The sequence below is a fragment of the Trachurus japonicus genome, chromosome 10 (assembly GCF_045865225.1).
Source record: "Trachurus japonicus isolate A0001 chromosome 10, Traja_1.0".
In the NCBI taxonomy this organism is placed as follows: domain Eukaryota; kingdom Metazoa; phylum Chordata; class Actinopteri; order Carangiformes; family Carangidae; genus Trachurus; species Trachurus japonicus.
Genome location: NC_140916.1, coordinates 24549149 through 24621237, shown reverse-complemented (window position 1 = coordinate 24621237; position 72089 = coordinate 24549149). Strand labels below are relative to the sequence as shown.

General features: G+C 43.0%; 2 protein-coding genes across 5 annotated transcripts in view; both read right to left on the bottom strand.

The window, feature by feature from the left end:
• The window catches only part of afap1l1a (actin filament associated protein 1-like 1a), a 14297-nt gene extending 2361 nt beyond the window's left edge, over window positions 1–11936 (bottom strand). Inside the window, exons 1-16 of the mRNA XM_085788342.1 lie at window positions 11737–11936; window positions 8110–8235; window positions 7787–7870; window positions 7618–7694; window positions 7026–7161; window positions 6762–6857; window positions 6447–6661; window positions 6170–6349; window positions 5933–6016; window positions 5250–5325; window positions 4446–4559; window positions 4153–4364; window positions 3536–3681; window positions 3329–3401; window positions 2648–2762; window positions 780–947 (exon numbers count right to left, since the gene is read on the bottom strand). Of these exons, the coding sequence (XP_085644468.1) occupies window positions 780–947; window positions 2648–2762; window positions 3329–3401; window positions 3536–3681; window positions 4153–4364; window positions 4446–4559; window positions 5250–5325; window positions 5933–6016; window positions 6170–6349; window positions 6447–6661; window positions 6762–6857; window positions 7026–7161; window positions 7618–7694; window positions 7787–7870; window positions 8110–8235; window positions 11737–11767 (1933 nt within the window). The 5' untranslated portion in view covers window positions 11768–11936. The remainder of the gene's footprint in view (window positions 1–779; window positions 948–2647; window positions 2763–3328; window positions 3402–3535; window positions 3682–4152; window positions 4365–4445; window positions 4560–5249; window positions 5326–5932; window positions 6017–6169; window positions 6350–6446; window positions 6662–6761; window positions 6858–7025; window positions 7162–7617; window positions 7695–7786; window positions 7871–8109; window positions 8236–11736) is intronic.
• A 14246-nt stretch (window positions 11937–26182) lies between these two features.
• On the bottom strand, window positions 26183–71103 carry ablim3 (actin binding LIM protein family, member 3). 4 transcript variants are annotated; one of them, XM_085788337.1, is made up of 23 exons: window positions 70648–71103; window positions 61139–61261; window positions 48882–49065; window positions 45122–45237; window positions 42433–42559; window positions 42118–42211; window positions 38705–38792; window positions 38504–38562; window positions 38324–38395; window positions 36538–36699; window positions 35835–35864; window positions 35595–35721; window positions 34538–34633; window positions 34071–34121; window positions 30820–30936; window positions 30553–30623; window positions 30112–30280; window positions 28795–28824; window positions 28439–28494; window positions 28234–28300; window positions 28127–28137; window positions 27946–28026; window positions 26183–27504 (listed from the first exon to the last, which is right to left on the bottom strand). In XM_085788337.1, exons 1-23 carry the CDS (start codon window positions 70658–70660, stop codon window positions 27391–27393), a joined length of 2058 nt encoding a protein of 685 aa, XP_085644463.1. In that variant the 5' UTR covers window positions 70661–71103; the 3' UTR covers window positions 26183–27390. The 4 variants fall into 4 exon arrangements, 3 of the variants coding, with proteins under 3 accessions (XP_085644463.1, XP_085644464.1, XP_085644465.1); XM_085788338.1 differs by lacking the exon at window positions 36538–36699; XR_015036775.1 differs by lacking the exons at window positions 28127–28137; window positions 34071–34121; window positions 36538–36699 and having other exon boundaries at window positions 30820–30954.
• Between the last annotated feature and the right edge of the window lie 986 nt (window positions 71104–72089).

The window sequence follows — 72089 nt, the reverse complement described above, 5'->3', positions numbered from 1 at the left end:
CATATTTAAATGGTGAGTCTCAAAATACAGGAGGCTTTCAAAATAAAGTACATTTCACCCTCATACAGCTACAGTTACTTTTCATAGTGACGCTCTATTTTACATCAATGATGCAATGGAATAATGAAATACATTTTACATGATGATACAACAGTCGCAGGAGCTTCTCTGTTGTTATTAATACTTTATTCTGTATACCTGACTTATTTGAAAATGGAATATAGGTTTACAATCTCTTCACTGAAAATGATGCTGCTGGCAATACGCTGTTTAAAACTAGAGGGAATTAATTAGATATAGAAGGAATTTCACAGTCATTTAGTTTCAATAAGTAACTATTAAATGTTTTATTTAGCCCTGTAGGGAAACTCTCCTCTCACACGACCCCCTAATGATGGAGGTCAGGGTCACATCCAGAACAGGGATGTGTGCACTTGATATGCAAGCCTTCTGGGTAATGTCTGTCTGTCTGTCTTAAATGCTAGATAATCCAGCTGTTAAAATATAATTTCCTAACTAATATAAAGAAAACAACAGCCAAGACATACAGTACACTGCTTCTTCTTCCAGCTGCTCCTAATGAAAATCTGGTGCCACAACCTGTCTCTTCTTTCCAAAGACATGAAGGTACACGATGGGTCTAGCTATACTCCTTATTTTGAGACTCTAATCACCAGCTTCATTTTGATAACTCTGGAAAGCTTGCACGGAGCCCAGGAATGACCGTGAACAATTTTATGTAGCATCTGCTCTGTGTTGTAAGCTTCATATCTCCTCACCAGTGGCCGTCTTCAGCTCTTCCTTAAGCTCTTTCTTCTCCTGTCGAAGGGTCACCAGTGCATTTCGTATCCCATCCCTTTCCCTCTCCAGCTCCTCTTTTTCTTTCAGATAACGCTTGGCATCCTCCTCAGCTCGCGTTTTCCCATACCTTCCATACTGGTTGGCATCTGGGTGGGAGCAAAGGTGAAAAGGTTAGACATGCAGGGGTTGTGGGAAGAAGACAACATGTCACGGCGATCTGTCTGCCTGTCCTTTATAATGTCACGCTCTGCAAGAACGGAGGACGATACCACCTCTCCAAGTTATACAAAACTGGAGCACAATAATTTGACCTATTTCATAATTCAAACAGAATTGTCTGGGAGAAAAAACAATATGATGCATGAATAAAAGACAAACACACACACACCCCTGCAGAATAAGGAAGCCAGACAGCGGATCTAATGCGAGTGTCCAATAAATCTCAGGTTACGTCCTGAATCTCTCAGCCCTGGAGAGCGCCGGCTCTTTCATGTGTCAGCTCATCACAGTGAATGCCTGTGAAACAGCACTGAGCTGTCCGACCACACCAATATCACTTTCTTCTACCCTGGACGCTCATCTCCATTATTTGTATATCATAGGCCAACTGAAATAATGGGGCAAATGGGAGAAGTGAGAGGAGAGCGTAACGATTATGGATGTAAATTGAGAAGATGATACGAGATGAGAGCAGTAAAAAGGGAATATTGAGCCAGATGAAAGATTTTATGACCTCATCGAGAGTATAAGACACGACAGAACCAGAGCTTTGGAATCTGTACCTGATGCATGGCACACAATCATAATTAGATGGGCCATCTGTGGATTAATAGTTTCCCTCGGTGGGAAAAGCTTGTGATTACTCCTTTATTCATTTTTGAAAGTGAAACGTCTCCTTGGGTACATCAGCTGTCTGTCGCTGTGAATGGTAATTGCAGCTCTGTTTATTGATCTGCTTTATGTCACTGAAGGGCCTTAAAGATATTGGCTTGTTCAGAAATGACTTACATAACTAATGTGCTTTGGGCGATGGTGTTCAACCTAAGCCTGTCAACAATAACAAAGGGGTTCCACCGGGATCAATTTTAGGTTTTCTTCTCTTCACAGCCTTAATGATGTATCATATAGAGACACACAATAGACACAATCAAGCTTGCATGTCCCTCAGCAGCTTATAATGAGCTACTGTAGAAGATAATCATCACAGGTTTCCTCTAAATCTGACAGTGAAAAGATCAGCAGATAAATTCTTCACCCAGATAACAATGTGAGGTTCTCAGGGCCACAGAAGAGACAAATATTTACTGTTTGTGGAACACCTCAGCTTTGCTTTGTTTTTTTTTCTTAGCACCATCTTTGTTTGCTACCCTCTGTTCCCATGACCTGATAACAGGCAGACCAAACAAACCAAGGGATGCACCACAGGAAGAGTCAAGTGGTAACATTATACTTTTCCATACAAGTGAATACAGTGTAAAGCAAATATACATTCAAGTGAACATAAATAGCATATGCATATGTGACAATGTATAAAATTTCCTTTACATGCCCATTACTCTCTGCTTTAGGAACCATAGCATTAAGACTACCCTTGGTACATCAGCTTTTATTTTCTCTGCACCTTATGTAGAATAACTTTCCCTGGCCCGGTAATAGGTTTCTCACAATTCATCTCTAACACAGGGCTGTCCTAGAAAAAAGAAGAAGAGTGTTTTCTTTCAGCGAGTTTCCACTGTGTAAATCAAGATCTCAATCAATCTATCAGTGTAATTCATGAGGTCTTTCTACGGCCAGACCTCTGGAGGTACAATAATGTTACTTTGGAAAACTAACCAAACACACTTACTTGAGCCTGTTCGCTTGAGGGAAACTAATGGTTTGGTTCTGTCAGAGTCGCTGCTTGAGAAACTTGAGCGCCGCTTTCCTTGATTCCCAGACTGCTGCCTGCGGTTCTCCCCTGACTGGGTGGAGTACACAGAGGGAGGGTGAGTGAAGGTGGGGGTGGAGGGGTGAGTGGGTGACAGATGTGTGGGAGGATGCAAAAAAAAGGGGATGAAGACGTAGAGGGGAAGAAAAAAAAAGTCAAAGCAATAAACAAATCTTCAGATTTATTGGTGTGAGGCCGCTGAGGTGTGTATGTTTGTGGGTGTGGGTGGTGAGAGGTGTGTGTTTGAGTGTGTGTCAGCGGGGGGGGTAAGGAAGAGGTTTACAGGCTGTTAAACCGCCACGAACTCTCACTCCCCTGTCATCAGTTTGATCACTTTTTTTTCCCTCTCTCCCGTGCCCGCACAGCACTATTTCTCTGGCATACAAAGAGCCGTCATTGATAGGCATCTAACAGAGCGCTATCTGTCTGTTTGGGTGACTGATATGGGGTGTCATATTCAGACAGTGACTGTTTCCAACAGCTGCACACACACAGACACACAGACTCCAATCTTGTCATATCAAAGTAAAGCATCACACATCAGGTTTAACTGAAATTTGGGAGCGTGTGTGTGTGTGTGTCTGAGCACAGGGGTCCCACCTGCATGTCCTCGTTTGGGACCTCATCGTATGTTCTGGAGTCTGTGGAGTTACTGCTGGAGGAGGTGGCCCACCTAGGATCAGACAGGAAGAGGAGAAGCAATGTCTTCATGAGGTCAAAACATCACAGCTCTGGCCCGTGGCCTGAAACTGACCTCGTCTAAATATCCCAACTCCCCCCTTTTTTGCCCCTCGACGTCTCACTCACAGGAAGGAATGCCGCGCAGCGTCGCAGATATTAGCGAGGGTTTCCACATCAACGTAGTCGTAATGTAGTGACTCTGGGCCTGTCGCAGAACCGGTTTCTGCCAAGAGGACGCCAAGCCACCTTCCAAGCTCCTCAGAGCTGCTAGCCTAAAAGGAGACGCAGGAAATCAGCTCAGAAATGTGTGGACCAATCTGTATGCAAATTATTAGCAAAGAGTTATCTATTAACAACAAGTGATAGAAATAATAGAATTAATTTAAGGTTATGTTTCAGGTAAAGTAATACATTTAGTAATACATTTAGTCCTTTTTCCCTCTGTGTTTGGTTTCCACCACTTCCTTATTATTAAATTATCTAGGCCCATAGCTGCTAAATGCTCCAGTGTCTTCACTATCTCACTTCCTGATGCTTGATGAGAGCTTTGAGAGTGAGTCCATTTACAAATGAAAGCTGCGAGATAAAAAATATAGAGTTGTTTGATAATCGTCACCGATGCGTCATCTTGAGTTGCCCATATCACAGAGTCCTTTGATCCTATCTTAATCTAAATCTGTTGACATGTGCAGATTTTAAGTAAGAAAAACAAAACAAAACAAAAAACAAGCAACATTTCCTACCTCCAGAGCAGCCACCTCTGTGCTGTTGCGGAGGATTCGGAATGCAAATGGGTGTTTGGGTCCAAGCCCCGGCATCACCTCACAGCTGTGGAGAGGAAGCGAAGGCAGGGAGGTCCGAGGGTCTCCTTTGTCCTGGTAGAAGTGCAGGGAGCCTCTGCACACACAACACCACTGTTCCCGCCACACCTGGTTCACCAGCACCGACAGGTAGCCTGTGACGTGAGGGAGGAACGCAAAATGATGCATCTACAAGTTTGGAGAACATAAAGAGTGACAGCGAAGCAGGGTCTGACCTTGACGAGGGTCATTGATCCGGGGATCACCTGGCCGAGGGGACTTCTTCTTGGAGAAGCTGATGATTCGTGTGATTTTGCGGCCTGCAGCTAAGGCTCCTCGTTTCACCTTGCCTACATTGAAAATGATAGGGTTCCACAATTTTTGTCTGAGTTTATCATTGCCATGTGTATACTTTAATTTACTTAAGGATCTGGAGAAAAAAGATCATGAGAGTTATAACCCTAAATAGAATATCTCAACTCAAGATACACAAACTAGCTTTTCCCCAAAAGCCATCTACTGCATTTTGTGGTCTCTATCAGCAGATGTTTTCATGGAGATAACTCATCTAACTTTGCTGTGACCTAATCCTGCATTTATGTTTCAGCAAACAGCCCTCACGTCAACATACAAGCTGTAATTACGCCTGAGAGAGTCTCATACGTCCCACTTGGCGCTTAATAATAGGGAAGTGCTTGAAAACCAAATAAATATGGATGCCTTATGTTCGCCAGAGTTTTTCATTCGAGGTAATTAAACCCAGATTGTTATATATTATCAAGTCTTTTCAACACTCTGCAGCCCAACTCTGCAGTCACACAATTTTGTGTGCAAGTTGTAAACATAAAACAAACTCTCTCATCTCAACATGAATGCAGCAGTGTGGAAATAAAGTCATGTAAAGGCAGCAGAGCGAACGCCATCTGTTTATGAAGCCGTGAGAAAGATGCAGTTGGGGGGAAATAAAATTTGTCAGTGGACCTTGAGTTCAGCTTTGTTTTTGTCACATAGCCGGCATGCTGAGTGTGTTTCTGTCTCACCGTTCTCTCTGCAGTTATCTCCAGTTGACACACCCACACTGTCTGAATCTGATGTGTTCCTCTCTGCAGATAACCTCTGAGGAAGAGGCAAACAAACACAGGTTTAGACTGACAGTCCTCATCCCACACAGCATCTGTCTGTCTGCCAGGATCAAATGTCTTTTCTTGAGATAATCCTTTAACAAGCTGACATAATGTATCCATCACTGGTTTATTTCATTTTTTCACAGCTTCTTCTTCTTCTTCATCATCTTTTAACCATAAACACATGATATGAACAGACTGACAAACGTATCATCTGTCTTTTCTCCTACCAATTTACTGTTGGCTTGTCTCTCTCCAGTCTGTGTTTTTCTGTCGGGGCTTTTTTTGCAGTTTATGTTCTGACAGGTAGGTAACTTTAAAAGTAGACGTGCCTGTTCCAGTTCTGACTCATCCACACCCCTGTCTTTTCTGTCTCAACACCTAATTTCACTACAGATGTCCTCTTTGTTCTGCGAGCCAAATACAGGTATTGCTGTTCCCTGCGTCAATCCAAACAATTGTTTAAGAGAATTGATGATGACAACACAATTGCTGCCTGCTACTCGCGACTTCCTCGCCTCAGCTGCGAGGATGAATTATTGTCTTGAGGATAAAAACGACAGGAAGTTGCTCACAAACACCCTCTCCTCTACGCTTACTTTGTCAAGTTCGGTTTTCCTTGGAATGACTGGAGATGCAGATTCCTCGGGCCCTGTGCTCTGACCGCTCACCTCTCTAACAACCTGTGGGGACAGATTTACATGTGTATTGACAGTACATTCAACTGAGGTTTGTCAGAGTCACTCCCAGTGATTGTCAGCATGACTGCCGACTGTGTTAGTGTGTGTGTGTGTGTGTGTGTGTGTGTGTGTGTGTGTGTGCACAGTGCATCTTACCCTCAACCACATGTGGGCCTGTTCCTTGCTTTGCACTGCCAGCACCAGTGCATCTCCATTGGGTAAAGTGAACCGGAGCTCATGGTGCTTCCTCTTGCTGTCTTTGGGTGCATAGACCACAGTGCACTGGGGCAACAGCAGGTCAACATAGGGGCATGTATCCTTTGAACTCTTATAGCACTGTGGAAAGGAGGACACACAAGATGCTGTATGTTGAAAGAGAAAGACATACACAAGCGCATCCTTCACTGAATAATGTGAGTGTGCACCATCTCACCTGCAGCCTGTTCTCCCGTATGACGGTGAGCTGTTTGGCCCACTGGCCAAAGCGTTTCTTGCGCAGCAGGAAGGCACAGATGCGACAGTCTCTGGCGGGAGGCATGGAGCTCTCATCCGAGGGCCACTGATGAGTGAGTTGGACGCCGGGGCTCCTCTCCTCCTCATCCTCCTCATAGGACTCGTAGGAACTGCTCAAAGCGTCGGAATCATTGTCTGGCAGAGCAGAGACAGACACGATAAAGTGTGGTATGTTCATAAAAAAGACTTACTCTTTAATCTGGTTTATTTGGTGACATCTTTGTTCTTTACTCACAGGAATTTTTACGGTGTGAATTTATGCAGGTTGTGGGATAGTTGTTTTCAGCATCTTCATATCCGTCCTCTATGGAGTTGGGTGGACTGGGCCTGACTGGATATGGAAGAAAACAATCCCTAATTAGTCCCTGTGCTTGATCATGCACTTTAAAGTAACATACATATGAGTACTATGTGATTATGTGTAATTTAAGTGCTGAGAACTGAGTTCTAGGTTTTTTACAGCCAAGTGACACTAAGGGCACTGAGTTCAGATGCTGACCTCGTGTGATGATGTACTCGGGCATCTTGCCAGGACTGAGGGGTACTGCCTCCTCATAATACTCTTCAGGGGGAGGCGTAGTGGGCAGAGGGGGAGGAGAGTCAGCTGAGTGCGTCGCCCGGGATTCTGCACAGCTCTGCCAAAGGATCCACACAAACACACACACAAAACTGAACTAAAATTTTCCTCCATAGCCATGAACGATTCACACCAAGAGAACTACACCATCAAAGAGATACAGAGGATAAACCTCAGAGCGATATCTACAAATTAGACATATGGGCTCTGGGCGGATCCCTGCATTTTAACTCTTCTAACAGATCGTAGGGTTGTGAGTGTGTCTACGTGGGAAAACCCCACAACAAGGAATGCAATCTCTGTTTTTCTTTGCTTTTTCTCCACAAGTCATTTAGAGGTACAATAGTTCCTTGCAAAGATGGATTTGGACGTTATTGCTGCAAAGATGGACGTACAACAACATATCCCATTCATGCAGTGTCATCCTATCTACAGGTTTAAAGCCAATATTTCACATGTAACTGATATTTATAGAAGAGAGTACGTTAGGAAGGAGTGTGTGTTGGCAACTTGCCTGTTTTTTTAATGTGTCGGTTTGGGTGTTCTCTTTCATATCGTCCGTAACATCCTTTAGGTCTCCAAGCTCACAGTCTGTAATGACAACAACATGCAATCGCACTCACACTTTTTGCTGTAAAGACGGCTTATGTGTTAACACTTATGTGTGTTATGTTCAAACTCACCAAACTTCTCAAAGAGGGACTCGACAAAGCTGGTGCCATTTCTGTAAACTGCTGAGTTCATGTAGATGTAATCTGTTCCTGACACTGGAGGGGAAGGAGAGAAAACCATAAAAGCTCCCTGCATGGTGCAGAAAGTGCAGAAGGTTTAACAGATTCCTAATACTCAAATCTTCTATAATGAAATGTGGATGTGATTTAATCTGATAAATGCAATTGAAATAGTTAAGACCAGTAAATATGTGTCTATTTAATATCTATTCAATAATGTTGTTCACTGCTTCTACATTTAAATGCACAAGTCATTTCGTCCGTCTGTCTCTGACCTGATGGCTGTATCTGCTGCAGGAGGTTAAACACTGACGTCTTCTTCTCCTGGGTGGAGGAGCTGAGGTTCTCCTGGTCCAGCATCTTCAGCAGTACTCCCAGCTCACTCACCAGCACCTCCATGGCTGCACAGGGAGAGGGTAAAGGTCAGGGGGGGTTACGGGGTCAGTATACCAGCAGGGAGGGCAAAGGTCAGGCTGACAAGTCTAAACAAACCCCAGGAGGATGTCAGAGAGGCTCTGTCTGCTTTGCTTTACCCGTGTCCTTCTTTCATTTTCTGTCACTTTGCCTCACAGTTTGTCAATATCAATCTGCCACCTTATCACAGAGTCTGTCTCCTCTAATCTTCTGTCTGTTACTAACCAGCCTAAACAACAACAGAGGAGTGGAGTGACAGGAAACATGTTTGCTAATTGCTGATTAACCCAGAGGGAAGGCGAAAGCTGAAACTCTCCAAACACAGGAACTCTTAGAAAGCATGTGAACACAACTTGTGCATAAGACGTTCTGCAGGACTTGAGATGTTGCTGGCTCAGAGACAGGTGGGCGCGAACCCAAATTTCAATCAACTGTCAGAGTCAATGCTGAGAGGGTAAATTAAAAGCCCTGTGAAGACTGTAAAAACGTTGGCAGAAACATGAGATTCTGACAAGAATAACTGAAAGGCCACTTTACAGATCCCAGAGCAGGCCAGCAAGCAGAGTTTCATTCACAGGGACCCGATCTTTATCGGACAGTTGGACATTTTAAGTCATGGACTCACGCAGCAACAGCAACAGCTGGCTCTGACCTCCAGCTCCAAGTGCTCTTTTTCCAGGTTCTGTAACACTTTGAGGACTCAGCTTATAGGAATATATGATTCACATCATGTGTTGATCTGAGAGGTGGGACTGGCCCACTCCCTGTTTTCAGAACAGAACTTGAATAAACCATCTCCCCCTCTCCAACAGCTGCCAAACACCCTGAGAAGAGAACAGATCCCCAACCTGCTGCTGCCGCCGGTGTGTTTGAGCTCCTCCTTTATCATATTTCATGCCAGACACAAGCAAAGTGCCACCAGTCAGTCCCCACGTCTTTCTTTATTATTTTCATCACATCTTTTACTTTTCTCCATCTGCTGCATCTTAATTCACATTTTTTTCTGTCTCTATAATCCTGACACCCCACCCTCCAGTTTTCACAGTTGAGCCACATTAGACCCGCTGAACCGTGCATGTTGCTGGAGTCAACCATGGGACAGCCACTGAGCCAGAAAACTCTTTGTGTGGTGGGCGGTCATATGGCAACAAGTTGGGTTACACTAACCAAACACAAGTATGTAGACACACACATGCACAGACGCCCAAAACATACAAGGAGACTTATATACATTGTGTATTTAGTGAGGTAGGTCAAAGTGTACCTGTCTAGAAAAGACCTTACAGCCACCCTGGTGCATGTGTGTGTGTGTGTGTGTGTGTGTGTTCAGGTTCATGGAGGATTATTATTAATGAGTTTAGTCAGAAAGTTGGACTGTTTGTTGAATTGCTCCGATGCAGTGATCTTGTATGTAAGCGCTGCTGACAGGTCGTGCTGGAAGATGTATCTGGTGTTTGTCAGTGTGTGCTCCACATTTCAGACTGCTCCCACTCCTTGAAGACAGACATACTTTCCTGAGGTGGGTCTTCCTATGGGTTTAACAATGCCCTGCTAAGGCAACAAGGGCCTGTGCCTGTTTAATCACTTTGTCTTCTTTACCAGTGCAGTTTCCGTCTATTGTAATAAAAGATGTGCTCACATTCCGAGAAATGGGCATGAGGAGTTAATTCACGCGCGGACCTGGAAAGTTTCCTCATTAACAACTGATTCACCCAGCGGAAATCAGGAAGTGGAGTTTGGGGAAGGAGAGGAAACTCATGAGAGTGGGATGTCTTGGCCTGGTGGATGCTGCTGTCTCTCTGCCAGCAATTTCAGCTGTTTAGATTCTGGCTCTGGCGCACCACTGGGTTTCCCCTAACCTAGTGGAAGACAGAACCTTATCCACAGCATGAGTCATTCACTGCAGAGAAAATTCGAAATTTACACCACTCAGCACTAAATCAAATGTAACACAGAGACTGAGGCGGTTCTTTCAAGGAGCTGGCGAAAAGTAGGACACTGCACTCATCAAACCACTTTACTTGGACTGCAGCTCCAAAATGATGATGGTCTAATTTGACAGATACAGTGTTATAATACATGTGCCAGAATGAGCAAAGAGGAATTATTTTGTAGTATTTGGCATGTAAGGCACATAAGACCACCCTTAAGTCAATAACTAGGCCTTTATAATCAACTCTACACTACTCACATGGCTGCTCACATCGAAAACTGCACATTATCCCTTAAATCCCTGCAACTGTTCAGGGGAACTTTGAGCTGTGTGTGTGTGTGTGTGTGTGTGTGTGTGTGTGTGTGTGTGTGTGTGTGTGTGTGTGTGTGATGTCTTTAAAGCCAGATAAAACAGAATCTGTGCCCAGCACCTGAGGGAAACTACACACAGGCTCACTCACATGTGATGTTAATGCTACATAAAACAGGTTGGATAAGGTTTAATCAAAGTCATACTAAGGTGAAATTGGATGGTTGCAGCTACAAACCAAGACTTTAATCTCTGGCTTTATTATCTAAGGTTCTTTCAAGCCTTAACAAAAACATTACAGGGGGATACTCAACTCAGAAAAAAATAAAAAGAAAGAAAGACACCACAAAGGTTGAGTAGGGGAATGTGTAAAGCTATTCAGAGCTTTGGACACACTCAAACATTTACCTCCTCACACTTGCCCGACAATAGCCGTTTAACACTCGACACATTCCTCACCTTGTTAATAGTGCAAGCCTCTGTAAAGTGCATCTGTGTGTGTGTGTGTGTACATTTCATGTGAAGCAGGGTGAGTAGTTTGTTTAACAGTGCAGCCTCAGAGCTTTAAAAAGAGGCTTACATTAGCAGACTTTCTGAGGCAGTGAAAGAGAAGGGGTGAGGGAGTGGGGGTGAGTAATGTCAGCGAGTTGAGCACCTGTGCTAACATGTCCAACAAACCCTGATATGAAGAATAATGTGGCCTCAATTGGGTACACAGATATTCTTTTTTTCTTTTCTTTTTTAAACTCCTTTCCATGCTAAAGACTTTTTCATGCTCAGCTTAGTTATCTTGCAACACACACACAGACACACACATACACTCACACACTCAGCCTCCCAGTATGTCGTAAGTGACAAAATCTCGTCATTCTGCAGAAACTCAGTTTCACAATATTGTTGCAGGCAGACGTTCCAGCTAACCACACAGGAATTTGCAACCCAAGAAGAGTCTTATGAGGCTTAAAAAAATTACAATGCTGCACTATAGAGTCTGGGTGGCAAACAGTTGCTTTCTCAACAATTCTGGATAGCTGCAATTGTTGGTATTTCATCAAGCTGGCATGATGCTTCAGGCATCAAGTAAACATCACCTGATGCCTTGGTCTCATGTTTTCGACACCTTTACAATTCGCCAGCTTGTGTGTCTTTACGTTGTTCAATATTTTTGCACATCCTAGCAGATTCCTTAACTTATGCACCTACTGCTTTAATACAAACACAACATATAAAAACACAGAACACTTACCCTCAACAGCAGTGGATGAGAGTCCCACCATTTTCCAAGGTTAGAGAGAAGAACCACTTCATTCACACATCAGAAGAGATACTGTAGGAGATATTCCAGAGTCAAAGCCTCCCTGTGTGTGTCCTCTAAAGTCTTTGTATTGAAGGTGAGCTATAGTCTGCCTGCTGCAGCACACACCTCTCCCTTCTTCCCTCTGATCTGTTATCTCCCTCCACCCACCTCCCTCCCTCTGTCTCCCCTCCTCTCTTTTCTTTTGGGGGGTAGGGTGACGGTGGTGCTCTGTGTGTGTCTATGTGTGTAGTATCCCCCTCCGCTGTAATCCTAGGGATCGTATAGCACCTGGGAAAGGCTTGCTGTGTAAACACACACATGTCGACTAATAGCTAACTCACATTCTTTATTCTTTTAGTCTTCCCCTCAGTGTACGTTATTAACGTTTAACTAGCTGAACACCAAGTCTCCACAAGATGCCAGTGAACCCACTGACATACCAGATACAGTAAGGCATTGTTACAGCATCTTTGCTGCTGTAATTTACTGATAATTGTACCAACAAAAGGGTTCAAGGGGTAATTTATAAATATTTTAGTGTACTGAAAATGCCAAGTGAAGGCAATAGGAGAGAGTGAGTGAAGGCTGTGGAGTGGAGGTAGAGACAAGTTGGGGCCTTTCAGAGTTACACGTGGATGAGTTGTTGCCTTGAGGCAGACTCATGTGCCCTGACACGCTGCCATCAGTCACAGTAACATCGCAAAAACAAATCCTGGAGCTCACACAGACAGTTCACAACCCTGCGCACAGCAACAGACAAAACACACAGATTCTCCTAAGTGTAGGCTTTTACGATGTGTCAGTTGTAGGAGGAAAACTGTGTCAGCTGACTGTAAGGTTGACAATCACTGTGGAGTAACTTGATATGAACATGTAAAATACTGATTTCAATCATGTTATGGCCCTTTTGACCCCCCTTTTAAACCCTTTTTAAACATTTTGAATACTCATTAGTTAAAACGTATTTTCCAGGAATAATGATTGACAGCATCCTTGTGGCTATACAGTAAATAGGGGATCAGTGTTTCCCCATTACATTCAGCAGTGATGCACTGCTACTTTCTACACTGCACTTTAAGTATTTGCTGGGTTGAGTGGGACACATATCTTCATCTTAAGTGGCCAACAAGAAAGGTGATATTACAGAATAGTATTCACGTTTTATCTAATCTAATCATCTCCATCTTTGTTGTAGGGACATAATTTCTCTTTCCCTACATCACAGATAGCTATGATGGAACATTGATTCAATTTGTACCTGGGCCACGCTGATTTAGGATAGTATATTTATGTGCTCTGATGCACTAAAAATTAATGCACATTTATCTCCAGTTACCTTTAGCCACACTGGCAGTGTGACCAATGCTCTTATGATTGCATTGGCACACAGTAAAAAATCTCCATTCCAGCTGGACACATTGTAGCTAATCAAATGAAAAACTGCAAAGTTGTCTCTTTTCTCCATCCACTGTTTTGTGACATGTTTTTATCATACCTCACTCAATACCTCACAAAAGTGTTTTTCTACTTAACAACTAATGCCAAAGTTGAAATAAAGGAGATATTTGTCAAGAACAAACAACAGACAGTGAATGACAGTCAGTGAATGAGTTGTACAGAGGATTTAAAACTATAAAGTCCCAGGGATGTCCGTGAAGATGGAAAATGAATGGGGTAATAACGTAGACAGGAAGTCCTCCTACTGTCTGTTTTCATGTGCAGGACCTTCCCTGAGGCATACATGGTGCTTCCTAACTTTTCCGAAATCCTCTCGGATGGTGACGCCACAGCCACACCTGCTAGTTCTGGTTACAGCCCAACAAACCTTTCCTGACTGTGACTAAACGTGATCTCTGACCATCCTTGTAAAGCTGTGAACTTACACAGGACTGTAAATGCCAAAGAAGAGACGGGAACGCACACTGCAGTTGTGAAATACACATCACTTTACCGGCATTACAGCTGGCTTTAAAGCAGTCATGTTTGAGTAACACTGGTATTAATGACGGGTGATTTCTAAAACGGCGTTTATTCTAGAAAATAGACCCAACCATCCAGCTCATAATAAAAGACCATAGGTACAGGCAAAGTGAGGTAAATCTTGTTAGATGTTTAAGCTGAAGTTGCTGTGGGAACCTCAAAGGACTGTACCATCTGTGACTCCACAAGAGATCAGTATCTAATGAAAACTGCTGCGTTTTTCTTGGAAGTCTCCCCTTCCTTATTGTCTTTGGACATGTTGGTTATTCAGCCATTTCCCAACCTGATCTGACATGAAAGAGCACTGCAGGTTGAAGACTTTGAGGTGTCCAGAAACTCAGCGTGGAAGACTTTCTTTGTCTCATCACAGAGGCCAGCTGAACAACGTGATCCAGTAACGTTCTCATCATGTTAAGTGACTCACGAGAGGTTTGGATGTTATCTTTCGTACCGTGTGAGGGTTATCTAAATACCACCATCCGACTCATCAAAGCTGGGGCATGTGTGTTTAAAGAAAATAGCTGAATCATAGCTTTAAGAGACACAGATATGTCATATCTTCTGTTCAAAGACTGCAGGCTTAGATCACACCCTGTGGGGTGTGTGTAGCTTGCATGCTAACAAAAGTGAGGTAAACCAGATGGCCAGTGGTTTTTAATTACATTAAGAGCTGTGCCAACTCTCACCGGCCTCTCTGCCCTATCATGATGAAATCCCCTCCCACTTTATTCCTCAGATTCCAGGCATTTCCCAAGTGTGACGGCTCTCCTCTCCTTAGCACAAAACATGTCTGGGCATTCACAAACTGATAACTATGAGCACCACGACAGGTAAACAGAGACTGTTCTGGTTCATAGGGAAGTCGATGAAAAGCAGCATTATGACTGCATCTGTGACGCTACTTTTTAGTCTGTCAAGGGTAGCCGTCATTTTAAGGTGGATTTGATTCAGACGATAGGAGTCAAATACGCAATTCTAAGTCACCTTCATGAATGCCTCAAATTTCTTAAAGTTATTATAGTCAATATCTTATTTTAGAAATTGATGAAATTACAACGCACATGTGAAAAGGATAGCTTTCAGTAATGGACAGAAATAATATCTATGCTATACAGGCATTTTAGAGTCTTTCAGCTCACAGGTCTGATTTTTGGGTCCTTTTTCATGTATAATCACTGCTTGTATCTTCAGCATTTTGTGGCTCAAGAGCAAAATATTTTCCTAAAATGCAGGCTGTCATCAAATCAGAGCTTAAAATGAGCTAAAATAATAATCCCATCCCTTCGAAAGACATATATATCACTAAAAGTGAATATTAATGTTGCTCCATCTCTGCTAACTGAGCAAACTGGGTTAGCTAAAAGCATTTGCTACATCAGCTTAAAAGTTAATAGTGTCCCAGGACTGTGTTCATTGCTTGTCCCCATTGACCTCAGGCAATCACTTAATAATGGTTTTAACTACTACCTATTATTTCTTATTGTTATGGGCACTTTGCCTATCTATTTAATTCTCTTTATACATCTGAGAGTCCAGGAAATTACAGTAGATTCCCAGAGATGAAAATGGAGACATATTGGGAAATGGCCAACAATGTAGTAGAGACCCAGATGGCAGCTATATTACAGTAGTATAACGCCTCATCAATCTATGTTAAACATACAGAGATAAGGCTAAAAAACCATCAAAGTGGACATTTAAAGGTCATGCTAGCTATGATAGGCTAAGGACTGAAGACCCTTAGAGACCAATTTTGATCTCATTCTGCTTGCTGCCAACAAAACATTTTTCCTGTCCTACATAAGTTAATGGGCTGACCAAGTGTATTGCGATGCCCCATATGCCCCCTATAGAGATGGCTTCCTCCCTCTGCTGATGACATCACCTATCACCTCCGGCCTTCTGTTTCCTCTTCCTGTCAGCTGACGCACTGCCGATTTTACAGTACTGTCTCTGGTGACCCCGCTTTTAACACGCTGTCAAGATCCTACACTAGATAGAATTGATTTTCAAAGGTATGACAGTATAATGGTGCTTGAAATAAACTACTATTACAAACCTTTATTTAGCTGCTGCAGGTACCCCCCCTGTGAGAGTGGTAATTCGTTTCTCATAGCTTTGACATGGAAATATATCATAAGGGTGGACATTTCAGACAAATAATCAAAACACATGCATACCACAGGATATGCTGGAGTTGAGCAGCAGGTGAGGGGCACATATGGAAAAACTTATTTGGTTTGGAGAAGTCGTAAAGGTACACAAGTTAAGGAGAGAGGGGGAAAAAACATGTTCTGCCCACTGTTTTTATTGTACGTGCTTAGATGCTTGAGGTTATCATAAAACACAACGCAGATCCCACACTCCATGATACTCAGCGTGTATGTGCACCAGTATAGTAACACACTGGAGATCACAACTGTCTGGGGACATGGATGCTTTGTTTTGTGGATACATTGGATTGTATTCTGCCATAGTTTTTTTTGTCCAAATAATTGTTTTGTAAACACACATGCATAGTGCCACTGGCTCATTGTTGACTTGAAAACATCCATTTCATGATATTAAATCAGGCAAAACCTTAATTATTCGGGATATGCATTTGACAGCATATTACTTTCAGTTGTAGCTTAGTTTAAAAACTACCATAACAAGTTCAGTTTACTAATACATTATCCAAATGGGGTGTGTATATTTCCTGGAGTCAAAGTCTTTAATGATTTTCTGTCTTGAAGGTGCATCCTCACTCCTTCTAATTAGGCCACTCTAACGAGCCCATCACAGAGGAAAATAAATCTACTCAAAGTCATTTGGCCTCTTGAGCAGCTAGAATGTTTCCATGGTGACAGAGAGGGAGAATTATGGGTCTGTGCACACCAGCTTTTGATGTTCAGACACACAAGTACCTACACACAAACACACACACACCCACCCACCCACACACACACACACACAGTCAGACACGCACCCACCCACACACACACACAGTTAAGCCAACCTGGAAGTCATGGTGATAGCTGAAAGCTGCTATCTCAGCAGTGAGGGGGAGCAGAGAGTCAATGGCCCCAGTTACAGGTCAGCAAAGTGTTGCGGCTCATTTTCTTGCTGAGCGCTATCACATTTCTTCATTGTGCTTTTTGCACTCTCTATCCTGGGATGAGTTTACATGTTATCAGCTGAATCAGCACCAAAAACAAAGACAAGTGTCATGGTATTAATTTACTATGTATAATGAGATATGGTTAAAAAAAAAAAAAACATTTATGAAACTGTGATACCCCCTAATGTCTTCAAACAAAGACTGTATCATATTGAGTTTTCCATTGTAGTGACAGTGCTCCCTGTCCCTCCCAAATATTGTTAATGCCCCCACATCCATCCTTCCTGTAATCTTTAACTTCCTGACTGTTGCGTCATTAGCTGATCATTAAGTGTGGTAATTTAGTGCTGCGATTGGCTCAGAAGCTCCTCAGGGAACTTCTTTGTCTATCCTCAATACATGATGGAATATGTTGATTTTCAGACCAGCCCTAAAAAACACTGAAAAAAAAAATGGACAGCTTGTTAGAAGCTATCTGATAATGGAGTAATTGCCCCCGCCAGGTGGCATGAGCTACGTCTGGGTATTTCTCAGCATGGCCTGGGGTCAAAGGTTATAGGTCAGACTGATCATGATGTAAGCAATGTCTGTCTACTGAGCTTCTTTTCCTTCATTCTCATTTTTCATCTTTTGCTCTGTGATTTATTCAAGTCGGAGATGGCACAGAGGGCTTGACTCAGCCTGCTGACAGACAAAGACCCTACAGTATTATTCAGATCCCGTATCTGCCCTGAGTCCTATGAGATCACCACAACGCTATGTCTCCCTCACAGAAAAAGTATTCACACTGAGAAAGATGCTATTCTGCAAGTGGAAGCGCTGCTTTACTGATGCTGCACAGACGGGTAATATACACAGAGCACACAAACATGCCTGCAAACACACACTCACACAAGCACAAAGGGAGAAAAGGGGCCGCTTTGTCTCCATTTGGGATTTTTTGAGTTAATTTGATTCTGTGTTAGGCTGGAGAACTAGGACACCCTCTCAGACTTATTGCTAAAGTCTGAATCTCTTCATTATATTTTGGATAAGTTCTCCCTTAGGTGTGTTTTGCATTCCTCCCCTTGTTGAGTAGTTTAAGAGTAATCTATAAAAGAGGAACCTCAATCATATGAACAAGCACCAAGTGACTGTTTTCCACATTACTGCTCTCATTTACTGTGAAAAGGTATCATACGTCTTGATTAAACATAATGTTTGGGCCTAATGTTTATCTGAAGACTAAACAGTCATCCCCAATCATTACTAAATCACTACTAAATGACCACTGATTACGTAGCTGCTTTAGGATTAATGTAGTAGGATTTAGGGCCACACAGAATAACACACACACTTTTTGTTAATGAGTGAATCTTGAGTTGATGTCATTTCACTGTTTCCAGAGTAAATCACTTATGCTCTCTAAGTTTTCAAGAGGGAAAGGGAGCTTAAAGAGCCACTTGCTTTCAAAGAGCATTAAAACATGACAACATCAATATGAGAAGTTGAATGTTGCACCTATTTCACTCAACAGAGTTTCAATAAGAAATGCACGTTATGAGCTGCAGAGTATGAATTTATGGTAAAGCTGCTCTGGAGAAAGCATCAGTGTTAACAGATACATCATTTGGAAAAAGGTGGAGCTATATGATCAAGTGGGATACCGGCTGAGAAACAGTCCCATACATTCACTGAAATTTGTGCAACAAAAACTGGAGAGGCTGAAAAAAATCAGTAAGTGTATACCATGTAAGGTCAGGAGCCTGGGACTGATCCATCTGCCTGTGTCAGTTTTTCATTTTAAGTAATCTCTGCTTTAGAAATGAACACAAGACATCAACTAAATCTTAAACTTCTTGTTGGCCCACACCAAAACCAGAGTGTCTGGGGGTTTAATTGAGTGTGTACCTTTGATAGTTTTCCAGGAAGTGTGTTTAAACTTGCTTAGTACATACCAGAATCATACTTGTCAGTACCATCTGCGTGCTCTACTGTTTGAAATGCTCACCTGGAGTTATCCCCGAGGTCAAAAAAATAAAATTTCCATACTTCTCTAATAACACAAACCATATATCACTGCTGAATTATGACTGCTCTCAGATAGCTGATAACAGGTTGAACAGGTCTTGTTCTATCTAAGACTCATACCCTCTGCCAAGTTTTATCCAATAAATCTGAATTAGTCTTCTGAATCCAATGCTTGTATGTACCTATGTGTGTAAAAACACCAGGCAGAATCACTTTTCACCCTCTGCAACTTGAAAAAAACCACCACATTATCGAGTGTCATATATACCTACACTGTAGTCCCCTGCAGTAATGTTGTGCATATCTCCATGGAAACCCCCAAACAGCTGTGCAGAGAATGACCATTGCCTATACACACAATGCACGTGTGCACGGCCACACACGCACGAACACAGACACAAATACCCTGCCATATGAATCATAGTGATCTCCTCTTTTTACCGGGTTACAGAGGGGAATTCCACCTCCTATAGGGCTGGTCCACCCTGTTGTATGTGCATGATTTACAGCTTATGCATGATGTGGCATATATGAATATATCATACAGTATGCAATATAAGGTATTGTGTGTGTGTACTTATCTTATGTCTAAGCAGTTCTGTTAATGCTAGTATTTTTTGTGCAAACAGAACTTTTGAAACTCACATGTTTGGATAAAATCATGTGGGTGACCCCTCCACCCCCCTCTTTACATTCTCTGTCTTATTATTGCAGCATATGTTTGAATTGGTAACAAATAACATTGTATACAGCAGAGTATTGTAGGGATAGCAGACATGCATGCTCCACTGAAAATGGCTTTACAACAAAGAAAAGGCTGCTTTTAAACAGGCAAGAAAAACGCAGTTATTTGATCAGTAACTGAATATTGCTACTTTTTAATGCATTCGAAATATCCTTTGTAATGTGGACTTGTGGAGGCTACTGTTTCATCCTCACTGGACTGAATCAGGGAGCTGCTTCTCACTGAGAACTTCTGTCCACAGTCTGAACAATGGCACCATTGCATTGTAGTTACACTAGCTGAAACTATCACAGGAAGACTTGCAGGGTGATACAGTATAAACACTAAACTCAAGCTGTTTCCACAAGCACTGCTTTTGTTGTGTGCACATGTAGATTACAGCATACATAATGAAAGATATGGCATTAAGGCACAAACAGTGTGGTCACTGACCATCGGCTCAGTGACGACAGCATGCTGCCCCGCTAACCTACAGCCCCAGAAAAAATGTTTGAGTTCAAGTGCCGCTAGTTCAAATCCTGTGCACTCTCAAAAGAAGTTCTTAGACTCTGCTGTCTGCCAAATAAAACTGAATTGTTTATTTGAATTGCACACACGCACACAGACATTTTTGTAACTGAAGTGGACCTCTCTACTTCCGAGGAGTGCATGCAGAGGATTTGTGCTTACATGTGCAGTATGTTTCAACGGTGCATCACGTCCACAGCAGATCACTTTTTTTTGTCCACAAGTTCTTCCATATGCTCCAAAACACTGTGACAATAGACACAATTCATCACGTCTGCAGGGCTAAATCACAGACAATCCCACCACTGCAATGCGTCTCTATGGGGACAGCCTCTCCCCTCTCACGCCCACCTGATCTGCTCTGCTTCTCACTGAGGTGACTGTTGAAACAAAACCTCTATTACACTGCTGCTCCAGCTGGCTTGGACGTTGCAATATTGAGAAGCCCCCACCATTCATGTTCATACCTGCCTCTCATCAAGCTCAACACAGCTTGAGTTGATCGATCTGCTAAAAGAATGATATATAACCATTTCAAAGCCGGGATAATCAAATACTTTTCATTAATGGTGTGTCAGATGATGGATGTGATGAATGTAGGGTGTTAACTCTTTTGGCTTAATGCAGCTGTTAGTGGAGAACACAACAGAGCAGTCAATTTAAATTGAATAAGCAAGCATAAAGTTTTATTTATTTTACTTATTTATTCTTATATACAATTCAATTATATATTGATTGATAACTTAAATAATCATTATTGGCCGCTCTACGTAATACAAACCAAGGAAAAGTAATTTCACAGGAGGCAATCAGGTCATTTAAAGACCATGTAAACAGTAGGGTGCTCCCCAGGGATGTCCTGGCATCACTGTGTGTTTTCTCCTGTGGTGTTGAACCAAGCTTGGAGAGGCAGTCGAGCTAAATTCCTGCATGTTTGTGCGTGCATGTGTGTCTGCTGAGAGTGATGGGAGGGACAGATGAGGGTTTGTCTCAACCAGGACGACACCTAAAGACACTTCCTCCCTTAGATAGTTTGTATACACACCAAACTCACTGATGACATGCGCATAATCCACACTGACTGACAAGCAGAGGAAGGATGGAAAAGAGCTAATTCATGGACAGGAAGGACAGAGGTCATTAAAGACAGTCTTTACCTTTTTCGTGTAGGAGATGAGACTGTAAAAAGGTGAATAAGAGAGGAGAGAAGATAAAATACCATGTGTAGTTTGTCCCATTTCCTTTCACCTCTAGTCAGTGGAGTTTAAATGTCCATAAAGTTGGTCCTCATAATCACTATCACATGTTTACCTGCCTGGCGGCCTGAAGCAAGTCTGTGAAAAGCACTCAAGTCTTTCCAGCTCTATAAGCAGTAACGTGATACAGCAACAGCTCAAGTGTGAAAACATATCAAGCAACCTAAATCAGCTTTAAGCTGAAATCACAACTTCATGTTTGAAATGCTGTGATGGGTCACACCTTTCCCTGGTAATGCTGTCACTTCTAACCTCACATCAAAGCCCATGGGGAGGGGGCAAAGTGTATTTGTTTTCTTTAACAATGTGGAAAAATGTTGTACCATGTGAGGGAAAGGGGGGGCAGCTGCACCCCTCCCAGAAAAAAAAACAAATGGGGCGAAAACACTTTTGTAATTCCAGCTATTTCAACACAAAAAAGCACGGTAGATCTCCAGGGGTCTTTATAAAGAATTCTCTACAAGTGGTTTCCAACATCAAACAATGATTACCATGACCACCTAATCTCCAAATATCTCATCTCCACATCCAGATATTTGACTGGACTCAGGATGAGTGGGATTCACTTTCTAGAAAAACAATCAGACTGAGGATCAGCTCTTGGTTTTCTGCCTCTCCAAGCAGCTGCAGGGAGACTGAAGCAACATAATTTATATTTTTTAAAGTGCACTATCATTGTGTTGCCTTACATGTAGAATGGGGGGGGGGGGGGGGGGGGGGGGGTAAAGAGGTAAAGGGGGGTAAAGGAAGTTTGATGGGAATTCTCAGACAGGTGATACTGGTTGAAAGAGTCAGATGGAGAAAATTGAAAATATTGCAAATGACATTGGAGTAAATAGTGCAATTATGGCAAGGCTGTCAAAATATGTAATGTTTATTTGCACATATTCCCACTAATATTTCACCTTTTACCAGTTAAACCAGTGAAATGTATGGTGCTTCCATGAGTATACTGCAACCAGAGGTGTGTGAGGAAAGTAACTCACAAAGTGGGTGTGTGAGAGGGTCCCACTGACTTTAAGTGACCCATTAACACATAAAGCAAACATACCAGTCATATCTAAATCCAGCTCCCCAGACTGCACACAGACATAAAACAGCCACTCAGCAGGAAACCATGTTTGCAGCTGTGTTTCAGGATTAGAAAAGTGGACTTACATTTGGTGCCCTTTGTGTCCATTCTGCTGGTGATGCTGTCCATGTGAGCTGTTGAAACTTAGCGCAGGCCCATGAGTGAGAGAGTGTGAGAAGGCGTGTAGACGAGCTACTGCTGACAGCAACAGTGGGTAGAAACATTACAGATCCACAGGTCAGGAACTGGAAGCAGGCTGCTTCTCTGCTGGGTCCTAAAGTCTGTCCCTCTCTTCACAGCAGCTACAGGCAGAGGTCTGCTAATGGTATGGCCACTGAATCACAGCTACATTCAACACTTTGAAGTGTTGGGATGAAAAATGATAGTTAGCTGCATGGTCACCGCGCTCAGCCGCACTGCACTTCACCCACAAACAGGTGGGTGTCCTTTATGACGCCGTCTATAGTCTGAAAAGGAGCAGACTATATACTGGTCAGTCGTAGACCTGATGAGAAGCATGATACCCTTGAAAAGAATTTGACTGCTGCTCAGCTGACATACAAACACTACAAAACAAAACTACAAGTACTTACTTTTTTATTTTTATCTTCATTACCTTATTTTCTAACTAACTACCTACCTAACTTTCTAACAATAGAATGAAGGGCAATTAAGGAACAAGTACAAGTAATCAAGTAATTGATTAATTTATGATGTGTGTTTCCCACAAATCATAAATAAATAGATTACTTAGTGGGATTCAATAAGAACAGCTTCTTCTGACTTCTTTTCGAATATGTATGATTATGCTTGTGTGTTTTTGTTGTTTTTGGTTTTTCGACTTTATGTTATTAAGGAACAAACTAAAATTGTGCCTTATTTTTTTTAACATGTTCAAAATAAATATTTTTTAAATAGAGTGTTAAATAAATATAGTGTTTTTGTTACTTCCAGCTTTCGACATAGATGTTGCCTTGACCACTGCAGGCTACTGCAGTGTTGAATTCCTATAAATGTATTATTTTTAATAATTTTAAATATTTGTGTCATATTCAGGTACAACATAGACTATAGAAACTAAAGTTGTGACTAATAGTTAATGTTGCTGGTATGATCAAGTTCTGTAACTGCCATACACACACCCAAGTATCCAGTGTGGTGCTGAGGCGGTGCAGCAGCCTGAACATCTCAGTGGGGGGATTAAACCGTGCCAACTAAGTAGCTTGGTTGTGGTGCAAGCTTTGCAAGGCCTTAGGGAGGAATGCTGGGTTTGCCTAGAAAGTGATCCTGAGCCATTCGCATCCCACCACAAACTTGACAAGTGTTGGCCCACACACCAGAGAGAAAAGAGTTTCCACTTGTTGCTGCAGTATAAGGAGATTGATGATGCTCTGGTATTAAAAACTGCCTCTTTGGCTGCCTCCAGTGGGATCAGGCCCCACAGGTGCCACCTTGCTGGCCAAAGGCGGAGCCACTGGCATAAGCCTGGGCCTGTGAAGGACTCTGCAGTGTCAGCGATATCAGTGAAACTGCTTCTCCACCTCTGGGTGGATGCTTGTGACAGGAGGGAAAGTCTGTTGTCTGGTTCTAGATCAGTGAGTCAGTGTCCACAGTAGCCCGGGCAGATATGTACCAACCTGATGGTTCATGTGATAGGAACTCCAGATGATGTCTCAGGTTTGGTGTCCATGGCTTTTATCCATTGAAATGTTCTGCACAGTCCTATGAGGAGCATATGTGGTCACAAGGCCACAGGCTGAGCCAATTATACCACACTAGTGAACCTGAGGAGTGAAAAGATGACAGGTAACAGATTCCCTGATGACATTACAGTATATGATATACTCTCTCTCTCAGGCTATCCAGGGTCATGAGTGACTGTTGGACTAAAACACTTGTGCCTGCATGCATAGTGTTTAAGGCACAGGAGACAGGAGAGATTAAATGGAACTAGTTTCTATAACACGTGGATCTCATGATTATTGAATTTGAAAGCTTTTCTTTCTGTAAAACCTGATGCTGGATTCAAAGATGGTCAATTTTTCAAAGCAACTTCAAATTCACCGACTATAATTCGTTCGACTGTCAGCACCACGAGACCTGGTCCTGCTGTGGTTGAAAGTCTGTGCCAACCCTCTCCACCCGCGCACAGACTTGTCTCAACAAACCGCAAGAATGCTCCCACATTTCTTTGTAGTGTTACATTCAGAGATGGGCCAAAAGTATTTGTGTTTTTATTTTCTCCATTTGAAACAGTGTTCAAGTGGAATCGACAGTCAGGAGCTGAGATTTTGGACTCATGCGTAACTTCTTACTTTGTTACTTTGCTCTTTGTCTGATGACAGAGGTATGTTTAAATACATCGCTGTTTTCCTGCAATCAACCTTCTTGGTATATTTTGTACTCAGTTATGTCAGGAAACCTTAATTGTCATTATATGGTAACACACTATGAAATGATGTACGGGCATCTTTCTTTGGACCTGGACTATCAATTTAAAATATGCCAATATAGAAAATAGTGTTTGATAATTATCTTACATTTGATCCTATTCCAAAGCAAAACTTTGTGTTGTATTAGATATTGTGTCAAAGTCATATTGAACAATGAGGGATAGAATTCATGCTATTTCATTAGTTAGCCCAATCACAATTTTACATGAGAGGATCCAGACCAACTTTTATCCAGCCAGCCACCTTGTCTCCTTTTTTCTCTTCTTTCATTGCATTGATAAATTATTTTTACTTTTAATTATTTAGTCCCCCCCCCCAATTCTCTCTATTTTAAGACTTCTCCAGTGGAACTACACCTGCCTCTCACTACTTCCCCTGTCTGAATGCTGCTCTTACCTGCAGCAGACAGAGTTCAGTGGCTCTCCTGTGCCCCCATCTGTCATAAGGATTTCTACTCTTATTACAGACCTCACGTCCTTGGCCCAGTCTGACTGAGAGCAGCTCCCAAACAGCCCAGGCAGGTTTCTGTGGTGAGGAGCCAGTTGGGGAACTAGATGGGGATTCAAGTGGAGATCCTGGTGAGGAGTCACTCTGGGAAAAGTCAAACTCTTGTTTCACTGATAAAGACTTTACACTATAGCTGTCACACATGAGAGGAATAAAGAGTACCATGTTTTCCAGAAGAACAGAAGAATAAAGTGGCATAAAATACTTCATAGTATAATAAGTGTCTTAAATGGGTTAAATTCATTTTAAGCCTGAGCAATATAACAGATCCTGGTCTTTTTTTTTTTTTACACATTTCAGGTTTATCAACATTTTGTCTTCTACAGTATATGAAACAACAGTTCAGCCAGTAATGGATGTTGGTCCCACACCGCCTCCACCTGGAGTAGAAGAGCAATGACCATCAATCTCACCAGCCAATGTACTTTGACAGTGAATTCATAGATTTTACCAAACTTGATTACATGACAAGGTATTCCTATCGATAGCCTACATGGCCAAATCTGCTGACACTGAACCACTTGTGTACTGAACTTTACTTTACTTCATCCTTCGCAATGATGAAGTTCACAGACAGTATGGTTGGTTATTATGTGTGCAAGTTTTGAGACAATTAAACACCATGAGAAGCAAAGGATCAGTTTTTACACTTTCTTACATGATATGATATACAGTATATACACTTTTCTGAATGGTAAGGAAGGAATAGTAAAACAGTATCTCACAATGGTTCATACAGTAAATATAAACAAACGAGAGGGGGCGGATTTTGATTTGAAGTTTAATTTTTAGTGACAAAATCAAAAATAACAGTATTCAAGGAAGTAAAGTCTTCAACAACCCTGGATCTTTGTCAGTGTGTTAAATACCTTGCAGAGCGCTTCATTGTGTGTGAATATAATCTCTGTAGCTACAAAATTATTGGATTATTCTTCTAAAAGAATAGAAACAATAGTGAATGTAAATGTATGGATGACTATCACCCTCGTCCTGAAAACCTTTAGTCACCACTGTATTGCAATGAGCTGGAAAATGTGGAGCAGGACTGAACTGAGTGTTTGTTTTACTATTAAATCTACTTGATTGCACATTCTTTTAGGTTACCATACAGCTGCACAGTGAACTGCACCTATTGATGACCCTTTACTATTTTGTCATAACATTACATGGAATTGATCTGCTAATCTGTATATTTGCATTCTCACTTTGGTTTTTATCTTCACACACATCTATGCAGGTCACACATTATGTTTGGAAAAAGTAGTGTCCACCTCAGATTGCTTCATGTTTGTTTCTGTACGGATTAGTGTAAACCAGAGGGGCACAGTATTCCATGTGAAAGAGCAAACAAAAAAAACAAGGGAGTAGGTAAACAAAATGCATCATTAGAAACCAAAGCAAAGTGATGCTGTCTGCTCACACACTCATTCTTCTCATCTAATCATTCACACCGATAAAGTGTCATAAATGATGAACTGTATCTACATTCTACTCATTCAGATTGCTGGTGCTGCACACTCATAACTAAGAGAGCATAACAAATAAGGCAAAGCCAAAATTCTCCTCAATATATGTTAGTACTGTGGATCTGGTCACAGTCGTCTCCATGTGTGGCCTTCCTCCGCCCCTTCACATCACTACTGTACTACGCTCTCTATTGCATACACTTCACTCCAGCACATCACCACAGCTGCACTGGCAACCGTGTAACAGTTTGTCAGTCCATCTGTGCATAATGTCCCTGTGCCCCCCCCACCACCCCCACCCCTCTTCCCCCTCTCTCAGCATCCCACAAGTCCACACTGGTGTGACCAGAATTTGGTTCGTCGTCTGAGGAGATTTAAAACAGGTTCTCAGCCATGGCAGTGAAACTGAGTAGAAGCCATCCATCCTCCCGTTTCTCTTTATCTTCCACAGTCAAGTCAAGTGTCCGGCTCTGCTTGTGGCAGTGACTGACGGATGTCCTTGCTTTATTAAAAGAGTCGGGCCTGTTTCTTCAACTCATTCCTCTTCCACAGAGCCAGCCGGTCAAAGTCCTCCACTGTCATACCAAACACTTGGACAAACTCCTCTGGAGACAGGTGACGCTGAGAAGAGACACACAGTTATCACGTCAAGTTTCACAGCAGGTACCACTGAAATCAGCAAGGTCATATCCTTGATAACATTTCTTGTCGTTCAGGGGATTTTTAAAGACATGAAACAAGTTGACTAGTAAACTGCCTTACACTGCAAGGGTGAAAATTGAATGTATTTAAAGAAAATAAAACAGGATTTGTCCTATATTTTCAAATAGACATCAGATCATAGTGTAAGAAAATGAAATGTACAGAAATATGACTATTAAATAGTTAAATCAGTATTTTACCCTGTTATACTCAGGAAAATTGAGAGTGGAGGCATGTTTGTCAGGTAGGTGCGGTTCTGCTGGTGAACATTTAGCTTTTAGCATTGCTAAAAGGCCAAGGCCAATTTCAGCTCAATTAGCCCCATCCTTAAACATATACTGCAATTTATTCACAGCTCACCTCCAGGCGGGCTCTGTCTACGTCTTTGGGCAGCCTGTTGCGCCCTCTGGTGGTGACAATGAGTGCTTCATAGGGGTAAACCTGCCAGGAAGGAGAGGAAGCCATCAGACCTCAGCGACCTGGTCTGGCCAGCAGTCCTCACATGGAATTAATTAGCTCAGTGATTATGGTAAAACCTTACCTTGTACTCTGCTGGGAGAACAGAGAAAGAGAATCAAGTCAGTGCAATAGACAGAAAAGACACTGAAATTAATGAGTGGTAGGTGTTTTCAATTCATATTAAATTACCTCTACTTCCCCAGTTGACCTCGCTGCCACTGTCGTACTGGTACTGGTAACAGTCTGCACTCTGAGGCTGCAGGTGTATAAAGGGACAATGAGTTAAATAGTTCCATGTATTTTAGACTAAAATATTCTGTAATAAAGTCCAGAAGCATGTCTGACAAATAAACGACTCATCATATCGTGCTATGTCTTGTCACTGTGGTCTCACCCTCTGGATGCCATTGCGTCCATATCCTGGTAGTGAGGCGGACTTACAAACAAAATCTTGAATAAAACAAACAAACAAAAATGAAACAGTGGAAAAATGCTTCAAACCAGCAGGTTTCATGTAGTTAAGCACATTGAAATGACATTGTCAGGTTAAAGCCAGTAGATGGCGCTCGTGACTAACAGAAAAAGTTTCAGACCTGTGAGAATAACACTGGAGCCCTGTGTTGCAAAGTAATTGAATCCCGCACAAATTCACTTCACTTCATGACAGTTGTCATAGTCCATTAAAAAAAATAATAAGTCACAAAGCATCTACAGTATAAGATATTTATGAAATGTAAATGATAAACTCACCACTGTCAGTGCTGTACTGAGATCGTGGTGCTGTGAAACAAAGAAATAAGAATTACATGGCAATTCCCTTATTGCAAAAAAAAAGAAAGAAAGAAAGAAAGAAAAATAAATATAAAAACTGAAGAATTTTTAACTTGCTCTAAATTTCAATTCAGTTTTTTAAAATATATTCAGAAAAAATGCTGAGGAGGTTTGACAGCCATCTGTCTAGTTGAAAGCTTAACAAAGAAACAGAAAAGGAGCAAGTTGGGCACCCGTCAAGCCCTGGGAGGAATACAAAACATCAAAGGGGCAATAAGGCAGAAAGAGGCCAGGCAAGGCTGGTTCAGAGAGGAGGAGGAGGGGGGGGGGAGAAAAAAAAACAGAAAAACATACAATCACACCAGCACAAAAACACACCACCACGCTCCACCATCTAATCGCCCTACACAGCTTGTACGGTTACAAGCCTTTGTTGCCTTTCAACCATCGCCAACAGAGCCCTGTTCATTCGTGTCCCCTCCCATCTGAGAAACAGCTTTAATGAGAGATCTTACTGCTCATAAATAAAACAGGATATGGGACACCAGCTGTGAGAGCATGCGAGTGAGATAGACACACAGATAGATGGATGGATAGATGGAGAGTTAACAGAGTAGAATATAGAGAGAGCGATGATGTCAGGAGTGGGAGAAGGAGGAAAAAGCCGAAAAAAGCAAGTGAAAGACGGAGCAGGGAATTGGAAAGAAGTTCCTAAAGGGGGGACATTTGGACAGAGATGAAGACGGGCTGGTGTCTGCATGTAAGGGGGTAAAATAAATAACCCTCCCAGAGCTCTGCGTGACCACCGGAGCTTGACCCTTTACAAAACAGAAACAACTCTGGTGGGTTCAGGTTCAGCTCATCACATCTGGCACGTCTGCACAACTGGTTTCTGTAGTTTGAAATGTTCAGAGTCAGTGTGATCAGATATATCCCCAAAAACAATGACAGGCCACATCTGGTGCTGCCATCGCCGCCGCTCCTGCTGGTCTACCAGAGGTTCTGCAGCAGCTGTTCTCCCCTCTCCACCATCTTTCCACCTCAATAAACCAGCGAGCCCGCAGCGGCCATGACCCTCTCTGACCTGCATCCGCAACCTCGCTGCCCTCGCCCCAAACCCCCAATGACAGCGTACGCCCAGGCTCATAAAAAGCCCCCGTGGCATCGTATGTGATTACACTGGGCGGGATGTGGCTGCACAGAAATACATTCGGAGGCGGTGCACATGAACTTGCAGAAACAGAAATAACGGGAGACAAAAGAGGGAGATGCACAGGGGGCAGGGTGGATCCTTACAGCCGTTGACGGTGTTGTTGTACGCCGTGGTGCCATAGCCTGTAGTGTTGAGTGTTTCCTTGCTCCCACTACGAGAATTCCTTGCGCTGCCCCAGGGGTCGTTGTCATAGGAACCAGATCTGGCTTTCATCTCCTCCTTTAGGATCATCCTCCCGATGCCACTCCCAATCTACGAGGGAAAGAGAGCGAGGCAAGATGCAGAGTGGAGGGGGAGAGAAACAAAAAACAAAAAACCAGAGAGAGACATTAGGGAAAACTGCTAATTTAATGTACAAGTGTACAAGTAATGTGCAAAGATGGTGTGAGAAGCAAATAAAGAAAAGCAGGATAGTTTAAGCATCATACCATAAAAAGTGCATTATTTATGGGTGTTACCGAGGAGGGGACTTTCTTCAAACCGATGTTGAAGAAAGTGAGGAGAGAAAATAATGAAGCGCTTACTCTTTGAAGACTGTGACTCCAACTCTCTTCATCTCCTCCTGTCGAGAAGCGTCTTCTCGGCACCCGATAGGCTGAGAGAGGAGAGAGATGAAAGAGATTCCCTTGTATGAACGTGGAGCTCAGAGTGGAAGGCAGTAACGGAGCGGGTGAGAGAATAAATATGACAACAGAGACTTACAAAATGAACTGTACTCTCGTGTCTGTCTTCTCGGACCAATGGAAAATTGAATTTACTACAAAGCTCACCACTCTAAAGTCTTTCCTTACCCCTGGGGGAGCTGGTGTACGGGTAGTAGTCAGACTCTGACTGGGTGTATGGCTCAGGAGAGTAGGTGGACAGTCGGGAGGATCGGAGGATGTCCTCGCTGGTCCTGCTTTTGGTGGCTGCGTCCATGTGATTGTCTGTGGGGAGGTGGACGGAGTTTGGTGAGATATAAATAACAGAACAGACAAAGCAGCAGAGATAACTGGTGATTCTGCTTTGGGGAAGAGTTTGGCATATTGGGAAATATGATTATTTACTTTCTTGCTGGGAGTTCAATATGAAGCTGGAGGGGGGAGATAGTTACCATGGCTTAACACAGTATCAACCTACCTGCACCTCTAAAGCTCAATAAACACATTATCTTGTTTATTAAATCAATACAAAAGTGTGAAAACAAGGTGCAGTTTTACAGGAGGTTTATGTGTCTCACTATTTCTTGGCTGGGAGCAAGACTACTAGGAATCAGTAGGGGAAAACAAATAATATGTAATATGTCAAACCAGTTATTTTACTGTTTTAATTTAACTTAATTTAACTTAACTTAATTTAAAAAGGCAGGGTCCCTGTTTTTCTATGGTTCAGTCTTCATGCAGGGCCAAGCTACAGTAACTGACTTGTGGTTCAAGCTTCATATTGAATGGACAGATACACATTGATCTCTTGAATAACATTATATCCTGTCGGTTTGAGTGTAAAGACTGGTGGTTATGTGCCAGACTATTTTGTGGTTTCAGCAGTGGCACTTTAGCCATTCTGGTTTTCTCTTGGTTTAAACAAAGTATAATGAATACTTAGTGAGAGTCGATGTTGCTACATTTTTATGTAGCTATATTACAGTAGCTGTTTGCCTTGCTTCCATTCTCCACTACCCTACACCCAACCATATCCTGACTCCAGCTTCATGTCAATTGAGTCATGAGAGTGGCATTGATCCTCTCATGTAGCTCTCAGCAGAAAATTAACCAGTGCATTTCCCATATAACGCCAAGCTATTGCAGACAGCGCACCGTAATGTGCTGAGGAAGAGAACGTGTTAATGAACAACTTGCAGATCTACAGCAAGTGAGTACATGTACATGTACTCCACAAATCCACAGTCATCATCCTACCATTGCTGTCAGAGGGGATCGATACCTCAGCCAACAGCATGAAAATAGCCAGCATTAAAGTGAGTTCAGTTACAGCTCAGCCTGAGGCACACAGTCGCTTCATGAGTGGTGTGAGGCGATGATATTGATGCCACTCTGCACTAAAGCACAGTCAATGGAAGTCAATGGGGGTGACATGCAGTGTAATGTCAGATAGATCGCTCTTCACTCTGTTAGCCATTAGCCATGCCAGTCCCGATCCATGATCCATTGAATTCCTATATACATGATGCATGACACCAATGGCAGACATTCTCATCTTTGGGACACACACTGTCAGCTCGGCACCAGGTTGAGACACACACACACACACGTACACACTCGCCCGTGCGTGCCTGCACACACACACACAAACACCTACACACCTACACACATATTCAGAACAAAGTTTGACAGCAAACTGAAATTTCTGTCACTGTGTGTTTGTACAGCTCTGACGCAGGAACACAAACACAGGAAGACAGACACAAACCGTACACACACACACACACACACACCAGAGAGACATGTGAAATATCTACAGCATCTACTGACAGCGAGACAGAAACAGCGAGAGGAGGGAGATACTTACAGTGGCAAGGTCACCGGGAAAAGTGGAGCAGAAGGTGGTGGGAAGTGAATAAAAGTGATTGGATGCAATAAAAAAGAGGTGAAAAGAAAAGGGAAACATTATTGGAGCGTCGCAGAGGGAGATGTGGCAATGTGAGAACTTTGCTACCCGTATGGAGCAACGAGGACAAACTAGAAAGCGAAAAAGGCAGTTTGAGGCAGCCTCTTTTCTGTACAGGTAGCAAACTTGTTGACTGATTAGTACATAACAGGCCTTTGATGCACACAGCAACTCCACATGTGCCCGTTGTGGCTTTGACTTAACACCACTCAAGAGGAAATAATGATTAACAGCTGTTCAGGAAACATCAAGTACCAGAGAGGATCGGTGTGACGGACGTTTTCAAACGTATTTTACACCGCAGATGTAGAGTACTTTCTTCATCATATACAGAAAATTGTGGCCAGTGATGTACTAATTATAACTGAGTAACACAGAAGGGCGAAGTGTCTACACACAGGTCGACACAGTTCACTAACCCACAAATACCAACACACACACAAACAATACATAGGAACATGCAGGACAACAACAAACAACTCTCCTCCAAGAGACCTTAAGAGCCTTTTCCACTGTAATGTGATAGGGGGGATAGTGACTCTTTTCCTTATGAATGTTTATGCTTGAGCACGCTCTCCAGACGGCTGAACTGCATTTAAGTTTAATGACTTGTGAGGAAAAGAGACAAAAATAGCATCTTGCGTTAACTGCGCTGCCACGCCATTTGACTGAACGACAACATAAATCCACACAATTAAGAAATCAGACTTCCCCTCTCACACACCCTGTCAGTTTTCTACAAAAGTGAGCGCAACATCTGTCTCTGCATTCTACCAATTCCCTTTAAAAAAAACAAAAAAACACACAAAGAAACTAAACACAATCACAGTGACTGGTAAATCACACACTGAGCCCTGCCTAACAACTATTGGGCTGGAAAAAAAAGAAGTCTCCACATAGCAAATAAAAAAAATTCAGTTATAATCCACTGTGCTTTGTTCCACTGTTCTGCTTTATTCTCCTGAATTGTGTCCTCAGAGTCCCATGTACTCAACACTTGTCATGCCTGAGCAACCCTGCCTTCACTCGTGGCCTATTCCAGCCCTGTCTGCTGACAAGAACCTGTCGTGCCGTAGCGACTGCACACTGAAGCGGGCATGCGTGTGTACGCTTGTGGCATGCACACTAAACACTTTACACAGCCGGTGCAATTAGTCTGATTGATCCTTATCCTTAATGTTAAAAACAGGCTGTACAAGTCAAACTCAATTTCTTTTGTGCATTTCCAGGCACGGCATCCATCCATCTGTGTTTGTCTGTGACGGCTTCGATTTCAGTGATAACTGGGACGTCAATACTAGTCAATGCTGAGTCACAAGGGGCTGTTGGTGAACACTGATAGATCAGTAAAAACATCTACACCGAGTACTCAAACACAGCATGACTAAACTGACAGGAGGACAGGCAGGCTAAGGCGGGGCTAACTGCACTGTACCAGTTCTCTGATAGATGGGAGGCTTCCTGTAGATGTTGGGGTCCCCTGTGGCTGAGGAGAAAAAGAGGAGATGGAGAGGTGAAACATGGAGGAGTGAAAGGAGGAGGAGATGTGAGTTTCTGCTGGGGTGATGGGACGGAAGAGGAAGAGGAGGAGGAGATGGTGGTAGGAGGGATGGATGTGCAGGAAGGTGAAATAAGGTAAATAATGAAGTATGAGGGGAAAAATATGCCAGAGCAATTATGTGCAGTATAAAAATATGACACGGCAGTCACATTGCACACCCTCTCATTCCCACTGTTGAACTTAAAGCGGCCTTTCTGAGTGATTTGCATTAGTGGGTAATGGCTGATGAAATCTTCCCCACCCAATATATATAGTGTATGTATGTAAAAAAAAAAAAAAAAAAAATCATCTATGAGACTGTGAGTAGGGCGATGGGGAGATGGGGAGATGAGGAGTCCTACCTGGTACATGAAAATGTTTAGGGGGCTGGATTGTGGTGGGTGTGCTTGACCGCCCCTCTTGGCCGTAATAAGGTGAACTCCTGCCACTCTCAGAGCCTGCAGCCAGCCACAGCCAATCACAGCAAAGGAAACATGAGCATGAAAGGAGGGCTTCAACACATGCGGATGAAAACTAAAACATTTTAACATCCATTCAAATTTCAAAGTAACATCAGATACCTAATGGCAAAGGTTATTGACTTGCCTGTGGTTATTTGTCTATGCACAAGTGCAAGCATTAAATGAAATGACAGCCAGGGAGCAACTGCAGCACCAGATAGCCAAATAAGTGTTTTGAAGTGAAGTGAAAGACATTCTGTCCTATAGTGTGGTGAGAGTGAGTCAACACTAATATTAAATGATGGGACATCTGTTGTACATATATATATATATTAACACATATATATTAGTTGTGATGATAAACAGATGGAAACAACAATTCGTTTGAGATCCATTAAAAAGAAAAAGTTCAATATTTTGGGAAATATTCTCTTCTTGCAGAGAGTTTCAATGAGAAGACTGATGGGACTCTCATGTCTGTACATTACAGTTGATCCACGGCTTGCTAATTAGCAAAAAGCCTGGAAGCAGAAGAAAAAAACTAGCTTGATTCTACCCATTAATGATGCCACATACCATTCCTCAAATTTCTCATTTATTTTTTATTCATACAAAAACCAAAAGTTTCCAGTTTCCAGTCTCTTTACACTAAGCTAAAACAAATGACCACTGGCGTCAAGTGAAAAGACAAGTAGGAGTGTGACTGATCATTTCATCTAATTTTTATCAAGTAAGTAAATACATGTATTTCCCAAAACACCGAAGTAATCCTTTAAAATACTTAACTGAAATGAAATAATTCCCAAAATTAAAAATCTTCAGATCAGAAACTTCATACGTATGTGCTTGGTTAGAAGTACATGTCAAATCAAATAAAGCATGAGGGACTTCACTGAGCATTTTCTCTCAGACAGACTGGTATTAAGCTCAGAGGCAGGAGTGATGCTTCGTGACTCACCAGGGTAGGCATAGTGCTGCGGAGAGCGAGGCATGATGGGTGACATGCCTTGACGACTATATGTCGGCGAGTCTATATAACCTGGACTGGAGCACCGTCTCTGCTTTATATCCAGGTTGTCGTAGTCCTGGGTGGACCAAGGAGACGTGTGAGATGTTAGGAGAAGAGCAGCTCACACTTGTAGAAACCCGTCCTAAAAGCTCTGATACATGCTGTGCACTTGGAGGAAGAAATTCTTACCTGAGAATAGGGAGAGAGCGTCCCGAGTGACTGGAGAGTCAGCAGAGAGAGAAGAATGGTTATTTGTACTGCAGCTCAGGAGGGGGAGAGAAACTATACAGCACACAGCAGATTCAAATTATGTCTATGCTTTTTGGTGGCGGTGGTGTTGCTGCATGGAACAAAGTGATGGCTAGTGGCTGTATGATTAATTTAGATTCAGTTAAATGAATAGTTTGACATTTTGGGAAATTAGCCTTTTTAATTTTATTAGATAGATACCACTGCCAGGTCTGTCTCTAGCTCACTAGTTATATCCGTTTTACATAAACCAAAATTAAAAAAAAGGATATTAGGTGAGACTATTTCTTGATTTGCTTTAGGCAGTGAGACAGACATACAAGTCTGAAAGAGTGATGAAGGGGTTTTCCTAAAATGGCAAACTATTCATAATGTAATAAACCATTTACCAGAAAACTGAATAATCTCTGTATGGGCAGCAAAATCCTTCAAACAGTTTTACAAAACTTTGTGCTCATTATTTGTATTATTTGATTATTTTTATTCTTTTGTAACATAAAAAATGAAAACAGTAAAAGACTGAGGTGTTATGAAGACACACACCTCTAAAAATGATCCAAACAACTAAACAAAGTGTTTCTTGTGAAAACAGACCATTGATGAGACCGATCAATGTTTGGTCTGGAGTGTGTAGCAGTAGTACCTCCCCATAGCTGTAAGTTTCTAGCCTGTCATCAGGCGTGTATCTGTGGTAGGGCTGGTATGAGGAGGAAATGAGGTCTGGCTGTTGGATCTCATATATGGCCTTGACCTTTGGCAGGGCAGCTAGGTCCTTATAATCTAGGATCTCATTCTCCACTCTGGCCTGGAGAGAGGACACACACATACACCCACCAAACACAGAGACAACAGCAACAAGACCCAACGTCAACCACATGGACGATGCGCAGTAACAAAGCAGAATGGAAACTTCACCAGCGACTGTGAGCGGGTCATGCAGCGGGGGAGAAAGAGCTGATGAGGCACACACGCGGCTGCACGTGCACATACAAGTACATGCGTGTGTGTGCTCATCAAAAGTACACATGTGCGCTGCAGAACCTGACAGCAGTGTAAGTTGTTGACCTTCAGGAGCTCAGCATGTGAGAGAAAGAGTGGAGGTGGCAAAGACAGCCAGAGAGGGAGAGAGGGGAGACGGTGTGGACAGGAAGTGTGCTTACGCTGCATTTCTCCCTCATCCATCACCTTAAACAGAAAGGTCATTGATTATGAGACGAGAGCAGGGCGAGGCTGAGCGGAGAGCAGTGACTCCTGCCCGCATGCAGACGCCCCCTTGACATGCTAATACTGCCGACATGCAGCAGCAGCACTCAGCAGACTGCCAAGCAGCACGCTTGGACCCGGTTCCACATTAGGCTGAGGCTTTGCTTCGAAATGGAACTGGTCCAAGTCTGGAGAGTGCACAGTGTGACGACCTTCACATAAACCTGGCATGCAAAGCACCAATTTGTTGATTTGCATGTCAAAACATACACAAGTAGGTTGAAAATGCGATAAATTGTGTCGTAAATTGAAGTTGTATTTAATTTGTTTCCCATCAAGGTTTCATGACTAAGAACAATGCCAATATGTACACACCACACAGACAATTCCCCAGAACTTCAACTATAAGAAAAACAAATTAAATTGAGAAGTTCAGGGAGGAAACTTTGAGGAGATAAGACGAGCTGCAGAGAAAGTGTCTTGGTGTTGATAGGATAGCACTGTACTGTGCCTTTCCCTTTTCTGATTATATTTCCTTTTTCATGGACCAACAAGTGTGTTGGGAGTACGTGCATTATCAACTGGATGTAACACATCTTTTACCTGCTGGTGGCGCTAACTGCAAACTCAATGTATCACCAAAAAATTAGCGGTTACAGTATCTTCCACAGATAATGAATGTCTGTATAAGATTTAGTGGTGATCCACTCAGTGGTTTTTGAGAAATGTTTCACTGAACGACAGTGGTGGACTGACTCTGCTAACTGTAGTAAGATATTTAAGTTTCAGCTAGATTTGATCTAGTTTCTTGTTTCTAAGATCTACACATCTTGTTTATGATTTGCAAATCACCATATCAGTGCTTTCTGGACACTGATGACTGGATATGGCCATCAGTGTTGGTTTGATGGTGAGAAAAAAAGAGAAATAGAAGGAGACCAATATGTGTGCTGTTGTAATTTCTTGTTGCAACAGTTGACAACAAGATACTTCATATTTTCTCACATATCTTCAACTCCTGCAGCATGACTAATGACGACAGAGTTGGTAGGACACAGACAAGTGAACAGGCCAAGGGAGTGAGCAGCCTCTCTGGTTGGTGCTTAACCATTCAAGCCTATGGGTAGTGCTTGTGTTATCTGGTGTAGCAATTGTGCTTTTAGGGGAAGCTAAGTGGCAGTGGCAGCTAAAAGGGACTGAAAGCTGCAGACTCATCGTTGACTTACACATATAACCCTGCTGGGAGAGCCTATTGAGGAGCCTGGTGGAGAGATGGAGGTCTCCGACAGGCGTCTGTGCTGTGAGGTGGAAACAGACAAAGAACAGAAGAGAGGGGGCAGAGAACACGATGAGGAAATTACAGTTTTCATTTTACTTTAACAAGTTCACTTGGAGCTCCGTCTCACCCTGAGCCTCCTCTCTGCTCTTGCTGCCTGCTTGCATAATGGGTGCCACACCTCACATCCTGAAGAAGAGCGAAAGAGAGACAGGTTGGGTGTTCCCACATGCCATGCATTTTGTCTACATAAACTACAGTGTGAGCGCGTGTGTGTGGGTGTGTGGGTGTCCGTATGTCAGTGTGTGGATGAACTGTCTGCAAGTTTCACCTGTCAGGTACATTTCCTCCCCCTCTTTGAACATCAAGTTACAGCGGGCACATCGGGCGCAGGTCGGATGGTAGTGTTTTCCTCCCGCCTGTGAAGAGGAGAGGAGAGGAGAGGAGAGGAGAGGAGAGGAGAGGAGGAGGAGGAGGAGAGGAGAGGAGGAGAGGAGGAGGAGAGGAGAGGAGAGGAGAGGAGAGGAGAGGAGAGGAGAGGAGAGGAGAGGAGAGGAGAGGAGAGGAGAGGAGAGGAGGAGAGGAGAGGAGAGGAGAGGAGAGGAGAGGAGGAGAGGAGAGGAGAGGAGAGGAGAGGAGAGAGGAGAGGAGAGAGGAGAGGAGAGGAGAGGAGAGGAGAGGAGAGGAGAGGAGAGGAGAGGAGAGGAGAGGAGAGGAGAGGAGGACATGTGACTGAACATGTAGCTACATTTTCATTATGAATAGAGTGAAACGTTAATCTAGAAATTGCAGCCCCACCTTGGGCAGGTCATCATGTCCATATGTTTCCTACTGCTTATCATCTGACCTATCATCTGGTCTCATAATGTATTGAGACATCATTGCATAGCCAGTAGCGGTTTCATCAGCATGCAGCAATCACATGATAGCAGACACCACCCGTTCTCCCCCACGCCGTAATCAGAGCAAAGATCCCTGTAGGTCAGTCACATGAAGAAAAGTGTAGGAGGACATCAGTGTGTGTGTGTGTGTGTGTGTGTGTGTGTGTGTGTGTGCTATAGAGAGAAAACAGAAGTAGGTGTCAATGTAAGTGAAGGACACAAGAGTGTGATACTTGTCCTTGGACACACAGAGCGCCCCTGGGGAACACAACTGAACACACATGGCCCAGGTGAAATGGACACATGAAATGATGCAGTGTGATGTCACTGAGCTGGGCCTGTCTATCAATCCAGTCCACTTCATGGCTTGTGATGTTTCTCACACGCATCTCCACGGGAACCAGTGACTGAGGCGTGGCCACGTCCCATCACCTTTGCCTTCCCTGATACACCATTAGAGAATTTCTATTTATAGAAACACTGCTGACACATGGCCCATGTCACAGAGACCTGTACTGTTTCATCTGAACACACCCAGCATGCATGTTGGAGTCTGAGTGTGCGTGTGTGTGTGTGTGGTATTATGTCATATTACACTGCTAGGACTTTTTCCTGCTTTTCATAAAACTGATACCTGCGGGAAATCGGGTCTTTTTGTCGATTCTCTCTCCAGGAACTACCAGCGTTTGGCTCTTAATCTGAGCTTTAACCCGGCGCTGCTTTCTCTCTCTGTCTGTCTCAGCTTACTGTGAAAGGAAAGCCAGCAGAGGATGCAGCATTTCCGTCGCCTGCTTTCGGAGCAGCAGTGCTCCTACCGTCTCTGGTCATTAGGTATCAGCTCAGTAACTGCTGTTACCGTTTCTAATGAGGTCCCCATTCTCTCCAGTGGCATTAATAGGCTGCTATATTTATTGGCAAACTAAGACACCGAGGAAGTGCAGAGAAGAGGAGAAGTGAAACTGATGAAAGGAAGGTTTTATGCTTCGTCTTCCGCTTTTGTCTCGATTTTCTCTAAAACTGCTCATTAAACTAACAACCATTGGTTGTGGAAAGTTGGACTGAGACAGGACTCTGTGGGACAGGCGTTAGAGATTTCAATGGAGAAGAGAAATGCAGTGTTATGTGCTAGGGTACAAATTGGGAGTTTGAGCAGTTATCGTATATATTTGCATCTTTTTTTATATCTTTATATGTCCACTAAAGGCTTTTCCGCCTTTAGTGGACATATAGCCAATTAGCCATATAGCCTCAACACATGGGGCGGGTGCTCTACCAACTGAGCAAAACACCGCCCGAACATATCTACATCTTGTAAGCAAAATATATGATGCTACGCTGTAATATAATTGTTATAGCTATATAACTACAATAACAATACTATAACTACATTTATTAGGGGATTGTCAGTTATTTGGATAATAATTTATGTTATGTTAAAAGTGAGAATTTTGTTCTTTCCCATTTGATTATCTGCAATCACTGTGATTTATTTTTGATAACTACTCACTGCTTTCTGAAATGTTACAAACCAATCTACCTATCAAATTAATGAATCCAGGGAACAGACAAAAAAGACAAACAAAGGCAGATTTACTGTAAGTGAGACTAATGTTTATATGAAAAATGTGAGTTAAACTTATCTATTGTTCATTTTCGCAAAAATACTAAAATCTTAATTAAAACAGCTGCTTGAATAAACAATGCATCTGGGAAAGTTCCCTGAAGAAAATTATATCCTTCTTATCCTAAATGTAAACTGTTTGTCTGTGGAGTTAAGTCCTCTGGATCAGACTTCCTCTGTCAAATCATTTGCGTGCAGCATCTTTAAGAAGTGGATCATTATTTGACAGGAGAAAAGAGAGAGAGAGACACACACACACACACACTCAGAGAGTGAGTGAGAGAGAGACATGAGGGAAGAGAAGAGAGAGAGAGAGTGGGAGACTCGCTGATAAAGGCTGATATGTCCCCATGTCTATAAATAGTCCAGAGAGGCTGACAGTCAGGAACAAAGCACTTTACACCAGTCATTCTGACAAGCAAAGGAGCACAGGGACAACAAGACCCTGTGTGTGTGTTCATGTGTGTGTGTGTGTGTGTCTGTGCGTGTGTTCATGTGTGTGTGTGTGTGTGGCTAAGTTTTACTACGTCCGCTCCCTTTCCCCATGTCCCAGTTGACATGAGACATCCTCCAGAGACTCTTCCAAAACATTTAATTAGCATCTGCACTTTATCACTCTCATTATTGTCCCTTCACTTCTTCCCCGCTCCATCCCAGCTTCGTCTCCTCTGCTCCCCTTCTTCCATCTCTTCTTTTTAAAAATACTTCAGCGTGAGAGTGCACAAAGAACAACTGCATTTTTATCACTGCAGAGTTTGTTTTCTCCGTCTCCCCTCCTTCAATCTTTTCCCCTTCACTCTTTACTCTCTGATCTTTTTATAACTCCCTTTTCCTCTCAACTCCTCACATGTCGTTATGATCCAATCCACCTTTTTTTTTCTCCGTCCTGATACTGGAGGTACTGTAGACCTGAGTGTTTCTACTCAGGCCTACTCTACTGTTTGAAGAGTTAGTAAAGTTGAAGAAGTTTGACCATGCCGACACACTGTGGCTGAATTTGTTTTGGCTTAGTAAAGCAGGACAAAATTGTATCACCCCCTCAACAATTTTAAATCGCTCACTCCCTAAAGCACAGTGGGGCTTAGACAGAGCTGAGGATAAAATGCAACTGCTCATTTCTGATAACGTTGATTACGCTCAGTTGCCAACTCGCAATTCGGATTTCAGTGCTGCCGTGGTATTTCTGTGCGGCCAAATCTCTGCCAACAAAAATCTAATGTTGAAATCTGGTGCTGTTCTCACCTCCAGAACTCTTCCACTGATGTATCTGCTGCAGGTCTCACATTTCACCCCGTACTGGGCATGGTAATCTGCCTCACAGTATGGGACACCATCCCTGTAATACAGAAGAAAATATAAATAAAGCTGCAGTGGAGCATCAGATGCACAGTTTTCCCCCTCCGAAGAAAAACTAAACAACAAAAAAAAAAGCTGAGTTTCTTTCATCACAAAACAAACACTGCGGGACATTTTTTCAATTTGTGTGTCTTCTCTGAGTGAGACATCCTTTGAAATGCTGTGTTTCTCTTTGGTTTTTTTTCCCTTTCACACACTTACTTGCTGATGTATTCTCCGGTGAGAACTATGTTGCAGGTCCGACATCTGAAGCAGCTGACGTGCCACTGTTTCTCCAACGCCAGGAGAGACTGTCCCTGCTTGATCTCGGCTCCACAGCCAGCACAGTCTGGAGACAGAGAAAGAGCATGCGAGACAAAAAGGAGCAAGGCCGAGAGATGAGGGGTAAAGAGGAGAGGGAAGGATGCAGACAGAAAGAGAGTGAAGAGGGTATATGGGAGAGGTTGAAGCAGAGAGAGAGAGAGAGAGAGAGAGAGAGAGAGAGAAATCAGAGAAATAGAGTGAGCCAAGGTGTTATCGAACATCTTAAAACACCAACTGTGTTTCGAGTGTAGTCTTCTACCCCTTTGGCACAACCACCTCCTTAATCAATAGCTGGTCTAATGCAGGGTATTGTAGAGCTGTGGGTCCTCTCAACTGTAAGCACTGTTAAACATGACTGAAAGCAGGCTGCAAGCAGAGACAACTGTAATAGCCCCAGGGCTAAAACTGTTGAAATCCCCCTCATAGGAGACAAGTATGAATCTCTCTTTTCTCTCACATGTACACACTCTAGTCTATATACAAACATCCTGTACTGTACATTCCAGCTCCCTCAGACAGACGCCCCGACAAATGTTATTGACCACTGAAAGAAGCAGTTCAGTGCAGAGTCTGCAAATGATGCACGGCTGCAGAGTGTTAAACTGCTGAAAAAAAGGTCAGCGCTCCATTTGTTTCCATTTAGAAGATGTTTGTTTCAGCTTAACCTTTTCTAAACTGGTCTGCTGCCCCCGAGGCACACAGGACTACTCCGCTCTGCCCTGTCAGCCCATTCAAACTGTTTTACACTGTTAAAAAAAAAACTGCAGTGTATCGAGTTGGGTGCCTGCAGTCTAAATAAATCTTAACTGTCATTCGGTGGTGAGAGTGCTGAGTCGATCTCAGCTCCAGACTGCTACTGTGCCCAGCTGATTTTCTACTGAGTCATGATACAGTTCCTATTTTAGCAATCAAATGTAGTGGGAATTAAATCATCTGCAATTACGTAACAGAGCTTGTGGCAAGAAAGAAAGAACATATTTTATGAATTGTGCTTAAAAATTCACCCTGAAGGAGAGAAGACTGAAAGTGACTCCTGCACTCTTTCTGGTTGCACTCCCGCTTGTAACGATACAGCAGGAGGTTTTATTTGTTAAGCTGATTTTTACATCACTGAATGGAGAAGAGGTCAGGCACAGTATACTGTAGGATGTGTGTTTAATAACCTGCAATACTGACTTCACGCTCCTTGTGATTTCTCCTTTAAAGAACAGTTTAGCATTTTGGGAAAGATCCTAAAAAGCTTCATTGATAAGAATGAATGAATGAATGTCCTTTAAATTTGAAGCTACCGCCTGAACCTGGTTAGCTTAGCTTAGCATTAAAATTAGAAACATGGTGAAACAACAAGCTTATGTCTTCTCCCTTCCATTACTAAATAGTCTGGGTCACAGCCTCCCGCAAAACCACAATTTTTTGGCGATAAAACAAACGGGATACATGATGTTAATCATTGAGCCTTGAAGATGCTGGTTGACAGATTTTATTGCAGTTTGGTCAGAGGATTCAAACACGCTGCGGTTGGCGTGGTACACACTCAGCCCTTAGGCCACTGTGATGCTCTGATATAAAATTCATGATGCGGAACAATTCCAGGCCTCAAATGAAGTCAGCTGAGCTTCGTAAAACTAGACGTTGTGGATATTTACTACAGTCAGCAAATTATTTATTTATATTGAAAAATTCCACATATATTTTTCCATTTTTGCATGACATTCTGATTAAGATGGAGGTTGTCCTTCATACACCATCAAGGGTTAGAATATTAAAGTTAACCTTGGTTAAGGTTATGTTCATCAGTACATAAATCAGCAAATATTAGTGAATAAAGTTTGCTACCAGGTTATTTCCCATTAAATAATAGTTTTGTCCCTGGCAAATACATTTCCATCACTTTTCCACATCTAGCATAAATTAGCATTCTTAAAATTTCTGCTTGTTTCACAAAAAAGAAGAGGAGGAACAGTCTGGTACAGGCAGTGCATTATTAGTGCCTGCACTTTGTGTCCCATCCCATAGACTGCCTGCTCATGAGACAGAATAATGAACGCGTACCTGGGGAGCCGTTTGGATTTTATTCTCCTGAATGGAGCGATCTGGGGCGGACATTTATTCACTGCTTCTCTACCATCTGTTATTACTGCACAGCCAGTGAGCAGCAGCCTGCTGTCTGTGTGTCACACTCAACAAATGATTCACTATCAATCACTGCTGCTCCTTTGTGAGATTACAATTTGTCATTTTCCTGCTTTATGTCGAAAAGGAGAGGGCTGCAAACACCTGTATAATAACACTGTATATTTACTTAATTATGTGCAGAGAGATGCGACCAGATGTGCAGTGAATGCATCGCATCCTCAATTCTCTTCATGCGTAGTGATGACAGTAATGAATGAATGATGTGTCTGTTTGTGTTGCATAACTCTCAGCTGGCGGATCAGCTTGACAGGTCAGACGACTGATTTGACAGACTCTCGATTAGCTAAACGAGCTAAATGGGCCTCATGGACACATCGAGTTAGCCTCAGTGTTCCGTAACGGCGGGTGGCCCTAAACAGAACGGACAGAGCGAGGCGGACGCCGGACTTACGGCTGGGCCCGTGGATCTTGATCGGTTCATTTGATTTGACGAGTGTGTGCGAGCACTGCTGGCACACGCAGTCCTTTCCACTGAACGTCACTCTGTCTCCGATGGGGAAGGGTTTACTGAGGAGGAAAAAAAGAGAAAAAAGGACAGAGAGATAAAGAATTAGAAAACTGGGGAAGGAGCACACGATACGAGATAAAATGCCTGCAGTGATTTTCTGTGTTAACATTACATCCAATTGTACACGTGGAAAAACAAATGGGTGCTGGCAGGAACATGACTGGGTGACAGACAGATCATAATGCTGCTGACACAAGCTAAACTCGGCGCGACATCCTCTGTGAACCTGAAAATACATTTGTAAACAGTGGAGCCGACGGGTTAATAGGACGCTGATTGTTGCAGCGGCACCTGGCTGCTCTGTGATTAAAGAGACGATAATGTGACGCTGCCACTGTCTCCTGAAGGGAAAACTGGCTCTCTCAGTGAGAATGAAAACTTATTAAGGAGACTGTGCGGAGTGCATACTGATCCTAACTGCCGCCTTCTCTCTCAGTCTGTCCGCCCAGTTCGCTCCCATGCCTCGCCCGCTCCCTGCACAGCTGGTGCCACCAGGTCACTGTTTTCCTCGTCACTTTAAAACCGCGCCGCTGTAAAGAAGAGTAAATACACGAGCTGACAAAAACAAAATTAAATTTGCACTGTTTTTGTCTGTCTTCCCTCTGCTTTTCAAGGAGACGGATTGATTTCTTTATGACTGGGAAGGATGTGAGAATGAATGGGGAGCTAAAAGGCTTAGGGAAGCCTGTTTAAAAGACATAGATGGCAGTAATCCTTTTACTCCCCCGCCAAGGCCTGGAGCCGGAGCCAAGACCCAGAGGGAGGCTAGAGTCTCCAGCGGAGCTCACAGTCAGCACACAGAAGTGCAGCGCATCCGTGTACACACTTGGAGATGTACGGAGGCGAGCGTGGATAAGAGCTTGTGCAGGGTATACAGTGCATGGCAGCAGTGGCAGCCCGAGAAAGTGTGTTTCTAAGGAGCATTTCTGGGAGCATGTTATGACTGCGTGTCTAAATATGTGGGCGAACTGGCACATACAGTCTTCTAGGTTGGCTCCTTTGTGCTTTTATATTATTCAAAGAAGGACAACATCCATACATAAAACAGAAAGGACAAACAAGTGAGAAGAACAGCAGAGACATTTCAGAACACAAATTATTCAGCGATAGTCCCGGCTGGTAAACATCGGAAGAGGGGCCAAATCAATGACAACTGATAAAGCGCGTTATTCATAAAGGCTTCATTTTAAAATCATCTTTTCAATGGTCCCAAGGTTAACCATCTGTTTGCGTTTGATGAGCCATACTGGGCAAAAAGCTAAACATAGAACGCCAGAGCAGTCGGAGTTTGAAACATGATGCTGGTTTTCGAGGTTTGTGTTTGGGTCCATTTCTAAGCATAGCAGACTATATCTCTATATAAATGGCTGATCATAGCTACGGCGGCCTATAGTCTAAGTGCACAAAATGCTGTGGCGGTGCAGAAAAAGTCTGCTCGTCTGCGTTTGACCTTGTCTTTACCTGTGTGTTGCTCTTACTCCCTCAAGACACACTTGCCTTGTCAGCCTTTCTGAACGCTTTAAAAATTTACTGTTTACATATTTAATGCATGTTTTTTTTTTTTTTACTGGCCACAGAAGTAAAGCTATTTCTGGCTTTAGTGATGTGCCCTCTGGCTTTGATCTCCACTGCTTTTTAAAAAACAAAAAGAGAAGTGAAACTTGCAGTCTGCCTTCATTAGAGCTGAGGCTGCCATGACAAAGAGAGAGAGGGACGATCATGAAGACATGAAGAAAGATGATAGCATGCGGATGATGATTAAGAACAGGAAGATGATGGCGGGAATAATGAGGATGGTGAAGAGGGAGGGGTGGGGATGGTGGTGGTGGGGGGGCGGGGGGGGCTGAGAAAAAAAGAGGTGGTAGAAGAAGGGACTGTGAGCAATGTGACAGGGGGCAGACGGAGCAGGAAAGAAGAGATTCACCCTTCGGCTTCTCGCTGTCTCTTCCACATAAGCTGACAAAACACACACACACACACACACACATCCCTGTCAGTGCCAGGGCTGGTCCCCTGACTGTCTCCGGCCAGTTGGTGTCAGTTTGGCTTTTTCTGCCCACGACCGCTTGTTTATCAGCCAAAAAAACAACAAAAAAAACCCTGAAATGATGAAATAAAAAGAGAGGCCAAAAGAGATGCTGACTCACTGTGGGTGCGTTAAGGAGGTGCTTAGCATGAGCACTGATGGAGGTCAGAGGAGAGATGGCCTACTTCTACTGAGTCTAACAGTGTGAAACACCAGGTCAGCTCTTTTCATGGGTCGTGTCTGGACTAAGCAAAAACGACAGCGTGCTGCAGATTCCCAATCAAACTGTTCTCTAACTAACAAGCCACTTCCACTAATGAATCCTCACGTCTCTGCTTCCTCGCAGTGCCGGGCTGATACAGAACAGTACAGATAAAGATGTGATGAAGTATTGTGCACACATGGTTACTTTGTGCAGACTGGTATACCTGAGTGGCATGATGGGCAATATAGTTAAATCTTTCATTTAGGGTTGTAAGAAAATAGTCTTAAAAAATCAGAGTATATCGTCTTGCTTGAGTATCACTATATTGTATTGTTGCCCCTGTATCGTGATACTGGCGTACCAATACACACCCCTACCTTCATTGAAGTTATGTTTAATTTTATATTGCACGACATGAATACTGTAGAGTATATCTTGATAAATTTATTTTTTATGGGAAATATGTTGAGAGGCAGATTAGTTATATCAGATTTAATCTAATAACACACGCTAGAGCTGCTCTGATTCATTTTCCTCTTAAAAATGGATTGAATTACTATAATGTGAAACAGGATGTATGTGGTGATGATGACTGATAGCACTCCTTCTTTTCTCTTTTCCTACTTTATGAAACATTTTTGTGTCTTTCAGCATTTTGTTTTGGTTTTAAGGAAACAACTTTTTGGTTTAGACTCACAGCTTTTATCAACAGGGTATCCAACTGCAGCTGCTATACTGTAGGCATCAAGCAGTTCTATCTGGCAAATATGGCAAAGCAGCTACGGTATTGAGCCAACTATTGTTTGTGGTGCCTAAAAGTAGAGCTAAAAGGACAGGAAAACTCGATTTAAATTCACCATATGGCCAGAAGTGCAAATGAAAATAAATGCTAAAAATAACAGGTGACATTATCAAAGTTGTGTTTATAAATTCATATGCTACCATCAAGAGGCCAAAAAAGCAATTGGCAGAGGTTTGCTGATAAAACTGATAAAAGATCCTGTGCCCTACATAAAATAACATAAGAATCTACTCTCACCATAAGGCAGTCTCGCTAATTGATTTGTCTGTACAGTATTTGCCAGAGATACAGAAAGGATACACCACAGAATAAAGGATGTAGCATATTGATAATTTCTCTATCTCCCAGTGTAGAGTATCATACTCTAAGTCATGTGCCAGACGGAAAAACGATAGTGACTAGCTTGTAAACATAGTGGAGCATTTAGTGGCTCAAGAGAACTCTGACTTGAATTTGCTAGACTGCAAACCAGAACTCCAAATGAAGGCACATGTTGCCTTTGTGTTGTCCAGCTATATGTGCTATTGTAACCTTGCACATGGGAGATTACATGTCTGGTTGTGTGTGTGTGTGTGTGTGTGTGTGTGTGTGTGTGTGTGTAGATTTATACCTGCAAATGCTGCAGACAAAGCACTTTGGGTGGTACGTGCGTCCCAGAGCGGAGACCACCTCTCCGGTAATGAAGCTGTCACAGCGGTCGCAGCGTGTGCCATACAGACGCTGATAGTCTGCCGTGCAGATGTACTCGCCCTTCTTCTGGAAGAAGCCAGATCGTGCAAGATCACAGTTACACACTGTGGAGAGAAGAGAGGGGAGAGCGTGAGGCAGGTGGATACTTACATGGAATAATCTGTTGATAAAGAAATACTATTTTTGGGTTTCCACTCAGAAAATAAATCAAAGTTTTCATTTACTGTCATGTACTCCTAGAATCAAACTCAATTACCCAACAACACAGTATTTTATGGGTCCTCTTTCTTGTTTTTTTTTGTTCAGCAGCTTCCTGTTTACCTGTTTGTGTTTGCATTGGTGCTTGTTTGTGCTGTGTGTATGTGTCTTCACACATGGCTGCTAGGGAAGTTACTCAGCTCCAGACAGAGGTGAGCCAATTTGCTCTGATGGGAATATAATGACATAATCAGTGGAAAAGCCATTTTGTGCAAAACAATGTGAAGAAGGAGACAAAACAACAAACTGCGAGTTCCCGGCATCATCAACCTCAGTCTCGTTAGATACCAGAGGAGAAGACATTGAAATCATTTACTGTGTATGTGAAAGGTTGTGCACTTGTGAGTGTGTGTCTATATTGTGTATCCTAAGCAGACAATCGGTGCTACAAGCACTTTGCCGTGTAACAGAGAGTGAATTCCAGTGGGTGTAACAGTATAGCTAGGAGGCGTTTCCACGGATCAGTGGCCAGTGTGGTCACTGGTCTCTGGTTTCTACCCAGTCTCTGTGGTTTACAGACAGGAAGAGTTGACAGTTATTGTAACCTCCGGCTGGAAAAAATGCTGTGACCTGACACACATGGTACTGATGGAAGGTCACATGCTGCGTGCAAAATAAATTCAGCTTTCCGCACATGTTCACGTATGAACACTTGTGGTTTTTGGAAAGTGTTTAAGCCAACTGAGAATATCTTAAAAACCAGCATCAATCACCAGTGCTGATCAGGCCACTCTACATGGACATCATCATTATATTACTGACCCAACGATTACAGCCCTGCGGTGAGACTGGCACTGAAATTATACAAATTATCAAAACTACAGCTATCATGTACGGTAACATCTCAGCTGGTAATGACATATAAACCAACTGTTAGCTCTGTTATTAAGTTGACATTTTGGAAAATGTGTGTCTTCCTTGATCCAGCAGTTTGTTAAATTAGTTTTGCATCCAACAAGTACTGGAAACAAGGACACACTGATAATGTGCTTCAATCCTATGGCAAACAAATCAGCCACAAATTGTAAGAATTAAACCACTGTTATGTTAATTAGTGAAACTCAGGCAGATTTTGTTACCTTTGGTCAGACATGATATTGTTTGTTTCATCACTGTTTTAGTGGGTTATGCTGCACTATTTCTTGACCAGAACCAGTTACCAAGGAACCTTCAGCAATTCCAGTACTTATGGCAAGCTCCATTAACTGGCTGCTAACTAGCTATATATTTACTGAATGAACATGAGCGGTGTCAGTCTTTCTTTTCATTTAACTAAGCATATTTACCCAAAGCCATTCATTTAATACCATGTAATGATTCAATGCTAGGCAATAACAGAAAACTAAGTATGGCCAACCACAGAAGGTGGTTGGACACAATAATCTGCACCGAGCATAGAGACTGCTGTTTTAATGATTCCCAAAAGCTTAACAGGCTTGTGGTTTCCTTTAGGCACCAAGAGCATGACTCTAGCAGCAGAAAGAGATCAGATCCTCCTGATAAACCCGCAGCTAAGGTGGAACAGGAAGTCATGGATAAGAGAGAGGTAAGATCAGAGGCTTGAAAAAAGTGCTCCTGGTAGACAGATCAGACACCCAACATGTAGAAGACAGCAGAGAACCTAATAGTCCGACCACAGTTTGGGCTCATGCTTGTCCCTGGCAACAAAAGATTTTTGATCTATTCTAACGCTAAAAATATATACACCATGAAGAAAGTATTTATATGAATTTGTCTAAAGCTGTATCTGCATGTTTCTAGAACTGATATATATTTTATGTTTCTAAAATAATATAGCAACTGAAAATACACACTATTTCAGCCAAACCACACACTATTATTACAGCGTAAAGAAGTAGAAACATAATCACAGGTTTAAATAAAATATGAAATATCAGGTTCAACTGATGATACTGGATATGGCTCTCAGCACATTGTCAGCAAATGAAATGAGTAAATAGAAGATGAGCAAACACAACAAATCATCATTGTGCTTGTGGTGTGGTGAGGCACCTCGAATACCAGCAACAACATACTGCTAATGAATGACTCCATGCTGCTCATGTTATACAGACTGGGGCTGCTGCTTTACGCTGTTCTTGGCTCCCTATGGCCACCAGATTTTAGTTTTCACTGGCAGGCTGAGGGTTCAAAGACACACAGACACAGACAGACACACACACGCACACACGCACATAAACCCTTCAAAGGGGCTCATTTAATCTCAAGCTGTTTATGAGTGGAGCATATTGACTTAATGGTGTAATAAAAGATCAATGGGCCCTCACTTAAAAACAAAACAATCTCAGCTCCCACAGGAGGATGGTAACACATAAATCCATCCCTGATGAGATGGCACCGTGCGTACGCATAGATAGGATGATGAAATGGGACAGTGTGCAGTGCACGGTGAGATATGATGATGGATCTTTATCATTACGACAGGTCAGTGGCATCAAGGCATGGTGGCAGAAGTGCAGAAGTAGGGCTGAATGTGAAGAAGGGGGGAAAGGGGGATGGATTAATTTATCCTGTTTAAAAAATGTGTGTGTGCGTGTGCCAACCACATTTCCAGAGCTGCTGAACAATGGCACACAGCTTCAAAAAGTGTCCCCGTTGCAGTTTGGACCAGACTAACTAAGGCTCTTACCATAAACCCAAATCACAGGCTATCTGATGCGCTCATGGAAAATGGGAACGGGAGAGTAAATATTTCCAGATCTACTAAGCTCTTCGCCATGGAAAAAAAAAAATCATTGTGTCTTGAAATGGTCCATAGCATTAATTTAATGGAAACACTGCTTTCGAACCTTTGAAAACTAAATTGCGGTAAAAATCAGCGCTATAATTTGTTCTTTTCTTCTTTTCCTTCTCCCTGGCTCCCTCTCATCTCTCTCTCTCTCTCTCTCTCTCTCTCTCTCTCTCTCTCTCACCCACTCTCTCTCACTCTCTCTCAAAATTACTGGCTTTTCAATCTGCACCCAGATTGATTTTCAAATGACTGGAATCTGCTCAATTAGCCTAATGCACTTCATTAGCATATGGATGCCAAATCATAGCCGGCCTACTAGACCTGCTCCGGCTGGATTGGATGGGCCGACTGGATGGTTAACCTGTTCTGGCTAATCACACTGTGATTCTTCTGACTGGACGATTGGCTGGATGCAGTGCAAAGGACGTCCCCCTTCCTCAGTTGCCATAGGAGACGTAAACCTTCCACAGTTGCCCTAGAGACAGTCAGGTCCCAGTATAAATGATGTGCTGATGGTGGTTGTGGTGGTAGGTGTGATGCCAAAGTCTGAAACACTACAGTCAGGTTTCCCCTAAAATATAACACATATTAATATGCCATTCATATCTAATGATGAACCCCCCAAAAATCCCCACATCTCAGGTATAGGGTTAGGGTTAGGGTTAGGCCCTAACCCTAACCCTCCCTTGAAATATGGATATGTGGTGGATCCATGACAAGTATGGTGAGTTACAAATGAAGAACTGTTCCATGAGTGTACGCAATTATTCTTACACTACGTTTATAAATGTATTTCACTCAATAATGTTACAAATATTCATGCTACTGACTCAGGGTGAATTATTTTCCACATATCCACAAACCTATTTATTGCAAACGTTGTATTTTGTTGTGCACAACTAAAAAGGGACCTCTAAAAGTCTATGTTATACATAAAATCCCCAAACTAAAGAATCTACATTTGCACCTGTTAGAAGGAACCTCTATGGACCAAAAGGTGGACAAAACTTTACAGACTTCAAACCTCCCTAGAGGAGCCTCCTTTTTTTCATCCCACTTTGCAAACCGTGCCCTCTACTTTTCAAGTTCTCTCGTTTCAGCCCTAACCGCTGTGAAGGCTTTAAACTTACCCCCCACCCCCACCCCCCACATGTTGCAGTTGCCATCGCGGTGGGTGGAGCTGCGTTGGAGCTCGGTGTCTCAACTGCTGCGGAGACGTGGCTTAGCTTGGCTCCCAGAAGAAAGGTTTTGGTTACAGCCGCACGAACGGCACCACATGATGCGGACACCCGACCATAAAAACAGCAGCCCAGTTCAACCCACGTAGAACCAGACTGGTCTGCTTCACTGTCTGATAAATGGCCTGTAGGGATTTATACTGTAGCGACTTGTGGGAAAGCGCACACAAATCATAGCTGTGCGGTAAAGTCAACGAGAAGTTTCTGTATTTGCTGTGTGCGCGAGAAACATGTTCCATCTAATATCATCAATTATTTTCACAAATCAAACATGATCAGATTTGCAGATTAACTAACATTAATGGACCCTCACCTCATCTTGTGATCTTTCTCTGAGTAAGACTCTAATGAGAGAAACTAAAAGATCTTCTGCTTCGTATTGCTCTTTTTTTTTTTTTGCAACTCAGCAAGTTAACATCTAGAGATTATAAGTCGAGTGATTAGAGGTTAGCATGTAGGCTGGTGTCTGCAGCTGTGGTCATTAGAACTACAGTGATTAGACACCCACTGGGGGTCCGCGTGATTGGGTATTTATCTCCAGCCAACAGACGCAATTAAAATTCTCTTCTCAAAGTCGCCCGGGCCGGAACCCCAAAATAGTCCTGACAACCCCGCCCCCTTGTCCCCTTCTCTTTCTCTGTCTTTCCGTTTCAAGACCGCTTCCAAGTCTTTGTAGCTCTGAGCACAAGGCCTGCACTTAATCTCAATTTGCACCTTCTTTTCTTATTACAACAGACCATACCTCCATGCAACCTTCCCGTTCTTTCATAGTCTCCCCTCTCTCCCCCGGCTCATTATACTACAGTTAGGTCTTCATAATGTGCTATTAAGTAAACGGACATGGTTTGTACAGTACATCAAAGTAGCCCCGCTGCATATTCTAATTGTTTTAGTGCTGCTGTCAACATTATGCTAATTTTCAAGGCTGGTAATGGAGGCAGCTACACATATTTCAGCTAAGGGGCATGTATGTAGCAGGGCAGTGACAAGTTTCAGCAGGGGAGGTACTCACCTATTCACCCTCACATCTGCGCTATCAACATGGGGCCCAGGCTCCTCTGCCCCCCCGTCCCCGTCCCCCCGGATCTGAGCCCCTCTGACGGGAGGAAACACTTCAAGAGTAAATAATGTGTTTTCTCAAGTTGTGCCAAATCGCGGGGTGGGAGGCGAAGTGGTCAGACAGACAGGAAGAGGAGGCAGACTAAAGTTCACAGTCCACACTAGCAGCTCTGTGAATCGGCACTGAGGCACACAGCATGCCATCATATGCTAATGAGAACTGAACAAACAGTGACAGATGTAAATGTCATTAGTTCTACAGGAATGGAGTGACAAACCAAAATATCAGTAAACTTTGACCCAATTATGAGACCAGATGGAAAGCTACGGGGGCATCAGAGTTGTTGCAATTCATGTGGGAAACATGACAATCCAGTAGTTAGTCATGTCACTTTGAAGCAGAAACACCAACTTGCTAGTAGTGCTTGGGGAAAACCAAAGATGTTAAATGCTCAGAGAAGTGTGAATGCCTGCACCACATACAACAGCAATCAGTGGACACATCATCTGTGGACCATGAAAGTCAAGAAGCTATTTTACTGAATAACTTTTGACCAGGTGGTGGCTAGGTGGTGAGGATGACTACATTCAGCAGCATTCATCTTCTAGGGACCATGAATGTCTGTGCAAATTTTGATAGAAATCCTTCCAATAGTTGTTGAGCTATTTCAGATTGGACCAAAGTGGTGGACCGACTGACTGACACTATAACCCCCTAGAGCCCTGCCAAAAAGAAAAAGAAAAACAGCAACAGGAAAAAAGAGATGTGGTCGTAGAAAAGGGCAGAAGGAGAGAGGGAGAGAGAGAGATAGATAGATTAAGGCTAGAGCAAAGAGAAATAGTGCGTGAGTGACAGGGTTCCCCTAGCATTTGGCTGCAGTAGCTGATGGAGACAGATGGTTGCCCAGTGGAGACCCCTCATACCAGCAGACCAGCCCCGCTGCTGAGGCCTCCGGCTTTTAACCCTCTGAGGACTGATAAGAGACTCAGCTGAGGGGAAAATAGGCGTGAATGAGATCACACATTGTGTGTGTGACACAAACACACATACAAGCAGCTAGAGATAGGGCCTTAATACACAATACAAGATACTTCACAGCTCTAGCTCTGTGTACAGACGTACTGGTTTAGTGCGTGCATGTGTGTGTTTGTTCAACACGGCATGGGTTTGTCGCTTAATGATCCTCTTCATCATTCAGAAATCACTCCTTCACTGAGCCAGACACTTGCACACTTAAGCGTCTCCGACTCACCATGACACACGCACACACACACACACACACACACACACACACACTTAAAGACAATAGGCAGGGTATCGGCGTGTGAAAGTCCCTCAGGACGGTGACGCTTGAGGGAGACAAGCGGAGGAATAATCCCTGTCATCTATCCTGGATCCTGGAGAGTTGTCGGGGAAGAGCGCCGCTGCCTGCCGTGCTCCCCTCTCTCTCTGGCGGAATCTCTCCCTAGCAACCAGTCATTCGCCTGGTGATTGGACCAGCGTACCAGTGGTTGCTATAGCTACAGGAAGCTCCCCTTCCCTGTAACCCCCACTTTTTTTTCTGTGCTGTGTCTTTCTTTCTGTTTCTCCTCATAACCTCTCATTCTTTCTTTTTTCTTTTAATTCCTCATAATACTTATCTTTTTTCCCCTCCCCTCCTCCCACCGGCTTTCTCTTCCCTCGCCTCTCCCTTTCCATCAGAGAGCAGAGCAGAGGCACAGTGCAGTAGGTTGATGTTATTAACACCCAGATTGAGTGATGGGGGCTAATGGCATCCAAAGGGAGGCTGGACCTACTGAATCAGGTCTACAGAGAAAGAGACAAAGATGCTGCAATTTTATAAGAGCCCTGGTGAGAACACCAGCTAAAACCGGAGCATTTGCAGAGCAGACAAGTATTTATCTGACCTGTCTGTAAATCTGCTTTTACCCTTAAGCGCTGTTTTATATGAGCGATCTGTTTTGTCTCTGCAAATAAATAACTACTGGGAGCAGCTTGGCAATTTATGTGTGAATGTGTCTGTGTTTGCATCTGTCTCTCCTTGGGTATTTGTTTCTCTGTGTCTGTGTTTTCTTTTTTGTTAGCACATGAGCCGACTTTCGCTGCAAACGCATGCCTATTTTGCCCCTGATTTATGTCTGTGTTAGCTTTGCGCCTGTGCCACTGACAGGCCTCGCTGTTTCCTGCTGGAATCTAAGAGTGCCAATTATGCTTCAGAGGCGGGGTAAATGTGGTCACTATGTCATTAGGCCAGTATGCACGAGTCAGTCCGTCTGCCGGTAATACAACACCACATCGTCCACACACTACAGCCTGCCGCCTCACTGAGAAGTGCTACAGGATCTACATAATCCACAAATACTCCCCCACTGCCTTCTGTGTCTGGAGTTGGTGCATCAAGCTGTGAGCTGGCTTCTGTCTTCAGCGGTTTTTCCGCACGCTCCTTTCTCGAGTTGATTGCGCGACGGCTTTTTCGTGTTATAATCAGCTGCTGTATAATAGGCTTGAATGGGAGGTTAAATGCACATGATAAGTGATGTGTTCTTCTGACTAATGCATGACAGAGGGATTTTCATAATGTTGCATTCGCAAGGTAATGTGGCTTGAGAAAGCGTGGACAGGATGGATGGATGTATTTCTACATGCTAAGTGAATGTGTTTGCTCGCCAACTGTCTGAGTGCGTCTCTGTTTAAGGCTGAGTGATCACGATCTGGTCAGTGGGGCATAGTCAGCCCTTTTTTAGAAAAGGAGACAGAAATAAAGAGAGCAAAAGAGGAGTCAGAGGGAAAAGGGGGAAATAACTTAGATTTGATGTCATGGTTTTTGAGTGGAAATGATTGAATGGTGGGCCACACAATATCATTTGATCAAGGTCAATAGCCTGAGTAAACACACTTATTCCTCAGAAAAACATTGCCCTGCAAAGACGGAAATCAAATGTTGGGACACGCAGCCCAATCACAGAGTTCATAAACACGTCGGGCAGATAAGGCAATTGGCTGGTGGCGGTGGATTCTCACTCCGCTTCAATGGTATAATACAGTTTAGCCATTAGCCTACAAATCGCATGCCCTGCATGCCAATGTCATCCTGTCCCAAGATGAGAAATTGATTTCATGCTTGGGTGACTGTCATCGGGGGAAAAAAATGGGTGGAAAGCAAGAGAAAGAAACAGAGGGAGATGGAGAAAAACTAAAAGACAGCAACAGCGCGACGGAAAGAAAATATAGAAAATTTCATCTTACATCCTGTTATTTCATTCAGAGCTTTCAACCTCAGAGCGGAGGGGCGCTAATGAAAAGCAGACAGTGACAATACAGACAATACCCTGAGTACATGGAGTTTATAAAGTTCAAAAGAACATGCAACATATTTGTGTGCGAGGAGAGGCTTTACACAATGAACAATAACAGCTATAGAAAAGTGCTGGCTGTGCAGAGGCCCGTACAGGAGAGCATATTATAGGCAGGGATGTGGCAGAGCCTGGCCACACAACCGTGCCCCGTTGCCTCATGGGATGAGGAGAACTATCTGGAAGATGAGAGGGAAATGGGGGGGGGGCTGTCTGATAGGTGTATTTAACATGCTGCTCATCGCTGACAGTTTTCCATTACTTTAACGCTGCTCTGAGCGATAGGAAGAAGAGAATCAGAGTGCTATTACTCTCAAGTGATGATGTAATGTTTAGGCGACAAACAGCACCCCCATCCCCCTCTTCTTCTCTTGTCTGCCGGCTTCCTGTGTTCACCCCCCTTTTTCTCCGGGGCACAGAATACAGCCTTCCGATTGGTTAATAGCACCATAGAGATGCTGAGAATATCCACCAACCAGGGCCCGGGTGCCCCTTCACACCGTTACCACAGCAACCCCTCACAACTCACACAGTGAGCGTGCATGCACGTATGGATGCACAAGCTTGTACACATGAGGGCCTGTGTGTTCACTATATGCTTGTGTTTTCCTGTGTGTGTGACGGCTACACGTAGGGAACATGTAGTAACAACCCTCCAATGAATAGAGTTTATCTACTGTAGAGCAGCTTTATGCTCAACAACAGTGTGCAGCTCGTACAATAACAGCCACAACACACTCAGCTTCTTCTCCTCACTCTGACAACAGCTGCTGAAGTCTTGACTTGCCTAAAAACACAGCTTTGAAATACTGCCTAGTACCCAGACTGAGTCATTTGAAACACTGGTTAAAAGAAGTTTTTTCTGAAGTGTACATGAGCCTATTTGATAAAGTGCACAGTAAAATGAACAGGAGCTGGTTTAAACACATGTGGTAAGTGTATGATCCAGTCTAATATACATCTCTCTGATCAACGAAAAATAATTAATACTGTAAACTAATAAAACATAACTCACATGTGTTCAAATATGAATGAAGTGACACCTCATATGTGTTGAAAAGATATTCTGCTAACAAATACTAAAGGCTTGTAGAAATAGTTTGATACAAATTGAAGTTTCTAGCTTTTTTTTTTAAGTATATTTTTTGGCATTTTTGCCTTTATTTGATAGCACATTGAGATGGACAGGAAAGGGGGAGGCAGAGAGAGGGGGAATGACATGCAGGAAATGTCTGCCCGATGCAGGACTCGAACCGGGGACGCCTGCGTTGAGGACTGTAGCCTCTACATGGGGCTAATATGTATTGGTAACAGACCAGGGGTGCCATCTTTTGAAGGATATTGTCTACATATGCGTGGCCCACTGGGGCCACCAAACTGGAATGAGACAGTTTGGTCTGAGGAGTTACCACCTTACAAAGTAGACCATATTCTCTCGGCATAGGTTAGGTCACAATACGATCCATAATTTCTGATGATCTTTTTATAAACTGATAGCCTGACAAGCCAGACTATATCACTAAAATGTCTAGTCTGGCAACGACCGGTAGACCTCGGCTCAATCCAGGGGGCGGGATGAAGGCTGTCTTTCAAACTGCCTCTGCACGCAATAGGGTAGCGCTACGACCAATCAGAGCAAAGAGCAGGGCGACGTTAGCCTGACAAGCCAATTAAAATGTATGTCGTCATGGCGTTAAGCCCGTCCAACGACTCTCTAAACAGATAGAGCGCTGTGATTGGTGAACACAAACGGTGTTCAAGACTCAAAAAGTTCCTATGGCTCGTTTCTAGACTGACCTGCGGAGCAAATATATTTGCTGCCACTAGGGTGCGTCTAGATTTCTAGGCTAATAAACTGATGCCTTGGCCTTCAATTACACCACTCTGCCGGGACATCATGTCAACAGAATTCAGCTGAGCCCATGAGAAGGGATAATGACTGATGAACAAAGGGAAGATTTGTCTAAAATGATGTCATTACACAATAAATGACTGTGATTAAATGACTGGTGAGTACACATTACCGCTTAATCTTGCTTAATGTTGCTTTTTTTCAGAGTCATCTGCAAATGACTGAAGTAAGTAAGCCATGACTGGCTGCCTTTGCTTTGGAAATACCACTATTAACATAAAACTGAGAACACTTGCTCCGGGCCGTACAGCAGCATGACAAATAACATTTCTCGGTTCTTTGATTTCTAATTTGCATATGCATAGATACTCGACTGTCGTAAGCCCCTTTCAGACCTGCACTTAACTCTGCAAATGTCTGCAATTTTATATGTCAGCGGCTCCCTGCCTGAAAAGGACGTTTTTTTTCCAGAGAGGTTTTTTTCCTGCGGCCTTGCTGAGCCAAATAAAAAAAGAGTGTCCCATTCATCAGATCATCAGCTTCCTACATTTTTGATATTGATACCAAGTGGTTGTACCGTTAAACTCGAAAAACATGAACAAGTCCATGAATGAGCACGAAACAGGAGTTAAGGGAAGCAAAATCATTTGATATTTGACTAGTTTCAAGCTGTTAAATCAGATAAATAAAACCAGCAATTTAACAAACACTGTAGCCTACATCCCACACTATTCCTGCTGTAAGAGATGCAATAATGTCAGCACTGTATCTGTTGTAGTTCACCAGCGCTCACCTGTAGCTCTACAAAGCTGGTTAAGACAGTCTCATTAGACCACAACATACAACCGTTTGCAAATCCCCTCCAAGTTGGCAGCGCAGTAACAAGCTACTTTAGCAGGAGCCTAAGTCCCCTGCAAGGCTCCTCTGATCCAGTCCAATCCTCACTGTGGGCTAATAGCAGCACTCAGCATGTACACTAGGAGGTAGATGAATGAGCACATACAGGGTATATTCTGTCAGTGTGTGCATGTGGGTGTGTGTGTAGGAAGGGGAAGGATGGAACCAAGATAGATGTCTAGTTTCTGCTCAACCACTGGAATCTGAGTCCCACTTATATGACTTTAATAAACATATATTAAAGGAATAGTTCAACATTTTTAAAACATAGATTTGCCCATTACCATAAACCCTATAGTCAAAGGAGTAAGTATTATCGGTGCATGTTGTTTTGAGATCTGCGGGGCAGAGTATAATTTATAATTATGTTACATTACGACACACAAAGCAAATACTCGGACCTACTTGACTTTTTGAAATCCGGCTATGCATTTGCCTCGAAAACATCTCCGTCATTTCATAGCGTGGTGAATGCACACGTCACAACCTGTCCACAAGAGTGTTTTGGAGATGTTGGATTGTGTATTTGATGAGTTTGATGAGGGACAGGGGACCTGTACCATTCACCTCCATTGTGCACAGATAATTAAAGGTAATGAACCTACACCTGGCTATGACTATAGGAATTACGGCAAAAGCTGACTTTGCCAAAATGTTGAACTATCCCTTTAACAGGGCCACAGGACACCTGTCTGTCTTATCACTACAACTGTTTGTCCACTATAATGCTGTGTTGTGTTGTTCAGGATAATGTTCCCATTTCTTACCGGTGCAGGTGAAACACTTGACGTGAAAGTGGGTATCTTGTACTCGTACCACCTCTCCTTTGCAGGCTTCCCGACATCGCTGGCACCGGATCGGTCCAGAGCTCCGCTCGCCAACCATTGAGCCTTGGTGATAAGACAGAAAGACACATTTAATATTCTATATCTACTTTCAACTAAAGTATTAAACACAGTGGTGGCACCAACAATTAAATTGTTCATGACCCGACCTATTCTAACATTCTTTGTGTGTCAATAATGAAAATAACATAGCAGCAAACAAAGCCAACAGAGAGTCAGAGGATTACACTTTAAACAGAAGTGTTGGGTTTGAGGTCAGGTGCTTTGCGCGTCACAACAGTAAAAGGAGGTACAGCTGGTGATGCAAAGCGGAAAATCTCCATGGACTGGACTGTTGAAGTTCAGTTCAGGATTTGCAGTGAGTGAATGTCAAACAGAGATGAGATCAGGTCATCAGGTCATCTGAGGGATTTGGGCTGTGAAAAAGGACTTAGCTTGTATCTGTGAAACTTTTTGTTCTTGCTCAATACATATGGAGTTTATGGTGAGAGATTTACTAATTAAGATTATTTGTAATTTTCAAAACAAAGGATTCTTAATTTCAGACAGTGGTATACAAAAGCAAAGCAAAGCAAACAGTCTGAATTGACATGTGGGGTTAGCATATTTTTGTCAGCTTCAATAATTACGCTAACATTAGCTTCATGGTTTGGTTGAAACCAGTTAAAATGCTTTCTGAAGCCAACTTTTCAATCTTTTAAGTTGACATATTTTTATACAAGATATCATGCTAATTTTAAGTCCGTAGCTAAAGCTAAAGCTATGCTAAAATAGAAAAACACGCAATCCATTTCCTACCCATCATAGTTTTGGTTTTGGAAAAGGATACAAATAAATAACAACATGAAGAAACTCACAGGCCTGTTACGCCTAGTTACTGTTGTCAGCTATGAGATAAAAATAAATATGGCCAATCATGAAGCCTAAATTGAGTTATATTGGCATTGTTGATCACATAATATAACTTTCAAGAGGAAAAAAAATATTTTATTGATTACAAATTAGAATGGACTTCATCATTATGACAAAAGTGTTATTCATATTCCAACATTTCTCCATTGTTGGCAGCAATTCCACCTGCAATCGGGGCCCTGTGCACACTATATAGGCTGTTTGCAGTTCACACAATAAGATCAGAGTGTTGCTCTGTCAACACTTGCTCCGAAGCTGTGAGGTCTGACACCTATGTAAGATGGGTAAGCTCCAGGCTTGCTCTCCCACTATCTCCATTTTTCACACACTCATATGGGCTGACACAAATACACACATGCACAAGCACACTGCTGCATCAGGTTAGAAAGTGGCTGGATCCTCTTACCTCATTATGCATTAGCCTACATGTCAGACTCCTTGCAAGCCCACTAGCTATTTCACATTGTCAGGAAAAAGAGGTTCTCACATACAGCCTTAGCAGGCATGGGATAAATGCTGTCACAAGCAAAAAGGTCAAAATGATTCAGCTGATCTTAAATGAGTGATGAAAATGACAGAGATGTCTTCGCCTCTAGCCAATCAGATTCTCTTGCTGACATATGCCGTGACACACCAGCCCATTACCAAATCTGTGCAAGAACAGGTGGGTTCACCATCTCTTATTTAGCTCCATTTTCTTTAAGGAGCATCTGAGTGGTCCTACACTGGGTGGAAGGAGGATAATGGCAGGGCAACCAGCTTCATCCAGCTACTGATTCCATTTCACTGGATGAATCTCGAAGGACTCTCAGCACTTAAAAAGTCTAACAGCCTTGCACGCCTCACATCCTGAGCACCCTCTGCATGCTCCCAGCTTGACAGCAGTATACAGTATGTGTGCGCTGTAGGCTGAGTGTGAGTACATATATCCATGGGGCGCAACAGAAAATGTATGCATGAGTTGTGGTTGTTTACTTTCCTGTACAAGACAGAACTGTGGGCAATGGAAATATGCAAGCATGATTAATTCCCACACCCAGTCTCCCACACTCTCTGTTAGTTCATTGTTTCTCCCACAATGCTGGCAGCACCACTGGGACCCACTACCCTGCCTGATAAGTGCCCTGCCACTGGCTCAAGTAATGACACTCTCTTGAAAATGTGTTTATGAGACCAGGCAAAGGAAGGCAGAATTTTTTTTTGTTGTTGTTGTTTTTTTGTGGTAGTACCAAATGGAGCAACAGTGATCCCATCAGGTGTGAATGAGAGATAATGGGAACTAATGGCAGTACATGCAACGCTGCCAACACCTACTGGAAACACACAGGACATGTATTTACAATGCTGACCTTCTGAAAGTGGGCCAAAACAAAGCTCTGGCATATAACAACACAGTCCAGCCAAGAAAAGCTGAGCAAAGTGAATAATATACAGTACATCAAAACTGGGCACAAAGTGCTGAGTGAATAGTATCAACACATACTGAGCTCACACAGGAGTGGTGTCGTAAACAGCCAGCATTCTTGGTATTTTTCTGTGGGCTCATGTTAATTACTGAGACGCTTGTGTGACTTGTTGAATGTTGATGACAAACAACAGCCACACCTAACATCCAGAGTCCAGGTACACAATCAGCTCAGAGGCTGAGGAATTACGTAACTCTATCTAATTGTGTCAGTGTGGCCATTCTCATTGAACGCAGCCAAGCTCTCCCCATCTAAACCCATTACAGAGCTCTCAAACAACCCTCCATCCTCCTCCATGCCGACGTGTTGAGTCACTCTTCTAATGATAGCCACCCAACTGCAGGTGTAATCCACTGACTCCAAATCAGCGCCAAGTGCCCTGGGAGAATACAGCCTCCAGCAGACAGGTGATAAGAACAGGGCCAGGGTCAGAGAGGAGGACAACATCCCCAGGGACTGAGAGGCTGCTGCTATTTCTGCCCCTGACCTGACAGCCCCAGGGAAGAACACGCTGGAAGCTCAGTCACAAGGGATGCTGGGAGATTGGTAGTGACGATTGAAGAACAGGGTGAAGAATCAAAGAGGAGCGATACAAAGACTTTGTTGATTAATTATTAAAGGAAAACCATGTTGCTTCACAAGTTTGCTTTCTAAAGTTTTCTGTAGTTTTTAATCACATGATCATACCTCATCATTTACATTATTTCACTGTATTCATTTTTGGATCAGCAGCTTAGGCAGACAGACTGTAGGTCTAAACCAGGGTTAAAACAAGTTTAATTCAACTCAGTCAATGGATATAAGCCACTTATGAGGTAGGGAAATAATTTACATTTTTATTGGCTAAGAATGACAAAGGAAAAAAAATATTCTACCTGAAATAGCTGTTTACAACAGGTTGATTTCATGATGTGTGGATGTAAAAACTCAACAACATTATCATACCTCAGAAGAAAACATTGAGATATAATCTGATTTAAAACTCTGACTTTCTTAGATTACGTCAGACATATCCATTCAACTTTGTCTCCTACATAACATTCATTAAGGGTGGAAAAGTCATCATCTGGTGATGGATGGAAAGTGTTTGGATTAGGCATACAAAGCAGACGACTGTCACACCAGAGACTGTTTGCATCCATAGTCCTGTCTGCGGTCAGGTTTAGGCAACAAAAACACTTTGGTCAAAGGCAGCAAGAGACTGCGGTTTGGGTTAAATAAACACTTTGGGTCTACTAAGATCTAAATTGTGTGCTTGTGGTAAAAAACAAGTGTTTGGTTAGCACACCTTTTGCGGGTGATTGACTTAGAGTAAATATCTAAATGACACAGTATTAAAATTAGGGTTTTGCGCGTTGTAATCCTTTCCGCCATGTAGGGTTTGAAAGGACAGATGGATGGACGCAAACGCAAAATGAAATTTGATCTAAAGGATTACTAGAGAAGGGCAAATAAACATTTTGTTGAGCATCAGCAAAGAAGAAACCTGGGAGATATCTGTGAGAAACTAAATAGGTTGGTTGGTAAAGCAAGAAGAGAACAGATGAAAAGAAAATTTGGTTTATCATAAAACCTCAGCAAACGGGAAAAAGGCTGCTCTGACCAGTGTTGAGCAGCGGGTGCAGCTCACTGTCTGTGATGTCCAGGTAACTGGGATACCTGCTGTCATTCATTGGACCAGAGGTGCAGGAATAGAACAGAGCTCAGGGACACTCAGGTCACACCCGGATCTACATGCCCTGGCAAGAGGGATCAAAGACGGGGTGAAGGCAGCAGTGAAGTCTCTCAGTCCTGGTCCCAGAGCTGAGCAGCCAGGTACTGAAGAGGGAGGACAGGAGAGGAGCACACTGGAGGAGAGACCTGCGGCGTGCGTAACTACGCTTAAAAGGACTTTTAACACCTGAAAAATGGCCACAATTCACTGGAATGACCCAGATCGAGGAAACAAAGAGATGAAAGAACGTTTGCCATGACAGGTATTAACTAACTCCTTGTGAGTGCCTCCAAATCAGTCCTTAGCTCCAACATGACATGACTGGATGTGCAATGTGTCTGAATTATTTTTTCTTCCGTCATTCCAAAAATGTTGACACAAGCAGAAAAGAATTGTTACATCTGTCGCCTTTCATTGTGCCTACTCACACCTACGCACATTTTTACACACGCAAACCTACAGTACATCAGGCCCTTTGTGTTTGAGGTCACTGTCAACTTTTTCTGTTTTGAACCAGACCACAGTCTTCCTCTAACATTTAAGCAAAATAGTTAAACTGCACAATTACCTGATCAATCTAGAGTCCATGCCATTGTCAACGGTTTAGCTTTGTCTAAACAGCCTCCAAAATAAAACCAACACACAAGCAGAGCGGCATGTGGCAATGGCCTCAGTCCTCCATTTGTGTCTGCACTCAATGCTCACAGTCAGTACTGATGTGTAGGCAGTGTTCAGAGCCCAGTACACAATCACTGTTGATATATGCAATGGACTGAAGCATTGGTGTGTGTGTGTGTGTGTGTGTGTGAAGTACAATTAAACGAGCAGCTGCTCCACTGATTAAAATAGAAACTCATTTGATCTGTGATGTGCGAGATGAACAAGTGAAAAAACATCAATGACCTCCTGTGTAGGCAAGTCATAAGGTTTATTAGCTCCAGTAACTAAGAGATGTGGTATGTAGTGAAATCAAATGTAAGCTTCAGAACATCACTTCTGTCTATTGGGCTTAGAGGAGCTTTTGTTTCTTTCTTATGTTACCTACCCCTTATTTAATACCAGCTGTTCATTAAAATATAGTCAAATATTAGCAAACAGGATCAATGTCTACTGCCTTTGTGACCCAACACGGCCAACGACCAGAGCTCTCCTTGCCTTCCCCCCATCCCCTCTCTCTCCCTTTGTCACTGTCAGGACCTTGGGCAGGAGCATTCATCAGGGCAATGGTAGTGTCCAGTGGTATCACAAACATACTGTCACTCTACAGAGAGAGAGAAGGGTCAGACTGCTACTGACAGCCTGAATGATCACTCAATCCCACCAGGAGCCAAGGTCATGGAGGCAGCAACCTCAAGAACACACCATACAATAAAACCACAATGGTTTTCTTAAGAGCTGATGAAACAGCAACCACATATTGTTTTCCTTGCACTCTCCAAAGTTTCCTTTTCATAAGGCTGCGCTAAAATCCAGCCTATAACCACAATAACTGTAGCTGAAAATGAACAATGCATACGTGTACAGTATGTGTGCCTGATTTTACACCGGCCTGTAAATACATACCAGTTGTACATGACTACATGAATATTCATCCGTGCATCCCAGCAGCTGTGTTTGCATCTGTGCATCTTTGTCTTCTACCTTTGTTCTCTGTGTTATTGAACTAAAGCGTCTGGCAGGAGGAGTGATAAATGGCGCTTGGCTCTGGTTTGGACTGTTCACCAGATGAGGCAGAAGAGCAGGAATCATATATGATACCACTCCCCTCCCTGTCTACCCTCACTGCAGCTGATACTCTCTATAAAACAGGGAAAAGATAACTGACATGGAACAAGTGCAGCAAATACATCATTTAATCTTGTGCCAAGTCCTGTGTATTAATACATTTATCCCCCCTCAGTGGGTCATCGGATCATTCTCTCCATTCAAATACTTTGGTTCAGACCAAGATGTTGCATCTCGACACTGTTCTGGCCAGACTGCTGTGACATTTGAATTGAACACAGTTCACAGTTCCCTGAGGACCATTTCTTGTGATTTTGTGGGCCACCTGACATTTTGTGCAGTAGCAGCAGCATCATAACATTATCTTTTTTCCCTTGATGAAGACGTTGAACCATGACAAGACATCCTGAAGATGAATGGCTGGATTTACAAACTTCCTTTTTGGATATCTTATTGTTGAGAGAATCCTGGCACTTTGATCACATACTTTCTATTGTCCCCAATCTTTTAATGAATTAGCTAAATACTTTCAGTCAGTCACTGATGTTGAAGCTCACACTGATGCAGACCAAATCAAGTTTGAATTAAGCAAAAAGATTGGTTTAAAGATCTTTGTTGAACTTTCTGCTCTTGGAATTGGACCAGTTTGTTTGCTTCAAGTTATTGACACATACTGTAGATGCATTTCATTCCTATACTATAATTCATTCTGTCTACTGTACATTACCATCAGTGGTGCTTTGAGCTAAATGCGACTGCCAGCTATACTGTTTTAGCTTAGTGTGCACTGCTTACATTAACTAATTAGCTCTAAACACAAATTGTACAGCTCAGGTTGATGAATTGATTTTTTCAGATATTTGGTCATTAAGCAGGATTGGGCAATTCAATTCTGACCTCAGTGTGACACAATATAACCTAATGACCAGAGACATTAGGTTACAGTATACTTGGTACCACTTATGGCTGTAAAAAAAAAAAATGAAGAAAAAAAAACTTAAGTCAGTCTACCTGGTTAATGGTGAGATATTTTAATGAATGCATGCTGCTGCGCTAATAATATTTTAATAAGTAAATATTTAATTCAATGTTTGCACCAAATTTCATGGCAATCCACCCAATGTTCAGATTTCAGTGTGGACCAATGTGATTGGTCGATGAACACTACTATTAATTTATGTGCCTTTCCACACTTAATATGCATCCAAACAACATGTAATAATCATTGGACAGCCTGTGAGGCACCATGTATTCTACAAAGCGGAGACAGCGACATGGGAATATTATGTGAGAGAACATCCCAATTTGCAGCACCAAATTCCTCCATGACTCTTGACTCGGTGCTGCACAGTGAGAAGGAGAGAGAAGGGGAGAGGTGTCAATGCTGCCTGTGATGTATGGCTCTGCGGTTCCCTTCAAGTCCCGGAGCCCAATGATCAGTATATTGATCAACATGTGTTTTATCACTCCCCTGAAACACACATACTGTACGTGCACTGTGTCTCGGAAATGCTTTGATTTATCAGTCAGGCCAAGACTGGTAAAACTGTGTCTTTGCTGTTATTTTTTTATACCGAGTATGACAAACCAAGGTCCTTTCCACCAGAAACTAACCTTCTACACCCCCAGTCCTGTCTTGCCTGCCAGCCAGGCAGAAAATAAGAGTCTGACCACACATACACACACACACATAGAAAAACCCAGTGAACAGGGGAGATAGAAGGCCCAGAAGATGAAGACAGACAGTCAGAGCTGTGTGTAATTACGCTGTGTGTGTCGATGGCCTCTGGGCTAACACACCCAATGCAGCGGAAAGCACTGCACACACTACAGCCTAACAGGCCCACTCGTGTCCAAACCTTAAGAGTGTTGAGAGCGGAGGGAAACATATGTTTGACTGAGGAGAGGAGAGGAGAGGAGAGGAGAGGAGAGGAGAGGAGAGGAGAGGAGAGGAGAGGAGAGGAGAGGAGAGGAGAGATGTTCTTTCCTCAGATGTGTTTTACAGTAATACCTACAGCCAGTGTACAGACACATGTCACACCACCATCAGCCTGCTGTGACACACGCACACACATTCTTTCTCTCACACAGGTTCATATGCAAATAAACAACAGGTTGACGTGTTGATGTGTGGATTCCTGTTTGAGCACATGCTTCTCAATCACAAAAAGCCTTGTGACAGCTCTCCACACGCTGGCTGCATGTGCCCCCCCCCCCCCCCCCATCCCTCGGTGTGTCAGCTGAGAAAAGCAGTTTGAAGCTTAACAAAAGAATTCTACATATTTGCTCAGCAATCCAGGAGCTGCGACGCCACTCCAGGCACGCACGGCACGAGGACTGGCAGGAACTAAAGCAAGGCTCGGTACCAGCGGGTTAAGAGCAGCGGATGAATAATGTAGTGCCACACAATGACAGGCTGGATTATGAATGATGCAGTACTACCCGGTTCACTCCCGTAGACACGGAGGATGAGGGGATGGGGGAAACAGGAAGTGCCCGACACCGTCAGCACCTGGCATACACCAACTACATGGGGCACCTACTGACAGCTAAGGGATGGTGGGGGGGGTGGGGTGTAAGATCTAAGAATAGTTACTACTTAGATCTTGCAAGGTAGACTCTAAGCAGTCTGCCTCATCAACCGGTGATAACTTGTAAACACAACAAAGTGTAGGCAAGCATGAGCGCACACACACACACACACACACACACACACACACAGCTGACCCAGCCAGCCCTACAGGGGAAAGTCCTGATTCAGCTGACAGAGGATCAGGATCACAGTCAGCTGATACAAGGTCAGCTTAGCATCACTGCAGCCTGCCACCCCTACCCCTGCCCCCACCCCTCCAGGGACAGTTTAGGATAAGCATGACAGGAGCCCTGAAGCTGTCAGACTTATTCGTCATGTGCTGCATCCCACATGACGAAACAACTCCACGAGACCAACTGCTTGTCAGGTCAGGAACCTCCAGCTCAAGAGGTTGAGGCTCCTCCTGGCCCCATGCAGCGAATGTGCTGGAGGACAGGTGGACTTTTTTTATGAAGAGGCAACAGCTGAGAGCCTGGGTGGTCTCCCCAAGAGAGGTCAAATGCACTGTACTACTTTTGTTGAAGGGGGAAAGGAAGGAGAGAGGAGGATGAAAGAGAGGTGATGGAGGAGGAAGAAACAGGCATGGGAAGGGCCTGAGCAACATTTGCTATGTAAATGAAGAATCCCAAAAATGCTTCTCCTATCTGAACTCAGGGCAAATGCTACTTTGACCTCCAGATATACTTAGCTCTCCTTTCCTCTCTAAACCTGCCCCAAGTCTATTATAAGAGCTTGGCACACATTAGCACATATGTACATCAGACATTAATATATATAATTTTGGATAACCAGGGAAGAATGTAAATGTATCTTTTTTTCAGGCTGTGAAATGAAATATTCCCTTTGAGATGAGGGAATAACGTTGAATTCATCTTTGTTTGAGAATCTTTATTACCTGTCATCTCTTTTAACAAAGACCATAAAGGCTTCTATTGTTCTATAGTACTTCTCTCTGCTCTCACCTATACGTATTGTCCTTGCGCTTCAAGTGGAGAGATAAAGCGCGCAAGAATGGACTTACCACTGGAACTCATGATGCCCAATGTGTCCTTATGTGAAACAACGCGCCTCCGTCGACAATAATCCCATAAAGCAAGAGGAGATCTTCACGGAGCACTTTGCTCCCAGCAAATTGTATAATTACAAAGAATTATCCACTAAACGCAAAAAAAAAAAAAAAAAAAAAAAATGCTCCTCACTCTCCGTAACACAGCTTCCAGTCAATTTGTGAGAAGGTGCGCACTGGTAAGAAAGAAAAAATCTACAAGAAGAGAAAGATGAGCGCGGGTATTTCCACTGATGGTAAAATCCAAAATAAAGCTGCTGTTGTTGCTGTGTGGGAGTGTCGCCTCTGTTTGCTTCAGAGGAACAGACGCCAGTTACAACACAATGCTGCTGCTCAGTCCGATTCCACCTTCACATTTTCGCTCCCGGCTCATTGCAGCTCCGCCGCGCTCTCCCTGGCGGTGTGCTGCCGCTGCTGCTGCCGCTGCTGTCACCGCGCGCCCCGCACACTGTCCACACACTGACAGGAAACACGGGCTGGCCCATTTCAAAATAAAACCAGAAAAAGTTGACTTTTCTCTTTTTCTAGGCCTAGCCTACATGTAAATTGTTGAAATCAAGCAATTTACCTTAAAAAAAATCCAACACTTGATCTAAAAGGTAGCCTACTTGCCAGAAATATTTATATAATATTTATTAAGAAAGGCCAAGAAAGATGAAAATCTTATCCCAGGGACCCACAGCTAAAAAAAAAAAAAAAAAGATAAAGATTAAAGAGGACAATAATGTTCACTTCACTTAATTTATATATCTATTTAAAATACTAATCATGCAGTAAATTACTATAGCTGCATGTTATGCTCAGTATAACATGGGATAAGGCCCTAAAACGACCAAAGCTAGACCGCTTGAACATACCCAAATTACAAAATCTATTAAATCACAGGCAATCAGTGACATGACATAAAATATAATGCACTTCAGTCATATTTCTATCGAATGTCTCTACATCAGCACACAACCCTGTAACAATAGATTGTACAAGAATCAAAAACCTATCTTGTAACACACTTGCTCTTGTCATGAAATATGTCGTCACATGAAAGTGAAAACAAGCAGCCCATTTGATGCCAGTAAAATCAAGAAGCCAAATTACCAATTTCAAAATCTATGAATTTATTGTGAAAGGGAAACTGATTTCCTGTACTACCGTGACTGCCTGTGGGTGGTTTGACTACTCCCGCTTTTATCCTGGGTTAACGACGTCACTCTGGGCTGCTGTGAAGGCTTTGGGGACTCTGTGGCCTACATCACACTGCAAAAAGTGTGAAATGTTCAGAAGTCATTAGTCTCAGCCTTTAATTCACTTCTCACACGAGGTGCGGCCTGAAATAGAGACTCACCTGGTTGCGATTTTAAATCAATTTAACAATTAGTCTGAACAGCGTTATTTGCTGC

What these genes read in the sequence shown, in the direction of transcription:
- ablim3 (XM_085788337.1), bottom strand. An exon ending in CAAGATCCACGGGCCCAGCC is followed by an intron (nt 42,560 to 45,121) that starts GTAAGTCCGGCG and finishes CTCTGTCTCCAG; the next exon opens with ACTGTGCTGGCTGTGGAGCC. An exon ending in CGCTCTCTCCCTATTCTCAG is followed by an intron (nt 35,722 to 35,834) that starts GTAAGAATTTCT and finishes TGGTCCACCCAG; the next exon opens with GACTACGACAACCTGGATAT.